At 41.7% G+C, this 72,089-nt stretch overlaps 3 protein-coding genes across 4 annotated transcripts; 1 reads left to right on the forward strand and 2 right to left on the reverse strand.

Annotated features, from left to right (window-relative positions):
• Nucleotides 1-1,046: 1,046 nt before the first annotated feature.
• On the reverse strand, nucleotides 1,047-20,143 carry LOC138667028 (zinc finger protein OZF-like). The gene is made up of 6 exons (XM_069755276.1): nucleotides 20,007-20,143; nucleotides 19,698-19,877; nucleotides 19,492-19,615; nucleotides 19,311-19,408; nucleotides 16,954-17,044; nucleotides 1,047-3,339 (listed from the first exon to the last, which is right to left on the reverse strand). The coding sequence occupies exons 1-6, from the start codon at nucleotides 20,082-20,084 to the stop codon at nucleotides 2,414-2,416; spliced, it is 1,497 nt and encodes a 498-aa protein (XP_069611377.1). The 5' UTR covers nucleotides 20,085-20,143; the 3' UTR covers nucleotides 1,047-2,413.
• A 362-nt stretch (nucleotides 20,144-20,505) lies between these two features.
• Nucleotides 20,506-30,969, forward strand: LOC138667040 (oocyte zinc finger protein XlCOF8.4-like). 2 transcript variants are annotated; one of them, XM_069755292.1, is made up of 7 exons: nucleotides 20,506-20,562; nucleotides 20,787-20,936; nucleotides 21,066-21,245; nucleotides 21,328-21,451; nucleotides 21,531-21,628; nucleotides 22,293-22,395; nucleotides 29,817-30,969. In XM_069755292.1, the coding sequence occupies exons 1-7, from the start codon at nucleotides 20,536-20,538 to the stop codon at nucleotides 30,401-30,403; spliced, it is 1,269 nt and encodes a 422-aa protein (XP_069611393.1). In that variant the 5' UTR covers nucleotides 20,506-20,535; the 3' UTR covers nucleotides 30,404-30,969. The 2 variants fall into 2 exon arrangements, with proteins under 2 accessions (XP_069611393.1, XP_069611394.1); XM_069755293.1 differs by having other exon boundaries at nucleotides 22,305-22,395.
• Nucleotides 30,970-41,635: 10,666 nt separating this feature from the next.
• LOC138667031 (oocyte zinc finger protein XlCOF7.1-like) lies at nucleotides 41,636-55,477 on the reverse strand. The gene is made up of 7 exons (XM_069755279.1): nucleotides 55,374-55,477; nucleotides 55,010-55,159; nucleotides 54,701-54,880; nucleotides 54,495-54,618; nucleotides 54,314-54,411; nucleotides 51,640-51,730; nucleotides 41,636-46,161 (listed from the first exon to the last, which is right to left on the reverse strand). Exons 2-7 carry the CDS (start codon nucleotides 55,085-55,087, stop codon nucleotides 45,287-45,289), a joined length of 1,446 nt encoding a protein of 481 aa, XP_069611380.1. The 5' UTR covers nucleotides 55,088-55,159; nucleotides 55,374-55,477; the 3' UTR covers nucleotides 41,636-45,286.
• Between the last annotated feature and the right edge of the window lie 16,612 nt (nucleotides 55,478-72,089).

A 72,089-nucleotide genomic window follows, 5' to 3' on the forward strand; every position in this document is an offset into this window, starting at 1 on the left:
GGGGCTGCTTTGCTGCATCTGGCACAGGGTGTCTGGAATCTATGCAGGGTACAATGAAATCTCAAGACTATCAAGGGATTCTAGACAGAAATGTGCTGCCCAGTGTCAGAAAGCTTGGTCTCAGTTGCAGGTCATGGGTCTTGCAACAGGATAATGACCCAAAACACACAGCTAAAAACACCCAAGAATGGCTAGGAGGAAAACATTGGACTATTCTGAAGTTGCCATCTATGAGCCTTGACTTAAATCCTATTGAGCATCGTTGGAAAGAGCTGAAACATGCCGTCTGGAAAAGGCAACCTTCAAACACGAGACAACTGGAGCAGTTGGCTCTTGAGGAGTGGGCCAAAATACCTGCCAAGAGGTTCAGAAGTATCATTGACAGTTACAGGAATCGTTTGATTGCAGTGATTGCCTCAAAAGGTTGTGCAACAAAATATTAAGTTAAGGGTACCATCATTTCTGTCCAGGCCTATTTCATGAGTTTAATTCTTAAAAAAATTCTTTCTGTGGAAGCATGGTTGAAAAACAATATCTGACTTTCATTTGTTCATTTTCATAGATTTTTTATTTATTATTACTTTTGTCAGATTATTTCTGTGACCATTGTGGGTTTTTCTGTTATTAAACGAGGGGTACCAACAATTTTGACCACATGTATATGTCATGACGAATTGTTGCAGTTAAACAGGCCAAAGGAGGTTTAACATACCATATTTTTCGCACTATAAGATGCACTTTTTTTCCCAAAAATTTTTTGTGGAAAATGGGGGTGCGTCTAATAGTCGGTATATACAAGTAGTGTCACGGCAGCAGGAGTCGGGCAATTCTGCAGCGGTCCCGGTCTGACGCTGCAGAGCGATAATCATACTCCCTTCCCAGGCTGGTGCAGCGGTGCTCTGTGGTGCGGGGGGCTCCACTGGCATTTTGTGAAAGCCCGGAGGGCGGTGCATGGTCAGATTGAGATCTCGGCAAAGACAAATTTGCCGTACCAGCCTGGGGTGGGTTTTCCCTGAGGCCACCACATTACAGCAATCGATGAAAATATCAGCGGAGCCCCCGCACCACTAGCACCGCCGAACCACACCACTAGCTCCACTGAACCAGTCTGGGATCGGAGTCATATCAACGGACCACCGAACACCCCCCTGTGTGCTCCACCAGCACTGCCGATCCCCCCGGTAAGCTGAATACGGACTGTAAGACAGACCCCCCATTTGACACATTAATTATTTTTTCCCTATTTTCCTTCTGAAAATTTGGGGTGTGTCTTATGGTCCAGTGTGTCTTATAGTCCGAAAAATACGGTACTAATAGATGAGTGAATCTAATACAGTGCCCAATCCGCTTATAGTTGCTTGTATTGAATTCTTTTTGACAACAGATGTTTATTGGTAATTAAAAACATTCTTTAATCATCATTTTGTGTTTTAAATTGGTTTCCTGTTCTCTTGTATGAAATTGGACTTTACATTGACAGTAACTATTTTTCTTATTTCAACTCATACAATTTGACAAGTAAATAATTAAAAGATAAATGAAAATAGATATCTCCCTGTGTAACATATCTTATGTACAATAATATTAAATTTGTTGTTAAAACTAAACATATTGTACATATCTTATGTACAATAATATTAAATTTGTTGTTAAAACTTTCCCCACATTTTGAGCATAAAAATTACCATATATACTCGTGTATAAGTCGACCCGAGTACAAGCAGAGGCACCTAATTTTGCCACGAAAAACTGGGAAAATGTATTGACTCAAGTATAAGCCAGGTTTGAATTGTACCCTCATCCCTATCCTGGTATGCATGGCTCCCCATCCCTGTCCTTGTATGCATGACTTCCCGATCCCTGTCCTTGTATGCATAGCTTCCCATCCCTATCCTTGTATGTATAGTTCCTATTAAAAAACCAAACATCCTACTTACCTTTCCTGTGCGCCCTCGCTGCATCTCGTTCTGGTGCCAGCAGCTCTTCCGACCAAGCGATCATGTGTCCTCGCTCATTAAGGTAATTAATATTCACTCCACGCCTATGGGAGTGGAGAGAGGTGAATATTCATTACCTTAATGAGTAGGCACCTGTGCTAGCCCGGCCGCTGCTGGAAGCCAATGGCTGCAGCTGTGACTGTGCGTGCTATAAGAGAAATTAATATTCACTGCCAGTTAATATTCATTTCTCTTTAGCAGGGCACAGGCTTCAGCTGCAGCGAATGGCTCCTGCCTCTGTGACCTGCTGCTCCGCCACTCCCCCTCCCCCACCATCTTTCTTGGTCAATGACTCGTGTAAAAACCCATGGAGGTGTTTTCAGCACAAAAAATGTGCAGAAAAACTCGGCTTATACACGAGTATATATACGGTACTTCTGTGTGACTTCTCTGATGTGTGACAAAATTTAATGCATTTATAAAACATTTTGAACAAGAGAATGGCTCTTCCCTGTGTGAATTTTCTGATGTTTTACAAGATTTGTTTTCCTATTAAAACATTTCCCACATTCTGCACACGAAAATGGCTTTTCCCCTGTGTGAATTCTATGATGATCATTAAGAGTTGATTTTTCTGTAAAACATTTTCCACATTCTGAGCATGAAAATCTTTTTTCTCCCGTGCGATGTCTTTGATGTTTAATAAGATTTGATTTCTCTGTAAAACATTTCCCACATTCTAAACAAGAAAATGGCTTCTCCCCTGTGTGAACTCTGAGATGTTTAGCAAGATCAAATTTCGTAGCACAACATCTTCCACATTCTGAACATGAAAATGGCTTCTCCCCTGTGTGGATTTTCTCATGATTAACAAGAGTTGATTTGTGTGTAAAAGATTTTCCACATTTTGAACATGAAAACTCCTTTTCCCCTGTGTGAATTCTCTGATGCGTAACAAGAGTTGATTTGTCTCTAAAATATTTCCCACATTCTGAACATGAAAATGGTTTCTCTCCAGTGTGAGTTCTCAGATGTCTACTAAGAGCTGATTTGTCTCTAAAACATTTCCCACATTCTGAACAAGAAAATGGCTTCACCCCTGTGTGAATTTTCTGATGTTTATGAAGTGATGATTTGTCTTGAAAATATTTCCCACATACTGAGCATGAAAATTGCCTCTTACTTCTGAGAGCTCTTTGATCTTTATCATCCCTTTGGTTATATTTATTTTGCTTAACACTCTGTGATGAATCAGTAGATATAATCTCTTCAAAAGGATCAGATGATAGATGTTTACTGTCAAAGGCTGTATGTGTTTCTTGGAAAATGGCATGGTCTTCATATTTATCTTCTTTAAAATTTGAAAATATCACAGATTTCTCTAACCTCATGGTCCAGTCATCTGTAAAAATAAAATTGACATATATTTTTTTTTTATTTCTCAAAACCACTTCTTTTAAAATATATTAATTTTAATATGGTAATAAATATAGCATAAAAATGTTGACAATTTGAAATCAAATTCAATTTTTATCTGACTAGGACAATGACGGAAACAGTAGTCTTGTAACACTATTATAAATCGACCCTGGTTTGTTCTTAACCTACATTCTGCCATATTTCGTACTTAGACATCTTTGACCATGTTGTCGTCTTAAGCTGACAAAACCTAAGAGAGAAACAAAATTAACATATTGTATCTTTCGGATTATAAGACGCACTTTTCCACCCAAATTTTTGGGGGAAATGGGGGTGCGTCTTATAATGCGGATATACCTTACGAGTACCGCTGCTGCAGGCCGCAGGCTGGGATGAGGGGGTATCCGGCAGTGCTGCGGGTGCCTGGTGGTGCTGCAGTGTTGTCCGCTGGTGCTGCGGGGGTGTCCAGTGCTGCTGCGGGTGTCTCCAATGCTGTGGAGGCTCTGTTGACATTTTGTGAAAGGCCAGAGCCCCCACAGTTCCATGTTTTCTTGTGCGGTGGATTCCGGGAAAATGGCTGCCGGAGGGTGGCGCATGCATAGATGGAAATCTCGGACATCCGCAGCGGCTCGCCGCACATCGGAATACCCCCTCATCCCAACCTGCGGCCTGCAGCATCATCCCACTCCTGCCTCCTCCTCCAGCAGCGACCCTGGTACTACACTTCACCGCAGCCACCACCCCCAGTAAGCAATAAGATGCATGGATTATAAGAAGCACCACCATTTTATTAAAAAAAATTTTTTTCCTATTTTCTCCTCAAAATTTGGGGGGCATCTTATAATTCAAAGCGTCTTATGATCCGAAAAATACGTTATATCCTGCTATAAGTAAGTAAAAAGCAAAAGTGCATATAAATAACATAGGGTACTTAGTAAACACTGTTTTTTTTTTTTAAAAGATCATAAAAGCCATCCCACCAGTGCCAAGGTGTACCCAGTCGGGACAGTCCTAAACTCGAACTGTCCTATTCATGCCATGGACATTTCCCTTTTTTTTTTTTCGTTTTCATTTTTTCTTTCCCTTTTTCAAGAGCCGTATCTTTTTTATTTTTCTGTCAATATAGCCATATGAGGGTTGTTTTTTTTGAGGGACGAATTGTACTTTTATATGACTCCATTGATTTTACCATATAGTGTACTTTAAACTGGGGAAAAAATCCAAGTGCAATTCCACGATAGTTTTTTTTCTTTTTTTTCTATTTACCATGTTCAATATATTGTAAAATAGACATGGCAATATGATTTCCCAAACATGAACATTTTATTTTTTATGTGGTGAAAACATTTTTCCAAAATTTGTATGATGTGATGGCTTTTTTTTGTGCCCCTGACATTTTTATTCACACCATTATGGGGTAGGTATGATGTTTTGATCACCTGTTATTATATTCTATTGTAATATTGTGACTGCCCCCCAAAATTAATTCTGGTATTTCAATTTTTTCTTGTAAGCCGTTTACTGATTTGATTAATTCATTTTATATTTTGATAGATCAGACATTTCTGAACGCAGTGATACCAAATAATTTTTTTTTTCATTATTTTCAATGGGATAAAAAGGAGCGTGATGTGAACTTTTGTGTTTTTTCAATCTTTTTCATATTTTTAATAACATTTTTTTCACTTTATATTTGCTTAATAGGCCCCTTAGGAGACTTAAAGCTGTGATCTATGTATAGAAAAATCACAATATCCTATGAAAGACAGCCACGATATTCTCAGGAATATCGTAATGACAGGCATGGGGGTCTAATGCAGAGCCCCGGCCATCATGATAACCCATCGGCGTCCCCGATTACGTGACAGAAGCGCCGACGCGCTTCTGACTTGACACTTGTTAAATCCCGCTGTCAAAGATTTAACTGGTAAACAGCAGTGAATGAGCTCTAATTCACCTGCGCCTGTTAAAGGCTCAGCGCCAGACCCTATCGAGGTCGGGTAACGACATATGACATACATATACGTCATATATCGTGAAGGGGTTCATAGCCAATGTGAACATTCCCCTACACTTTGCATATATACCAGCTAACACCCCAGTTCATTTATTTTGATTTTGTCGTCATGAACTGTAACATGCCATTTAGCAACTATCGTATATACTCATGTATAAGCCGAGATTTTCAGCACATTTTTTTGTGCTGAAAACGCCCCCCCTCGGCTTATACACGAGTCATGGAACAGAAAGCCGGTGGGGGAGGGGGAGTGGCAGAGCAGCGAGTGCCAGGAGTCAGCGCACACATCGTACTCACCTACCTGCGCGCCCTCGGTGCTGGCACTGCATCTAGTTCTGGCCATTGACGCCAGCCTGCAGCTCTTCCTGTGCTGAGCGGTCATGTGGTACCTCTGTTTAAGGTGATTAATATGGACGCATCTCCACTCCCATAGGGATGGAGCGCATATTCACCACCTTAATGAGCGGTACCACGTGACCGCTGAGCACAGGAGGAGCTGCAAGCAGGTGCTGGCGGTTGAACAAGATGCCAGCACCCAGGGCACGCAGGTAGGTGACTATAATGTTTTTGGGTTTTTTTTCAATAGGAAACATGCACACAGGGATAGGGGATAAGGAGGCATGAATACAGGGATGGAACGGGGAGGCATGCATGCAGGGACAGAACGGGGGAGGCATGCACACAGGGACGGAACGGGGAGGCATGCATACAGGTACGGAACGAGGGAGGCATGCATACAGGGACGGTATGAGGAAGGCATTTATACCAGGACAAGGAAGGGGGATGCATGCATACAGGGATGGAACGGGGGAGGCATACAGACAGGGGCAGGGACGGGGAGGCATTCATACCAGGACAGGGAAGGGGGAGGCATGAATACAATGACAGGGACATAGGAGGCATGCAGACAAAAACAGGGATGGGTAGGCATTCATACCAGGACAGCGACGGGGGGAGCCACACATAGCAGGACAGGTATGAGGGGACAATGCATACCCGGCTTATACTCGAGTCAGTAAGCTTACCCAGTTTTCCGTGGCAAAAATAGGTGCCTCGGCTTATACTCGGGTCGGCTTATAGTCGAGTATATACGGTAATTGTTTGGGTGACTTGGAGACTTAATGCAGTGCAGTCCAATTCCCTGTTCAAGGGTAATGAATAGGTAACCTACTCTCTGTTTTGGATAGTATTAAGTTCTCCATAATTTGCCTCACCGTGTGGGGTGAGTATAATCATGACTGTATAACTGACAAATATCATTAAGATGGACAGAGAGACTGGGAGATGGATCAAGTCATTGTTTCTCTCAGATGGACAATGAGGTGGCCAACTTTGGAAGTTTCTTTACTGCTGCAGCTCTGCAACTTTAGCACCATCATCCGGTACTGAACCCAAGGAAAATGTATCTGATTAATTTTCTACTTTTCCATTGTAAATTTTATTTTAACCCGTTAATGACAGAGCCAATTTGCAGCTTAATGGCCAGGCCAATTTTTACAATTCGGACCACTATCCCTTTATGAGGTTATAACTCTGGAACGCTTTAACGGATCCCGCTGATTCTGAGAATATTTTTTTGTGACATATTGTACTTCATGTTAGTGGTAAAATGTCTTCTATATTTCTTGCATTTATTTATGAAAAAAATGGAAATATGGTGAAAATTTTGTAAATTTTGCAATTTTCAAACTTTGAATTTTTATGCCCTTAAATCAGAAAGATATGTCACATAATATAGTTAATAAATAACATTTGCCACATGTCTGTTTTACCTCAGCATAATTTTGGAAACAAAGTTTTTTTTTGGTAGGAAGTTATAAGGGTTAAAAGTTGACCATCGATTTCTCATTTTTACAACAAAATTTACAAAACCATTATTTTTTAGGACCATCTCACATTTAAAGTCACTTTGAGGGGTGTACAAGGCAGAAAATACCCTAAAGTGGCACCATTCTAAAAACTATACCCCTCAAGGTGCTCAAAACCAAATTCAAGAAGTTTACTAACTCTTTACGTGCTTCTCAGGAACTGAAGCAATGTGGAAGGAAAATATTCACATTTAACTTTTTTTTACGAACATTTTACTTCAGAACCAACTTTTTTTATTTTCAAAAGAGAAAATGAACCACAAAATGTGTTGTGCAATTTCTCCTGAATACGCCGATACCTCATATGTGGGGGCAAACCACTGTTTGGGAGCACAGCAGAGCTTGGAAGAGAAGGAGCGCCGTTTGACTTTTTCAATGCAGAATTGGCCCCTGATGTACCTAAACAGTGGAAACCCCCCACATGTGACACCATTTTGGAAATAGACCCCTTAAGGAATTTATCTAGATGTGTGGTGAGCACTTTGAACCCCCCCCAAGTGCTTCACAGAAGTTTATAACGTAGAGCCATGAAAATAAAAAATTGTATTTTTTCCACAAAAATTAATTTTAGCCCCCAAATTTTTATTTTCACAAGGGTAAGAGGAGAATTTAGACCACTAAAGATATTGTGCAATTTGTCCTGAGTATGCTGATACCCCATATGTGGGGTAAACTACTGTTTGGGCGCATGGCAGAGCTCGGAAAGGAAGGATCGCCGTTTGACATTTTCAATGCAGAATTGGCTGGAATTGAGATCAGGCGCCATGTCGCTTTTGGGAAGCCCCTGATGTGCCTAAGCAGTGGAAACCCCCCACAATTGACACCATTTTATAAACTAGACCCCTTAGGGAACTTATGTAGATGTGTTGTGAGCACTTTGAACCCCAAGTGCTTCACAAACGTTTATAACGCAGAGCCATGAAATTATAAAATCTTTTTCTTTTCCTCAAAAATGATTTTTTAGCCCACAATATTTTATTTTCACAAGGGTAACAGGAGAAATTGGACCACAAAAGTTGTTGTCTAGCTTGTCCTGACTACGCTGATACCCCATATGTGGGGGGGGACCACTGTTTGGGCACACATCGGGGCTTGGAAGAGAAGTAGTGATGTTTTAAAAAGCAGACTTTGATGGAATGGTCTGCGGGTGTCATGTTGCATTTGCAGAGTCCCTGATGTACCTAAGCAGTAGAAACCCCCCACAAGTGACCCCATTTTGGAAACTAGACCCCCAAGATCTTATAAAGAAGTGTGGTGAGTAGGGTTGAGCGAAACGGGTCGGCCAGATTCAGAAGTCGCTGACTTCTGGCAAAGTCAGGTTTCATGAAACTCGACCCGACCCCTGTGTGGGGTCGGCCATGAGGTCGGCGATCTTCTGAACTGGAATCGGAATTCCGATACCGATTCCCGATATGTTTAAGATATCGGGAATCGGTATCGGAATTCAGATTTAAGTGTAAAATAAAGAATAAAAATAAAAAATATTGCTATACTCACCCTCGGACGCGCCCTGGTTGTAACCGGGAGCCTTCCTTCCTAAGAATCAGCGCTTGAAGGACCTTTCAATGACGTCGCGGCTTGTGATTGGTCGCGTGAGCGGTCACATGGGCGTCACGCGACCAATCACAAGCCGCGACGTCATCGAAAGGTCCTTCAAGCGCTGATTCTTAGGAAGGAAGGCTGCGGGTTAGAACCAGGGCGCGTCCGAGGGTGAGTATATTCCTAATAGGTATATAATAGGTATATACTCACCCTCGGACGCGCCCTGGTTCTAACCCGCAGCCTTCCTTCCTAAGAATCAGCGCTTGAAGGACCTTTCGATGACGTCGCGGCTTGTGATTGGTCGCGTGACGCCCATGTGACCGATCACGCGACCAATCACAAGCCGTGACGTCATCGAAAGGTCCTTCAAGCGCTGATTCTTAGGAAGGAAGGCTCCCGGTTACAACCAGGGCGCGTCCGAGGGTGAGTATAGCAATATTTTTTATTTTTATTCTTTATTTTACACATTAATATGGATCGCAGGGCCTGAAGGAGAGTTTCCTCTCCTTCAGACCCTGGGAACCATTAGAAACCCAATGCACTGCATTGGATTTCGTGTTTCGGCTGACCCCGACTTTTCTATAGGATTGGCTGATTTCACTCGACCCGACTTTTGAAAAAGTCGGGTTTCGTGAAATCCGACCCAATCCTATAAAAACAAAAGTCGCTCAACCCTAGTGGTGAGTACTATAAACCCCCAAGTGCTTCACAGAAGTTTATAATGCAGAGTCGTGAAAATAAAAAAAATCTTTTTTTTTCAACAAAAATGATCTTTTTACCTCCAAATTTTAACTTTCACAAAGTTAACAGGATAAATTGGACTATGAAAGTTGTTGTGCAATTTGTCCTGTACACTGATACCCTATATGTGGGGGGGACCACTGTTTGGGCGTATAGCTTGGCCGGGAAGGAGTGCCCTTTTGGAATGCAGACTTTGATAGAATGGTCTGCGGGCGTTATGTTGCGTTTGCAGAGCCCCTAACTTGCCTAAACGGTAGAAATCCCACAAGTGACCCCATTTTGGAAACTAGACCCCCCAAGGAACTTATCTAGATGTGTGGTGAGCACTTTTAATGCCCAAGTGCTTCACAGAAGTTTATAATGCAGAGCCATGAAAATAAAAAATCATTTTTTTTCCACAAAAATGATTTTTTAGCCCCCAATTTTTTTTTATTTTCCCAAGGGTAACAGGAGAAACTGGATCCCAAAAGTTGTTGTCCAATTTGTCCTGAGTACCTTGATTCCCCATATGTGGAGGTAAACCACTGTTTGGGCACAAGGCAGAACTCAGAAGGGAGGGAGCACCATTTGACTTTTTGAACGCAACATTGGCTGGAATCAATGGTGGTGCCATGTCGCGTTTGGAGACCACCTGATGTACCTAAACAGTAGAAACCCCCAATTCTAACTTCAACCCTAACCCCAACACACCCCTTACCTTAATCCTAACCCTATCCATAATCCTAATCACAACCCTAACCCCAACACACCCCTAACCATAACCCTAATCACAACCCTAACCTCAACACACCCTTAACCCTAATCCCAACCATAACTCTAATCACAACCCTAACCCCAACACACCCCTAACCCTAATCCCAACCCTAACCATAACACTAATCACAACCCTAATCCCAACAGAACCCTAACCCTAATCCCAACCATAACTATAACCCTTACCCCAACACACCCCTAACCCTAATCCCAACCCTAACTATAATACTTATTTCAACACACCCCTAATCCCAACCCTAACCATAACACTAACCACACCCCTAACACTAATCCCAACCCTAACAATAACCCTAATCCCAATCTTAACCCTAATCCCAAACATAACCTTAAAATTAACCCTAACTCTAATCCCAACCTTAACCCTAATCCCAACTCTAACCTTAACTTTAGTCCCAACCCTAACTTTAGTCCCAACCCTAACTTTAGCCCTAACCCTAACTTTAGCCCCAACCCTAACCCTAACTTTAGCCCCATCCCTAACCCTAACTTTAGCCCAAACCCTAACCCTAGCCCTTAACCCTAACTTTAGCCCCAACCCTAACTTTAGCCTCAACCCTAACCCTAGCCCCTAACCCTAACTTTAGCCCCAACCCTAACCCTAACTTTAGCCCAACTCTAACCCTAATTGGAAAATGGAAATAAATACATCTTCTTTGTTTTATTATTTTTTCAGAAGTAAGGGGGTGATAAAGGAAGGGTTTATTAACTTTTTTTTAATTTTGATCACCAATAGGAAAATTCTTCCTATTGTTGCCGGGTGCCGGAAGAAGATGGGGGCGCCCATGGAATGAAGCAGGAGGGCCGAGGAGCACTGGGAGACACTGGTAAGTATCGGGGGGTGATCGAGGACCCTATTTCTCTGTCCTCTGATGCGCGATCATCTGAGGACAGCTGACTTTTTTTTGCAATCCCCGGTATACGGTTAATACCGGCGAACGCAAACCGACCCAGATCATGTTCTTTGGGGTCTCGGCTACCCCCGGCAGCCGAGACCCCGGAGAAAATCTGACTCTGGGTGGGCGCTATACACTTTTGCCACAGCACCGTTAATTAACTGCACTGTGGTTTAAATACCCTTAACTACCGCCGTTAAAAGGCATATCGGCGGTCATTAAGGGGTTAATCTTCATCCTTTGCTCAGATCTCGGCGGGTTTACTGCCCAAGAAGAGGTTCGAAACCGGCTAAATAAGATTAAAATAGATAAATCTCTGGGTCCGGATGGCATACACCCACGAGAACTAAGAGAACTAAGTAATGTAATAGATAAACCATTATTTCTTATTTTTAGGGACTCTATAGCGACAGGGTCTGTTCCGCAGGATTGGCGCATAGCAAATGTGGTGCCAATATTCAAAAAGGGCTCTAAAAGTGAACCTGGAAATTATAGGCCAGTAAGTCTAACCTCTATTGTTGGTAAAATATTTGAAGGGTTTCTGAGGGATGTTATTCTGGATTATCTCAATGAGAATAACTGTTTAACTCCATATCAGCATGGGTTTATGAGAAATCGCTCCTGTCAAACCAATCTAATCAGTTGTTATGAAGAGGTAAGCTATAGGCTGGACCACGGTGAGTCATTGGACGTGGTATATCTTGATTTTTCCAAAGCGTTTGATACCGTGCCGCACAAGAGGTTGGTACACAAAATGAGAATGCTTGGTCTGGGGGAAAATGTGTGTAAATGGGTTAGTAACTGGCTTAGTGATAGAAAGCAGAGGGTGGTTATAAATGGTATAGTCTCTAACTGGGTCGCTGTGACCAGTGGGGTACCGCAGGGGTCAGTATTGGGACCTGTTCTCTTCAACATATTCATTAATGATCTGGTAGAAGGTTTACACAGTAAAATATCGATATTTGCAGATGATACAAAACTATGTAAAGCAGTTAATACAAGAGAAGATAGTATTCTGCTACAGATGGATCTGGATAAGTTGGAAACTTGGGCTGAAAGGTGGCAGATGAGGTTTAACAATGATAAATGTAAGGTTATACACATGGGAAGAAGGAATCAATATCACCATTACACACGGAACGGGAAACCACTGGGTAAATCTGACAGGGAGAAGGACTTGGGGATCCTAGTTAATGATAAACTTACCTGGAGCAGCCAGTGCCAGGCAGCAGCTGCCAAGGCAAACAGGATCATGGGGTGCATTAAAAGAGGTCTGGATACACATGATGAGAGCATTATACTGCCTCTGTACAAATCCCTAGTTAGACCGCACATGGAGTACTGTGTCCAGTTTTGGGCACCGGTGCTCAGGAAGGATATAATGGAACTAGAGAGAGTACAAAGGAGGGCAACAAAATTAATAAAGGGGATGGGAGAACTACAATACCCAGATAGATTAGCGAAATTAGGATTATTTAGTCTAGAAAAAAGACGACTGAGGGGCGATCTAATAACCATGTATAAGTATATAAGGGGACAATACAAATATCTCGCTGAGGATCTGTTTATACCAAGGAAGGTGACGGGCACAAGGGGGCATTCTTTGCGTCTGGAGGAGAGAAGGTTTTTCCACCAACATAGAAGAGGATTCTTTACTGTTAGGGCAGTGAGAATCTGGAATTGCTTGCCTGAGGAGGTGGTGATGGCAAACTCAGTCGAGGGGTTCAAGAGAGGCCTGGATGTCTTCCTGGAGCAGAACAATATTGTATCATACAATTATTAGGTTCTGTAGAAGGACGTAGATCTGAGGATTTATTATGATGGAATATAGGCTGAACTGGATGGACAAATGTCTTTTTTAGGCCTTACTAACTATGTTACTATGTTACTGTGCATGCGCCCACCATTTTCTAAACGGAAGAAGATGGCAGCGCTCATGGGGGGAAGCACGAGGAGCACCAGGAGGTACAGGGGGGATTGGCGAACCCATTTATCTGTCCTCTGATGTGCGATCACATCAGAAGACAGAGAAATTAAATGGCACAGCGGACTTTTTTGCGGTTGCCGATAAACGGTTAATACCGAAGATCGCAACCCGGGGGTCGGTAAATGCCGACCCGAATCAGAAAATCTGACTCTGGGGGGCGCTATACACTTTTTCCACAGCTCTCATAATTAACGACGCTGTGGTTTAAGTACCCTTAACTACCGCCGTTAAAAGGCGTATCGGCGGTCGTTAAGGGGTTAATCTTCATCCTTTGCTCCGAAAAACAGCATGCTAGATTTACTGTTTCTTTATTGAAGGAAGATCCTCAGTGGTTGGAATATTCTCAGCCGCACATGTCTCTAGGGATGTGATCTGTGTAAACACTAAACCCCTTTTTGATGGTGACGATTTTGTTTTTTTACAATTTCATTTTTTTATTTTTCTGTCGATGTAGCCTCAGAAACGCTTGCGATTTTACTGGATAAGTTGTAGTTATGTTTGATAGCATTTATTTTACCATCATGTAGTGAAAAACAGGAAACAAATTCCAAGTGGATTGAAATTATGGGAAAAAAAGTTAATTCTACGATATTTGGGAGTTTAATTTTTAAGTTGCTCAGTGGAAGGTAAAAATTACCTGGCAAAGTGGTTTTTCAGGTCAGAATGATTACAGTAATACCAAACTTTTTCTTTTTTATATTTTGGTAGTTTACAAAAATGCGGAACATAGTTAAAAAATATGGTTGCAACCTTTACAAGTTAAACAATGTTGTATTTTAATAATTCATACTCTTACGGAAGTGTTGATACCAAATATGCTTTCCGCCTCGAGTCATTGTCCCAGGGGGTCGGTGGGGGAGGGGGTGCGGCAGGAGTGCGGCTGTCACATCATACTCACCTGCTCCTGGCGCGGTCCCTGCTTCTCCGATGGTCACCGGGCGCTGGCAGCTCTTCTTGTGTTCAGCGATCACGTGGTTCCTCATTAAAGTAATGAATATGGACGTGACTCCACTCCCATAGGGGTGGAGCGCATATTCATTACTTTAATGAGCGGTACCATGTGACCGCTGAACACAGGAACAAGCTGCCGGTGTCAGAGACCATCACATCGGAGAAGCAGGGACCATGCCTGGAGGGAGAGTATGACAGTGGAGAGTGAGCCATGCGATATTCACCTGTCCCCGTTCCACTGCCGTGCTGTGTCTTCCGCGTCTTCTGGCTGTGATGTTCAGGTCAGAGGGCGCGATGATGTGTTTAGTGTGTGCGCCGCTCCCTCTGCCTGAACAGTCACAGCAGAGACCCGAAAGACAGAGTGGCGCGTAGCGGTGGAACGGGGAGAGGTGAATATCGCAAGTGCCGGTGTCCCCACCTGCTCAGGACAAGAGGTGAGTATGTCACTTTTTTTTTTAGTAGCAGCAGCATATGGGGCATAATATTCTATGGAGCATCTTATGGGGCCATAATCAACCTTTGTGCAGCATTATATGGGGCACATTTTCTATGAAGCATCTTATGGAGCCATAATCAACCTTTATGCAGCATTATATGGGGCAAATCTTTCTATGGAGCATGTTATGAGGCCATAATCAACCTTTATGCAGCATTATATGGGGCAAATGTTTCTATGGAGCATCTTATGGGGCCATTATTAACCTTTATGCAGGATTGTATGGGGCAAATGTTTCAATGGAGCATCTTATGGGGCCACAATCAACATTTATGCACATTATATGGGGCAAATGTTTCTATGGAGCATCTTATGGAGCCATAATCAACCTTTATGCACATTATATGGGGCAAATGTTTCTATGGAGCACCTTATGGGGCCATAATCAACCTTTGTGCAGCACTATATGGGGCATATTTTTGTATGGAGGATCTTATGGAGCCCATCATAAACTTTATGGAGCATTATATGGGGCATATTTTTGTATGGAGCATCTTATGGGGCCCATCATAAACTTTATGATGCATTATATGGGGTGTATTTTGTATGGAGCATTATATGGGGCTCCTGATTCAATATGGATATTCAAAAACACTTAACCTACTGATGTCTCAATTAATTTTACTCTTATTGGTATCTATTTTTATTTTTATATATTTATATTTAGGCTTATACTCGAGTCATTAAGTTTTCCCAGTTTTTTGTGGCAAAATTAGGAATCTCGGCTTATACTCGGGTCAGCTTATACTCGAGTATATACGGTACTTTTTCATTTCTTTTTTTTTTCAATACTTTTAAAAACCTTTAGACTAATTTTTCATTAACTTTTAGACCCCCTGGGGGTCCTGATCATGTGATTGTGTAGTATAACTTACTTAAATACTTCAGTATTGCTCTACACAGTGAAAATTACAATCTCCTATGAAGCCCAGCTACAGACCGGGATACTTATGAGAACAAAGATGGTGGTGGTGGTGCCTCAAGGCCCTTAACTTTCATGGCAGCTTATTGGCATCTCATGATGGAATCATAAGCAAAAAATTTGGACCAGATTACAACGAGGATAATCATATAATACTTTAATTAAAGCAAAGAATCTCCCAAACTAAAAAAAAACATAGCAAGAATACTTACGGTAATATGAAAAGAAAAAAAATCTAGCAAAATGGTCCTTAAAATCCATGCTTATTGAATGTTAATTAAAATCCATCCATCAGTGCTAGAAAGCGCAGACGAGTTTCAAACTACATTTTTACTCATTGCACAAACCACTTAATAGCCCATTTTTCTACTCCTTACAGTATTTACTCAATACATATAACATTGTGGGTTATAGTTAATTTAGTGAGAAAATGTACAGTTGGTGGAGAAAGGTTGAACTGGATGGACCTGGGTCTTTTTTCAACCAATGTAACTATGTAATATGAATTATGAAGAAATTATTTGCATAATAAAAAGGGGGACTTTGAACGAGCCTGAAACAAGTCAGCAGGGATGCAGCCATAAATGTACATGTTATTTTTCATAGTGCATGCTTACACATAAGGAAGTCAAGAAAAGTGACGTATTAACCTTAACAAATATTAATTCTAAATATTCTCTAAAACCTCGTCCTGAAGACCTGGAGGCTTCCTATAATGTACTTACCATATTTTTCGGACTATAAGATGCACTTTTTTCCCAAAAATGTTTTGGTGAAAATGGGTGTGTGTCTTATAGTTGGAATATACTTACAAAATACTGTGGCGGTGGTCCAGGTCCAATGCTGCAGAGCGATGAAGTCTCCCTTCCCAGGCTAGTGTGGCGGTCATGCTCTGTGGTGCAGCCGTTGTGCTCTGTGGTGAAGTGCTGGTGCTCTGTGGTGCAGCGGTGGCTCCGCTGGCATTTTCTGAAAGCCCGGAGGCCCCCGCAGATCCATTGCTGTGATGCGGTGGCCTCCGTGAAAATGGCCGCCGGGGGCGGCGCATGCTCAGATTGAGATCTCGGCACCGAGATCTCGATGCTGAGTTTTGAATCTGAGCATGTGCCGCCCCCTGTGGCCATTTTCCAGGGAGAGTACAAACTAAGCCAACTTGCATGGTTGCCAACTCTATGGCCTTCAAGGGTATTGAAGATGTTATTATTAATAATGAAAATGTTGCACCCAACATGCGTTCATGAAACATTTTTTTAAAAAGAATGTTTTCTGTTTAAGTGCTAAATCTATCTGTCAGTAAAATGCATATTAAAAAAAACACATAACCAAACTCTAACTCTTGCATCGTAATTCTACAAGCCAATGACTGAGTAGAGCCTGTTATTTCTAGGCATTTAGTGGTCACTACTCACCTGTGCGGTTATCTGTAGGAATCTCCTCCTTACACTGCTCATCACCCTTCACATATGTCTCTGCAGCATTAATATGGGGCAGATCTTCACCCTGAAACAAAGATTGTAAAAGTCACAGACAGATGAAGACGTTTGGTGAAATGATTTAGAAGAACAGAAAAGATCACAAATTAACATGATGATCAAAACTGAAAGCAGTAGTAGGCTTATAATTGTAACCAACAGTCTTCATATATCACGAGTGGATCACGTCCTCCTGGGAGATCTGGGGTTAGAAAATCACTACGTATTGTGAATCAAAGGTCTTCCATTTAGCCTGTGTGTTTGTGTTTCATATTAAATGTATTTTGTTTCCTTTGGTGCTGAAGAAGTTAACAACCCTTTCTATGCTGGCTAGAACCTCGAAGCTCCATCTCATAGCTTTACCTGACCTGGTCATTTCCTTTCCCTATAAAATCTGATCAGACCTTCTCTTTCTTGCCAGTGAAAGCTTTGCTTTCTTGCTCCTTGGGGATGCTGTGCTGAATTGAATATTGTTGTTGCTACTGGAGATTGGTGTGTTACGTTTTTGTGTGCATGCTTTCCTCATTGTCCTATTCCCATTTGGTTTGTACATTCCTACCCTTCCCTATATACCTCTCTACCTTTGGTGAGTGATTGTTGCTTTCGTCTGTCTTACGTGTTAATACACTAGCATTTCTGTTCCAGGCCTCCTGGGGGAAGGGGACAGGACAGCTTAGGGAATAACAGGACAACAGTAAGGCTGGTGGATCAAACCTGTTCACCTTTAGAGGTACCTATGGAAGCAGGGATAGTTAGGGCCCCAGCCCTAGGGACGTTTCAGGGACCCTTTCCCTAAATCACAAACAGTCACAGCGTGACACCATGGCTAGAAAATTGTGTGAAGATTCAGACAATATCTAATGTCTGTGATCAGCTTTGTCCTGTCATCTCCACCAGATATAAAACATACATTGAATGGCCACATTTTTAGAGGCTTCCATTTAGTACCGCAATGGATCTCTTAGATTTTTGCAGATACTGAAAATCCCCCCTACTGTTACTAAAGCTCCAGCGGCCTAAAATGTTGTGACCTAAAGAGAAAAATACATGAATCCATACTATTTGTACTAAATTCTAACTCTCCCATCATCATTCCATGGTGCAACAAAATTCTGGAATCATCTGACCTGATAATGATTTTCTACTCCTCGGTGATTTAATTTTTTAGGGTTTGTTTTGTCAACTGATGCCCTTCCTTTCTATTTGTCTTCAGCAGAAATAGCATTGAAATTGCTGTTATTTTTGCTGAGGAACGAGTGCATTCAATCACATTAGTTGGACACAAGTGCTGTATTCAGCTGACATTTTCATGAATATGTCTCATCTGTTATAAGGAGCAATTCTTGAAATCTTCCTTGTATAGTTGTTTACGTTTACAGGATCCTCTTTCATTGGTTGTTATTCCTCAATCACAACATTTTTAGTATACTCTTGAAACTTAAAAAAACCCACAAGGTTGGCAGTTTATGAAATACCAAGCCTAATGCTAACAATGATCCATGTACCTTGTTTGAAGTCAATCAGATTGCTTTTCTTATTCTAATGTACATTCACATAGAAACTGACACATCATTTTCTGTTGCATTCCGGGACCATGGGTTGAATTTTAATAAAATAAAGTTTGAATCAGGAGAGCCGGTGTCTGTAATCAGATCTCATACTTTGCACTGCCGAGGGCCAATAGCCCTTAAAACCGTGTCTGCAAATTCAGGTTCTGATTTGGCTTTTATCCTAAGTCATATTGCAAGACTCGTGAGAGGGTTGATTGTGACTTGTATGATCTCTACTTCCAACAGATGGCGCTATAGAGTTCAAGTCCTCTTCCTCTCTGAAGAGGCAATTTGTGTATAAAATTTCCCAGGGGACCATTGCACGGCGAATAAGCCTCCTTACCTTGACAAGCCAAAGCTGGTATGTTACTCTCCACAAGGAGAAACTTTACCCCTTAGACCCCAGTTCAGAGCCTCTCACCTAGCCAAATTAAATCTCATACTTTGCACTGACGAGGGCCAATAGCCCGAAACACTGTCTGCGAATTGAGATTTTGATTTGGCTTTTATCCTGTCATATTGCAAGACTCGTTAAAGGTTTGATTGTGACTTGTGGGATTGCTGCTTCCAACAGGTGGTGCTATAGAGTTCAAGTCCTCTTTTTCTCTGAAGAGGCAATTTGCATATGTAGTCAATTGTCCGTTCAGTGTATAATACTGGTAGATAATGCAAGACTGAATACGAGACCTTCACAGCCTTCTACACATCATAGGGGAGATCTCATGACACCTTCTCTCCATCTACCTGATGATCCTGAGGAACATTGGGATTTTCTTGTTTACAGTCCTGTGGAAGAAGAGGACGGGGACATCTCTCTGGTGTTGTCCTCTCACTGGATAGAACTGGAGGAAACACATACAGGGACTGAATTCATTCTTTACATACAGATAATTATAGGCCATGTGTATTTAGTCCTGTCTATTACCTGGTGATGTGAGGGGCTGGGGAACCTCCATCATGACGTCCTTGTACAGATCTTTGTGTCCTTCTAAATACTCCCACTCCTCCATGGAGAAATAGACGGTGACATCCTGACACCTTATAGGAACCTGACACATACAATGATACCATCATCCCTCGATCCCTCCATAGCGTTACTGTATAATGTCCCAGCATTCCCAGCAGTGTCACCTCTCCAGTTAGCAGCTCAATCATCTTGTAGGTGAGTTCTAGGATCTTCTGGTCATTGATGTCCTCATGTATCAGGGGGTGAGGTGGAGGCCCCGTGATTGGGCTCAGGGGTCTTCCCCATCCATCAGACACAGGGGCCTGACAGCGCTCACTAGATGTCTTCTTCACTACTGTGTAATCCTGGTTATGGAGAGACACATTAATAAATCTCACTACAGACATTTCCAGAGTCCTCACCTCTCCAGTTCTGTCCATCTGTTATTCCCATAGATAAGAATGATGTAATGTGACGTCATCAGAATCTCTCACCTCTCCAGTAAGCCGGAAGAGGATCTCTAGGGTGAGGTGTAATATCCTCTCCGCCATCTTGTCCCTGTCCCTATCCATCCTTGTAGGGTCACTCAGGAGAATTCTCTTATATAGAAGATCTCCACTGAGAGGATCCGATATTGTGGGGACCTGAATGGGGAGAAAATGACGATGTAACATCATAAAGATCCCATGTAAGAAATCTCCAGAGCTGTTACCGGCGTCACATGATCACTACATCCAGTCATGGCCCCGTCCTGCCCCCGGTATAACACACAGTCCCATTATAGTCACATACAGAGATTTATCACAGGCTCAGCACTGAGGGGGTTAATGTCCCCTGCGCCCAGTAATGGGGAATCTCCAGCACCTATCTCCACCTGCAGAGCCACACACCACATATATGGCTGTTCTGTGCACACAGGACCTGTGATGATGAAGAGTCTGTGGGCCCAGACTCCACCCCTAATGTAACTGATCACATGATTGTGACCTCATCACAGGTCCTGTGCGCACAGAACATCCATATATGTGGTGTGCGGCTCTGCAGGTGGAGGTAGGTGCTGGAGATTCCCCATTACTGGGCGCAGGGGACATTAACCCCCTCAGTGCTGAGCCTGTGATAAATCTCTGTATGTGACTATAATGGGACTGTGTGTTATACCGGGGGCAGGACGGGGCCATGACTGGATGTAGTGATCATGTGACGCCGGCAACCGCTCCGGAGATTTCTTACATGGGATCTTTATGATGTTACATCGTCATCTTCTCCCCATTCAGGTCCCTACAATATCGGATCCTCTCAGTGGAGATCTTCTATATAAGAGAATTCTCCTGAGTGACCCTACAAGGATGGATAGGGACAGGGACAAGATGGCGGAGAGGATATTACACCTCACCCTAGAGATCCTCTTCCGGCTTACTGGAGAGGTGAGAGATTCTGATGACGTCACATTACATCATTCTTATCTATGGGAATAACAGATGGACAGAACTGGAGAGGTGAGGACTCTGGAAATGTCTGTAGTGAGATTTATTAATGTGTCTCTCCATAACCAGGATTACACAGTAGTGAAGAAGACCTCTAGTGAGCGCTGTCAGGCCCCTGTGTCTGATGGATGGGGAAGACCCCTGAGCCCAATCATGGGGCCTCCACCTCACCCCCTGATACATGAGGACATCAATGACCAGAAGATCCTAGAACTCACCTACAAGATGATTGAGCTGCTGACTGGAGAGGTGACACTGCTGGGAATGCTGGGACATTATACAGTAACGCTATTGATCGATCGGGGGATGACGGTATCATTGTATGTGGTAGATTCCTATAAGGTGTCAGGATGTCGCCGTCTATTTTTCCATGGAGGAGTGGGAGTATTTAGAAGGACACAAAGATCTGTACAAGGACGTCATGATGGAAGTTCCCCAAACCCTCACATCTCCAGGTAATAGAACTAAATTCACACGACCTATAATTATATGTATGGAAAGAATGAATTCAGTCCCTGTATGTGTTTCCTCCAGTTCTATCCAGTGAGAGGACAACACCAGAGAGATGTCCCCGTCCTCTTCTTCCACAGATCTGTAAACAAGAAGATCCCGATGATTCCGTGGATTATCAGGTAGATGGAGAGAAGGTGTCATGAGATTTCCCCTATGATGTGTAGAAAGTTGTGACGTTCTTGTGTTCAGTCTGGTTTTATCCACTAGCATTAACGTGTGACTGAAGGACGTTGCACCATGTTAGAAGAGTCATGTAGTCATGGATTTCTTCCAGGAATAGGACAGCAAGGATTTTATTGTTTCCTTAATGTTCATTGTCAAGTTTTTAATCCTATAGAGCATCTCTGGGACATGATATAATGGCCTCTTCAGAGCTTGTCAATAGCTTCATCTAATTTGTGGCAACTTCAGCATAAGACAATATTCCTGCCAAATGATCTCAACATCCAGTGGAATCCATGACACCATGAATAGTTGAGATTCTGAAACTGAAAAAGTCCAACATGCTACTAGATGGGTGTCTCTAATAATGTGGCCATTCAGTTTATGTTTTATACTTGGTGGGGAATGGATGACTGGATAAAGCTGATCATAGACATAAGATGGTGTCTGGATCTTCTCTCAATTTTCTGGTTATGGAGACCTAGGATTAGAAGTCAATAGGTTGAGTTTATACAGGAGATCTGCAGTTATGTGTTAACTGCTGCTATGTCATATTTGGTAATGTTCATTTATGATCTTTATTCTTCTTCTTACAACTTTCTCCATCTGTGACTTTTACAGTTTGTGTTTCAGGGTGAAGATCTGTCCCATATTAATTCTACAGAGACATATGTGAGGGGTTATAAGTGGTGTAAAGAGGAGATTCCTATAGATAACCGCACAGGTGAGTAGTGACCATTAAATTCAGAGAAGTGACAGATTCTCCTTAGTCACTGGCTTCTACAATTATGTGGTGAATTTTTTTTTTTGAGTTTGTTACCCTGAGATTTTGATATAGATTATATTGTTAAACTAATTTAATGCAGAAATGTAAAAAAATGTATCAAATTGAAATGGAACTTTCTTCAACACAAAGAAATACATGGTTGATCTCAGTACATTTTGTGCTGATCTTATGAACATGTAATTGCTGCAGAGAAGCACTGATCACTATTTAGATCAGAGATTGGCTGCAGTGGTCACATGTTTGTCTGACTGGAAGAGGAAGTATGAAGATGAGCAGGGTATCTGAGCAGCATTGGAAGGGGAGTGTCAGAGGATCGGTAAGTTGAGATAGTTTTTTTCTAATATTTGTAGCAAAGCCAGGTAGGCTAGGGTTAAATCCCAGCTCTACAGGTTCTGATTAGAACACCTGGCTAGCCTTCATATAACCAGTCTAGCTATTCACCTTAGGAGTCAGCCCTGGGAAGCTGACCAGACTGGATGTGTCTTGTAGTAGAAGAAGCTGAGACAGGACAGAATCACTCTTTAAGAAGAGTTTGCACAGGCAGTGGGCAGAGAACCACAAGTATCAGTGGTTGATATTTACCATAACTGTTTTGTTTGACATAGCTGGGGATGGCTCAGCCTTGTATTAGTATCTAGGGTCTGTTCGGTTTAGTTAGTGCCTGGACAAGGCTAGGGATTTATGTTTATGAGTTTGTTTTGGTGCTGTTCAACCTGTGGAAAGCAATAAAAATTTCATGTGTTTGGACCAAAGCTGCATTGCCTGTGTGAATGCTACCTAAGGCCTAATGCCTAAAGCCTACTAGAGAGAGTGAACCCATACAAATGGTGGATGTAGTGCTGGTGTGAAGTCTCAAAGTGCACAGGCGATTGCAGTATGAAAATTCAATGTCCTGGGTAAAGGCAGCTACAGCGATGCCAACATAGTCTGAAATCATGGAGAAGCTTGTTAATCAATTAGTCCAGCAACAGCAGACCTAACAGGAGACTAACAAATTCCAGATGCAGCAGTTTCAACAGTAGCAGCAGTTTCAGCAGCAGGAGTTGCGGTAGCAGTTACAACAAGAGCAGCATCAGCAGCAGTTATAGCAGGGTCAGCAGCATCAGCAGCAGATGGCTCTCCTGGCAGAAACTGTTCAGGTCAGGGAGATGGCACTACCCGTCAGCCAAAGTGAAGGTATCCAGGTTAGGCAAATGGTACAGGAGGCCTTACAGAAGATGACTCTGGAGGATGATGTCGAGGTTTTCCTGATTATGTTAGAGAGGGAGGCAGACAGAGGGAAACTGCCCTCTAAGCAATGAGCAGATGTACTAGCTCCATACTTTACTGGGGAACCGCAGACAGCATACTATGACCTTGCGCTACTGGATGCAAAAGAGTATGACAAGCTGAAGGCAGAGATTATGGCATATTTGGCTGTCACATTGGCAGTCCGGGCACAACGAGAGCACATCTGGTGCTACCAAACACACAAACCTCCTGGGTCCCAGATGTTCAACCTGTTACACCTGGTGCAAAAATGGCTGCAGCCCGAAACCAGCTCTCGAGCACAAATGATGTACAGAGTGGTATCCACTCACTATCGAAATCCATGCAAGGATGGGTTGCCCAGGGAGAACCCCATAATGCAGATGACCTTGTGAGGCTCATGGAAAAAATATTTGGATATGTAGAATTCCCTGGGATATCAAAGGAGCCTAAGGTCACTTTTCTGGGTGCCCTAGGCCACGTCTGAGGGCGCACAAAGACCCAAGAGAGGTCAGAACCGGGATCAAAGTTTACATCTGGTACTATTATCTGTTGGAGGTGTCGAGTCTGGGATCATATATCAGCCATTTGTGTCTTGACCTCAGAGCCGATGGACTGCAGCATAGGCCAGCGGTACTACTTCGGCTACCCTGCCTGCAGTGCTGTAACCTATCCTGGCGAAGGTTGTCAGCAATGAAAGGTGACTGTGAACAGTTGTCCAAGTGATGGGACTTCTAGACTCAGGGAGTTTGGTAAAGTGTATCCATGGTGATGCAAAGAATTATCCCATGGCTCCGATCAACATACACAAAGACTGTGATTCCATGTCCCACCATGTGGGAGTGGTCAAGGAATTGTTGCATGCTATTGACATCGGTCAAGTTTTTTTGTTCTGGGACTTATGGGCTAAAGCTGTAGCACCCAGTAGTCTAGAATATCCCCAAGAATCAGCTATGGTAACAAAGTACATGATGTATATGGTGAATTTACTTTCACTGTACTGGCTAGAAAGGAGGATGAGGATGCATCCCCTGAATCTAATATATTTGACATGGAGGACCAGGACAAATTTGGGACTGCCCAGCTCAGAGACTTAACAGGAAAATATACTAGGGAAAATGTACTATAGGTTCCTCAAAAGACAGGAGCTGATAGTCATTTTCCACAAGGGGCCCAACGAAATGATTTGTTGTGTCATAGGAAAAAATTGGAAGAACAGGTAAAAGAGTACCTCCTCAAGGTCTAAGGGGGTATAACTGGTCGGCTCAATTGAGAAAATTTAATCATGATCGGGTACTTGTGTTAGTGCCGACAGGAGAGAGAAAATTCCTTACACAGTGGGCAGGAGCCCTATAGGCTTACAATCTATGAGAAAATAGGGAAGACACAAAAAGTAAATGATATAAAAAAAGCTTGCCTTGTGTGGTACAGCCATCAATATAATAAATAGGGTACTCAAATAACGCTACAAGAACCATTTACCAAGCCTGTATCTGTACAACTACAGATACAGAGCACTATTAAGTGCATGAAGGCTGTGTAAACAGATGCTATGATTTGGAAGAAAATTTTGAAAAGGGCAGTGAGGTGAGGTGATACGCCAGTTTAGAAAAGTGCATTTTTAGGGCACGCTTAAAACTATGGGAGTTGGGAATTAATTGAAATGTCCTGGTTAGTGCATTCCACAGAATTGGCTCAGCTTGGGAGAAGTCTTGGAAATTGGAATTTGAAGTTCAGATTATTGAGGATGTTATTGTTAGTTCATTAGTGGAACGGAGGGCATCGGTAGGATTGTAGACAGAGATGAGGAAGGTAATGTAGAGTGGCGGAACTGTGGAGCGCTTTATGGGTGAGAGTGATAAGTTTATATTGAACTCTGTATCAGATGGGCAACCAGTGCAATGGCTGGCACAGGGTAGAGGCATTGGTTCAACAGTTGGAACGGAAAAAGATCCTGGCTGCATTCAAGATGGATTGAAGAGGTGAGAGTTTAGTCAGAGGGAGACCGATTTGTAAAGAGTTACAATAGTTCAGACGAGAATGAATAAGAGAAACAGTGAGAGTATTTGCAGAGTCAAAGGTATGAAAAGGTCGAATTCTAGAGAGAATGTTGAGCTGTAGGTGACAAGAGCGAGTGAAGGAAAGATCTGATTCAAATATAACCCTAAGACAACGGATATACTGCTGGGGAGTAATGGTAAAACTACGCAAGGTATTGTATTTATATTATATTATTTCTACACTTTTCTAAATCCCTGTGAAAGCTAATTAATTAATTATACATTACTATTAATCATATTTTTTTAATATGAAGTCTGAATCGGGACATTTCTTCACTATTCAATCTCCATAGTCCCTGATATTTCTCAAAGTTTCAACTTTGCTTTGGTCAATAATCATCTTAGAATATCAATCAGAAGACAGATAATGGACCTGAGCTGTCCAAAGTTTTATGAAAGCCTATTGTTAAAATATCTTGTAGGGAATGTATCACTCTTAGGTAGGAGCAGACTGTTCCCCTGCCTCCTGACTTCCTGATTACTAGGAGGGGAGGAACTACTTGACAGTGTGGATCATCATCATCATGGCACTACAGGCCCAAACTGTGAATTCACCGATGCTGAATAAATAAGGTAGCTGGAGGTTGTTGCCCATAAAGAACGGGCTATGATTATAAAAGCTGCAAAAAGCTAGGATTTGGCTATGCATTACAGTTGAAACCAGAGGTTTACATACACTATATAAAAAGACACATATGCATGTTTTTCTCAATATCTGACATGAAATCAGAATAAACCTTTCCCATTTTAGGTCAATTAAGATTACTATAATCTTATTTATATAATTGCCTTGTAATGTTTTCATTTCCTGTTCTGTCCAGATGTCATCGTATCCCAGAATTCCAAGCAGAGGAAGTTTACCGACCGCCATATTGGGACACCCAAGTGATGGGTGTCTCAATATGGAAACTGCTGATACCAACCTATTGCGCGGTACCACTAGCGGAACACTGTCGCACCAAACACACATTCACACTCACACACTCACATTCACACTCTCACACATTCACACTCTCACATTCACACTCACATTCACACTCATACACTCACACTCACAATCACACACTCATGTAGCCTCTTGTGCTGTACCACCAGCGGAACACCATTGTGAACATGCCACCGCCAGGATCAGCTGAATTATTCACTGACTGCCGCCATCTTTGTACTGGAGGTGCGCATGCGCAGTTTTAATGTGACCACCTCTATCTGTCTGCACAAAGATGGCGGCCGTCTGATTTACTGCGCAGAAAATTATTTGGCTGACCCCGGCAGCAGATGCGCGACGTGTCTACAGGCAGAGGAAGCCGGTCACATTAAAGGGGTTTTCCCACGAATGAAAATTCATTTTAAAAATTGACTGTGTCTGACCGTGTACGGAGCATACCACATCTCCTGGGCAGGGGAAGAAGCATAAGATAATACTGACATTACAGCAGGCGATCACAGTGGATTCATTTTGTGAGGTAAAATATTTCACTGACTGTTTTTAAAAAATATTTTACCTCACAAAATGTATCCTCTGCGATCTCCTGGTGTAATGTCAGTATTGTCTTTTGCTTCTTCCCCTGCCCAGGAGCTGTTGTATGTTCAGTACACAGTCAGAAACAGACAATTTGTAAAATTAACTTTTGTTCATGGGAAAACCCCTTTAAAAAGCAAATATCAACGCCAACATGACTCCTCCTAGAAAGTACGCCAATGACAATGAAAGGAAAGCAGCAAAGGCACAACGTCGAAGACAACAAAGGGCAAATGAGACTATTGAAGAGCAACAGCATTGCTGGGACAAAAACAATGAATATAAGCGTAGGCGTCAAGCACATGAGTCCCCTGATGCAAAAGTCATTAGATTATCACAGGATGCCATTAGGCAACAACAGTGCCGCATGCCTTCCCCTATTGTGACATTGATGCCCTCTCGATGCGATAGCATCGGTCCTCCATCTAGTTATTAATATCTATCAAATGCCAAAATAATGAGAGAAAAAGAATGTTTTAAGGCTTTTTTATTACTTACTGTACAGTCAAAAGTTTACATACATTTCATTAGTATTTGGTACCATTGCCTTTAAACTGAATGGCTTGAGTCAAACTTTGGGTTATCTTTCAGCAAGTTTCTCACAATATGTAATAAGGAGGACATAGAGTCAAAAATACCAAAAAAATTACAAACTTTTATTTAAAGATACAGAAGTATATGATTGAAAGTTAATTACATGGGTTTCATATATATAAATATGTGAACAAATCCATAAGTGTGAATAATGACCGGGAAAAGAAATCGGGAAAAGGAAAATGAGCACCTATAGTAAATCCATCAATGTTAACCATATAACGGTGTGTATAATCAATTGTATGGGCATGTAATTTTCTGGTGTCTTTTTTAAAAGTTTCTCACAATAGTTGGTCAGAATTTGGGCTCATTCCTCCTTACAAAACAGGTCCAACTGATACAGGTTTGTAGGTCTCCTTGCTCGCACCTGCCTTTTCAACTTTGCCCATAAATTTTCAATAGGATTGAGATCAGGACTTTGTGATGGCCACTCCAAAACATTGACTTTGTTATCCCTAAGCCACTTTGTTACCATTTTCGCAGTATGATTCTGGTCATTGACCATTTGGAAGACCCATTTTCGCCCAAGCTTTAACTTCCTGGCTGATGTATTGAGATGCTGCTTCAGTATTGCCACATAGTTTTCTTTTCTCATGATGCCATCTATTTTGTGAAGTGCACCAGTCCCTCCTGCAGCAAAACAACCCTACAACATGATGCTGACACCCCCGTGTTTCATAGTTGGGATGGTGTTCTTAGGCTTCCAAGCTTCTCCCTTTTTCCTCTAAATGTAACGATGGTCATTATGCCCAAAAAGTTCAATTTTATTTTTGTCAAGACCACAGGACATGTCTCCAAAAATTAAGGTCTTTGTTCCTGTGTGCATTTGTAAACATTAATCTGGCTTTTTTATGTTTCTTTTGGAATAATGGCTTCTTCCTGGCAGAGTGATCTTTCAGCCCATGTTGATACAGTATTCGTTTCACTGTGGATATTGACATAATCTTACCAGCTTCCCCCATCATCTTCACCAGGTCTTTTGCTTTTGTCGTTGGGTTGATATGCACATGTCAGACTAAAGCGTTCATCTCTGGGACAAAGAACCCATCTCCTTCCTGAGCAGTATGATGGCTGGACATTCCCATCTTGTTTGTACTTGTGCATAATTGTTTGTACAGATGAACGAGGCACCTTCAGGTATCTTGAAATTGTACCCAAGGATGAGCCAGACTTGTGCAAGTCCACAATTCTCTTCCTGATATCTTGGCTGATTTTTTGAGACTTTCCCGGATGCTACACAAAAAGCAGTGTGTTTCAGGTGTGCATTAAAATACATCTACAAGTGTGTCTCTAATTAACTCAGATATTGCCAAAAAAGAGGCTTCCAAAGGCATGACATCATAATATGGGCAGTCCAGAATTGTTTAAAGGCATAGTAATCTTAGTGTATGTAAACCTTTGACTTTTCAGTAAGTAATAAAAATAACTTAAAACATTCTCTCCCTCTATCATTATTCTGGCATTTGGCAAATATTAATAATTATAGTAATCCTAATTTACCTAAACGGGAAAGGTATATTGTGATTTCATGTCAGATATTGAGAAAAACATGCACATGTGTCTTTTTATGTAGTGTATGTAAACTTCTAGTTTCAAGTGTACATTTGCAACAACAGATCTAACCCATTCAAATCAATAGGTTGCTGAAAAACGTGGACAGTACACGGATGTTATACATGTGTTATTATTTTAAGGAAAATGATTGCCACACTGATGGTAAAAACTAATTATTTGACTAAACACTGATATAAATGTGATCTAAACCACTGATGAAAACTAGTCTGTTTTTTGCATACTAGAAGAATCAATGACTTGAGAAGATCTTAGTTGATTTTTACTACCATATGAAAAATATAGGAATGTTTAGCTATAATATAGTAAATTCATTTCAAGACAATGTTAATGAAAAATAATAAAATCAGTTTTATTTTTGGCAGATGACAGTACCAGGAGCTCAGAGGGACATCTGATTTTTTCAGATTTTGCAGCAGATGATCATGTTATAGCACCAGATACTTATGAAGAACATGCCATTACCGCAAATATACCTGTAGATCTTCACAGCAAAAATATGTCATTTAATTATTTTCAACAGTTCTTATCTTCTGATTCATCACAGACTGTTAAGCCAAATGACAGTAATAAAAGTGATGGTGATCATCAAAGACGTCAGAAATGGGAGAAGCCATTTTCATGTTCCGAGTGTGAGAAACGTTTTATACAGAAATCAGATTTCGTTAGACATCAGAGAATTCACACAGGGGAGAAGCCATTTTCATGTTCAGAATGTGGGAAATGTTTTACAGATCAATCGAATTTTCTCAGACATCAAAGAATTCACACAGGAGAGAAGCCATTTTTATGTTCTGATTGTGGGAAATGTTTTACACAGAAATCACATCTTCTTAGACATCAAAAAACTCACAAACACGAGAAGCCATTTTCATGTTCAGAATGTGGGAAATGTTTTACGGAGAAATCAGATCTGGTTAAACATCAGAAAAGGCACTTGTTCAGAATGTGAGAAATGTTTTATGAGCAAATCACAAATCGTTGCACATGAGGGAATTCACCCAGTGAAGAAGACGTTTTATGTTCTGATTAGAGGAAATGTTTTACACAATAAAACACATATTGCTAGGCATCACAGAACTCACAAATGTGAGAAGCCATTTACTTGTTCAGAATGTGGAAAGTGTTTTAGATAAAAATCACATCTTCTTAAACATCAAAGAAATCATACAAAAAATAGTTATTCCTTTTTATTTTATCCCCTTCCCACCAAAGCCTGTTTTCACCTTTCTGACCAGGTTATATTTTATTTAAATTCAGACCAGTGTTTCTTTATGTGGCAATAACTCCGGAAGGCTTCAATGTATCCTAGTGATTCTGAAAATGTTTTTCATTACACATTGTATTTTATGTTATTTGTAAATTTAGGCCAATATGATTTCAGTTTATTTCTAAAAATATCAAAAATTTGAATTTTTTTTTTTAAAGATTTTCAATTTTTAAACTTTGTCATTTTATGCTCTTAGACTAGATAGTCATACCACACAAAAGAGTTAATAAATAACGCCCCTTTCCCTGGTCAGTGGTCTTCTCTACATTTTTTCCACAGAGCACTAGTCACTGTTATAGAATCATTATAGTGTATAATTGCTTATTTGGCACGGGTATAAGCATACAGTGTTTTGGTGTTCTGTGGACGTGTCTAATACCACACAAAAGAGTTAATAAATAACATCTGCCAAATGTCTACTTTACATCAGCTTCATATCTGAAATCACCTTTTTTTGTTAGAAGGGTTAAAATTTTACAAGGCATTTTTAATTTTTTCAATGAAATTTATCAAACCTATATTTTTAGGAACCACTTCATTTTTAAAGTGACTCTGAGGGGCCTTTGAGTCCGAAAACCCACAAATAAGACCCCATTTTAACCCCTTAACGATGTTGGGCGTAATACTAAGCCCATTTTGCACTCCCTCCCTTTGATGTGGGCTCCACCCTCGGCTATTAACCCGTCAAATGCTGACAGCGGTATTTAACATGCACTTCCTGCAATCGCGCCGGAAATCTGCCATTGTTGACCCCTGTCACGAGATCACGGTCACCGATGGGTTGGCATGACAACCAGAGGTCTTCTGGAGACCTCTATGGTTGTCACTGATGGATTGCTATAAGCACTGCCCTGTGGTCAGCACTCATAGTAAGTGAGGTATTCTGCTACATACAGGCGATCTGATCATCGCCTGTATGTAACAGAGTCGATCGAGTTATGGCAGCTTCTAGTCTCCAATGGAGACTATTGAAGCATGCCAAAAGTAAAAAAAAATGTTTTTAAAAATATAAAAAATATATAAAAGTTCAAATCACCCCCCTTTTGCCCCATTCATAATAAAACAATAAAAAAGTCAAACATACTCATATTTGGTATCGCCACATTCAGAATCGCCTGATCTATCGATAAAAAAAAATTAACCTGATTGCTAAACGAAGTAGAGAGAAAAAAAGTCAAAACACCAGAATTAAGTTTTCTTGATTGCCGTGACATTGCATTAAAATGGTATAATTAAAAACGTCATCTTGGCACGCAAAAAATAAGCCTTTACCCAACCTGAGATTACGAAAAATGGAGATGCTACGGGTATCGGAAAATGGCACCATATTTTTTTTTAACAAAGTTTGGAATTTTTTTCAACCATTTAGATAAAAAAGAACCTAGACATGTTTGGTGTCTATGAACTCGTAACGACCTGGGGAATCATAACTGGCAGGTCAGTTTTAGTATTTAGTGAACCTAGTAAAAAAGCAAAACAAAAAACAACTGTGTGATTTCACTTTTTTGCAATTTCACTGCACTTGGAATTTTTTTCCCATTTTCCAGTACAAGATATGTTAAAACCAATGGTGTCGTTCGAAAGTACAACTCGTCCCGCAAAAAAGTAAGTCCTCACATGGTCATATTGACGGAAAAATAAAAAAGTTATGGCCCTAGGAAGACGGGGAGCAAAAAACGTAAAATCTGTTCATGAAGCGGTTAAAATGTTAAGTTATTTTCGATTAAAATGTTGCTGAAGTCCCAAATTTCACATTTTCAAAAGGGTAACAAGAAATTGCAAACTGGATAACAGGGTCGGTTTGCTCCTGAGTACGCAAATAGCCCATATTTGGTTGGAAACTACTATTTTGGGACATGTCATGGCTGGGAAGGGAAGGAGCACTATTTGACTTGGAGCAAAATTTTTGTTGGAACAGATTGCAGACACCATGTTGCATTTGGAGAGTCAATGAGGTGTCAAAACCTCAGAAACCTCCTATAAGTGACCCCATTTTGGAAAGTGAATGCCTCAAGGAATTTATCTAGGAGTGTAGTCACCATTTTAAACCAACAGATGATTTCTGAATTTTGTAACATTGGGCTGTAAAAATGAAAGCTTACGTTTTTACACAAAAACATTGCCTGCTTTGTCTAAAAATTAACCCCTTTATGCCCAACAATAAGACTTCAAAATGACCTGCGATATAAAAGAACAGCATTCCCCTATGGGTGACAATCCAGCTGCTGTCGGCTGTGCACCATAGCTGCCAACTTACTGCATCAGCCACGATCAGTGTTAGCACCGACCATGACGGTTTAACCCCTTAAATACTGCTATAAATAGTGACTACAGCATCTTAATGGTTAACAGTGTGGGGGATCCGTCATTAACCCCGTCGGGACCCTGAGATCTTGATCGTGTATACCTGAGGTTTGCAATGGCAGATCAACATCAGTTACCGTCTGTCGGCTACAGTGGCCTTTTCTGAAGTTAGAAACATTTAGGTGGTAAAAATATTTTTTTTTTCATTTTTGTCGTGTCACTTTGCATTAATTCCTGAAAAGCACCTGAGGGTTAATAAACTACCTGAATGCAATTTTTAATACATTGAGGGGTGCTGTTTTTAAAATGCTATCACTTTTGGGGGATTCCAATATATAAGACCCCCAAAGTCATTTCAAAACGTAATTGGTCCCTAAAGAAATAAGTTTGGGAAATTTTATTGAAAAAAAAAATGAAAAACTATTGCTACATTTTTAACTCTTTAAAATGTTAACAAAATAAGACAACATTTTACAAATGGTACTGATGTAAAGCAGACATGAGGGGAATGTTATTTACTATTGTTTTTTTGTATGCTATGACTATATGGATTAATAGGATAATCAGTCAAAGTTTGAAAATTACTTTTTTCAAATTTCTGATATTTTTATAAATAAACACAAAACATACCAAACTAACTTTACCATTATCATAAAGTATAATGTGTCACGAAAAAAACAATCTCCAAATCAATGGGATATGTTACATAGTTACATAGTTATTAAGGTTGAAGGAAGACTATAAGTCCATCTAGTTTAACCCGTAGCCTAACCTAACATGCCCTAACATGTTGATCCAGAGGAAGGCAAAAAAAAACCCATGTGGCAAAGAGTAAGCTCCACATTGGGGAAAAAAATTCCTTCCCGACTCCACATACGGCAATCAAACTAGTTCCCTGGATCAACGCTCTATCGAGGAATCTAGTATATATACCCTGTAACATTATACTTTTCCAGAAAGGTATCCAGTCCCCTCTTAAATTTAAGTAATGAATCACTCATTACAACATCATACGGCAGAGAGTTCCATAGTCTCACTGCTCTTACAGTAAAGAATCCACGTCTGTTATTATGCTTAAACCTTTTTTCCTCCAAACGCAGAGGATGCCCCCTTGTCCCTGTTTCAGGTCTATGATTAAAAAGATCATCAGAAAGGTCTATGTCTTTCTTACACACCGGAGACCAGAACTGTGCACAGTATTCTAAGTGTGGTCGAACTAGTGACTTGTATAGAGGTAAAATTATGTTCTCCTCATGAGCATCTATGCCTCCCTATGCCTATGCATCCCATTATTTTATTTGCCTTAGTAGCAGCTGCCTGACACTGGCCACTGAATATGAGTTTGTCATCCACCCATACACCCAGGTCTTTTTCATTGACGGTTTGCCCAGTTTTAGAATTAAGCACATAATTATACATCTTATTACTTCTACCCAAGTGCATGACCTTACATTTATCCCCATTAAAGCTCATTTGCCATTTATCAGCCCAAGCTTCTAGTTTGCATAAATCATCCTGTGATATAAAATTGTCCTCTCCTGTATTGATTACCCTGCAGAGTTTAGTGTCATCTGCAAATATTGAAATTCTACTCTGAATTCCCCCTACAAGGTCATTAATAAATATGTTAAAAAGAAGAGGGCCCAATACTGACCCCTGTGGTACCCCACTGCTAACCGCTACCCAGTCCGAGTGTGCTCCATTAATAACCACCCTTTGTTTCCTATTCCTGAGCCAGCTCTCAACCCACTTGCACATATTTTCCCCTATCCCCATTATTCTCATTTTATGTATCAACCTTTTGTGTGGTACCGTATCAAAAGCTTTTGAAAAGTCCATATACACTACGTCCACTGGGTTCCCTTGGTCCAATCCGGAACTTACCTCTTCATAGAAACTGATCAAATTAGTCTGACATGAACGGTCCCTAGTAAACCCGTGCTGATACTGGGTCATGAGGTTATTCCTCTTCAGATACTCCAGTATAGCATCCCTTAGAATGCCCTCCAGGATTTTACCCACAGTAGAGGTTAAGCTTACTGGCCTATAATTTCCGAGTTCAGTTTTTGTCCCCTTTTTGAATATTGGCACCACATTTGCTATACGCCAGTCCTGTGGTACAGACCCTGTTATTATGGAGTCTTTAAAGATTAAAAATAATGGTCTATCAATGACTGTACTTAATTCCTGCAGTACTCAAGAGTGTATCCCATCCGGGCCCGGAGATTTGTCAATTTTAGTGATTTTTAGACGCCGCCGCACTTCCTGCTGGGTTAAGCAGGTGACATTTAATTGGGAATTTTTATCACTAGTCATTTTGTCTGCCATGGGATTTTCTTGTGTAAATACTGATGAAAAAAAGTCATTTAGCATATTGGCTTTTTCCTCATCCTCGTCCACCATTTCACTCAGACTATTTTTAAGGGGGCCAACACTATCATTTTTTAGTTTCTTACTATTTATGTACCGTATATACTCGAGTATAAGCCGAGATTTTCAGCCCATTTTTATGGGCTGAAAGTCCCCCTCTCGGCTTGTACTCGAGTCATATACCCGGGGGTCGGCAGGTGAGGGGGAGCGGGGGCTGTGTAGTTATACTTACCTGCTCCCAGCGCGGTCCCTGCAGTCCCTGGCTTCCCCGGCGCTGCAGATTCTTCCTGTACTGAGCGGTCACATGGCACCGCTCATTACAGAAATGAATAGGCGGCTCCACCTCACATAGGGGAGGAGCCACATATTCATTGCTGTAAATGATCGGTAACTGTGACCGCTCAATTACAGGAAGAAGCTGCAGTGGCGGGGAAGCCAGGGACTGCAGGGACCGCGCTGGGAGCAGGTAAGTATACGGGGAGCGCAGCGCTGCGCTATATTTACCTGCTCCTCACTCCGGTGTGGCTCCGTCTGCAGCGTCCTCTAGCAGTGACGCTCAGGTTAGAGGGCGCTGTGACGTAGTCAGTGCGCGCCTTCTGCTGAGCGTCAGTGCTGGAGACGGAGCCGCATGAGGAGCAGGTAAATATTGAAAGCGCCGGCGTCCTGGGCGAAGAGAGGTGAGTATGTGATTTTTTTTTTATTGCAGCACCAGCAGCAGCATTATATATGGCACAGCTTTATAAGGAGCATCTATGAGGCCATAATCAACGGTGCAGAGCAATATATATGGGGCACAGCTTTATAAGGAGCATCTATTGGGCCATAATGAACACTGCAGAGCATTCTATATGGCACAGCTTTATAAGGAGCATCTATGGGGCCATAATGAACGGTGCAGAGCAATAGATATATGGGGCACAGCTTTCTATGGAGCATCTCTGGGGTCATAATGAACGGTGTAGAGCATTCTATATAGCACAGTTGTATATGGAGCATCTATGGGGCAATAATGAACGGTATGGAGCATCTATTTTTATTTTTGAAATTTACCAGTAGCTGCTGCATTTCCTACCCTAGGCTTATACTCGAGTCAATAAGTTTTCCCAGTTTTTTGTGGCAAAATTAGGGGGGTCGGCTTATACTCGGGTCGGCTTATACTCGAGTATATACGGTAGTTAAAGATTATTTTAGGATTATTTTGACTATCTCTGGCAATGAGTCTCTCTGTCTCAATCTTTGCTGCCTTGATTTGCTTTTTACAGAATTTATTTAATTTTTTGTATTTATTTAATGCCTCCTCACTACCTACTTCCTTTAATTCTCTAAATGCATTCTTTTTGTCACTTATTGCGCCCCTTACAGCTCTATTTAGTCATATTGGTTTCCTCCTATTTCTAGTATGTTTATTCCCATACGGTGTATACTGTGCACAGGTCCTATCCAGGATGCTAATAAATGTCTCCCATTTTCTTTGTATATTTTTATGTCTCAGGATATCGTCCCAGTTAATTGCACCAAGATCCTCTCTCATCCGTTGGAAATTTGCCCTCCTGAAGTTTAGTGTCCTTGTAACCCCTCTATTACACATCTTTTTAAAGGATACATGAAAACTTATTATTTTGTGATCGCTATGTTGAAGCGTTCCAGAGTTATTACCATATTTTTCGGACTATAAGATGCACTTTTCCCCAAAAATATTTTGGGGAAAATGGGGGTGTGTATTATAGTCGCAATATACTTACAAATGGTGTGGCAGTGGCAGTGGCGGCAGTCCCGATGCAGCCTCCCTTCTCAGGCTGGTGCGGCTGTGGTGGGTGGTGGCGGGCTGTGCTCCAGGGCAGTGGCAGCGGCTCTCTGTGCTTAATGGGGGGCTCCACTGGCATTTCGTCAAAGCCGGAGGCCCCCGCTTATCCGTTAATGCCATGTTGAGGTGGCCTCCGAGAAGATGGCTCCTGGGCCAGCGCATGCTCAGATTCCATCTCGGCAACAAGAACTCATCCCGAGATCTCATCTCCCGAGAAGAAAAAGGAATAATGGCTGCTCAAAAAATAGCAGTGTCTGCATTTTCATTGACAAACTCGAATATTTACAGTATAAACTGAAATTTTCTTTCCAGACTTCACTTTTCTGTTAATCACTGAACTAATATTTGGTTGTATAACCGTTCTATCTGATAATTGCTTTACATCTGTGTGACATCTAGTCAACTAACATCTGACACCTGCAAACACATATTCTAGCCCAGGCTGACCAAGCTACATTCCACAGTTCTTTTGCATTCTTAGGTTTTGTTTCAAAACAGCCTTTTTTATGTCTCTCCACAAATTCTCAATCTGATTGAGGTCTGAGGATTGGGCTGCCCATTTCATAACATCAATCATGTTGGTCTGGAACGAATCAGGATATTGCCCGCTTGCTGGTGTGTTTGGGGGTCATTGTCTTCCTGAAACAATAATTTCAAGGGCATTTCTTCTTCAGCATAAAGCAACATGTCCTCTTCCAGTGTTTTGATATATTCAAATTGGTCCACGGTGTCTGGTATGCGATGAATGAGCCCAATTCCATAGTATAAGAAACATCCTCAGACCATTATGCTTGCACCTCCATGTTTTACAGTCTTCACAGCGTACTATGGCTTGAATTCAGTGTTTATGGGTTGTCTCACAATGGTCTGTGGTCTCTATGCCCAGTAAGAACAATCTTGCTCTCATCTGTCCATAGAATGTTGTGCCACTTTTCTTTAGGCCGGTCAATGTGTTCTTTGGCAAACTGTATCTTTTTCAACACGTATTTTTTTCAGCAATGGTACTTTACAAGAGTTTCATGCAAATAGTTTGGCTTCACGTAGGCATCTTCTGATGGTTACAGGACTCACAGGAAACTAAAGATCTTTAATCTCCCTGGAGCTGATCATTGGATGCTTCTTTGCCATTCCTGTGATTCCATGATCTATGTGGATGGTAGTATTTCTTTTCCTACCATGTGTTTTGGGTTTTGTTTGGTATTTTGAAGCATTGGAAAATCTTTTTAGCTGAGCAGCCAATTATTATGTTTGTCCATAAAAAAAGAAAGCGGATTGGCACATACGTCCCGTGCAACAAAATCCTTTATTGTGGCATGATCATACCAACAGCAGGCAGATAAAACAGTGGAGCAAATACAGACAACACTCGTTTCACGCTTACATTGCGTTTCAGCAGGTCATCTTTATATGTTTTCTCCCTCTACAATCAACTTCTTGATCAAAGTTCTTTCTCCTTCGGTACAATGTCTGGGACGACCGGTTTACTCACTAAGCAAGGTACATCATTTTTTGCCCTCCTTTCTTTAAATAATTATCATAATTGACACCTATTTCTTCACAGAATGAATTACCTCACTAATTGAACTCCACACTGCTATTAATAACACCCCTCATTTCATTAAATGAGTCAATTGCACCAATTATCAGCATGCATGTAATGATTGTTGATTCTGTTGGTTGGTTATTACTTGCCTACACTTAGTCATAAATTTTGTCCCATGTTGTATGATCTTTTCTGCCAAAACAGTAATTAAACACATTAGTGATATTAGACTGTTATTATTTTGCACATAACTGTATGTGGTCGGTTCATGGGCCATTGGGAATAATATCTCTATTACATAAATACAAATCTGTATATAAGGGCATATTTATTCTACACTTGCATTGTGTTAGGGTTGGTGGAACGCACCGAATATATATTTATTAGAAGAAGCTGGTGCGTTCGCAACCCGGGATCCACCGTGCAGGAAAGGACCTGTTGCTAGATATGGCGGTACAATAAAGTAGTATAAACAGACTCTGTTACTTCACAGAGTCTGTTAGCAAAGATAACACTGTGCGCTGTTTGGCTCACAGATGCACACAGCTACTTAGTAGAGCAGATGGTGGTCATGCAGTCAAATGCAAACATGAAACTCCTCGCCGGAGGTGCCAGCATTCTATTATTTCAGCCGGGTCCCTGATTGCATACAAACATGACCACACTGGCGCTGAGCTCATACATAAATTGATACTAGCGCATGGCCGTGCGGTCATGCGCACCTCTTATAGCTGCAGCAAGTACAGGACCTTCCTAGAAGGACCAATGAGAGGCTGCCACAGAAGTTGAACACCTTCATGACCTTCCTAGAGGACCAATAGGATTTGCTGCAGTACCTGAGCATGTGACCCTTGATCTCCAATGAGAGATCTTACCCTGGGCATGCTCAGAAGAGGAAAAGTAGGACTTAGTCCCAAAGACGTCTGCTCGCCGCTGACCAGTACTGGCAACAATGGCAGAAGCTGGAAGGACAGCAGTAACCCTTCGCACAGTGTCAGACTGAGCATGACGCAGGGACCGACGCCTCCGCTGAGCAGGCTCCACTGCAGCAGGAGAAGAATGGGAGACCGCAGCGGAGATGGCTCGAGATTCCCCCTGTGCAGAGGCAGGAACTTGACCCCTAACACATTGTTTTGGGGTTGATTTCTTTGGGCAACCGCAGGGCTCGGAAGGGAAGGAGTTCCATTTGAATTTTCATGCTCTATTTTTGCTATAATAAATTGCGAACACCATGTAACATTTTAGATCCTCTAAAATGCCGAAACAGCAGAAAACCCCAAGTTACCAAACGTAGGAAACCATGTCTCTCGAGGATGTCCTCAAGTGGTATAGTGAGCTTTTAAACACACAGGTGATTCATGGAATTGTGTAACAGTGGGCTGTGGAAAAGAAAAATGTAATTTTTTTGCCCACTAAAATGTCACTTTAGCTACAAGTTTTTAATTTTTCAATTTGCTAATAGGAGAAACTGGACCACATAATTTGTTACACAATTATTCTGGATTATGACGATACCCTTTATGAGGTTGGAAACTACTTTTCAGCCACAATGCAAAGCTGAGAAGGGAATGAACACCATATTGAAGAGCAGATTTTCTTGGTTTGTAGATGTCATTTTGGCAGGACGCTGAGGTGCCAGAACAGCTGAACCTTGCCATAAGTGATCCCAGTTTACAAACTATACCCTTCAATTAATTAATCTAGGGGCGCACTGAGCATATTGACACCACAGGTGTTTTACCGATTTTTATACCATTGGGGATGAAGAAAAGCTAATTAAACTTTTTTTTCCACTGAAATGTTGTTTTAGCCCCAGATTTTTAATTTCACAAGAGAAATAGAAAGAATTGGCTTACTAGTTTGTTACACAATTTATCCTGAATGTGCAAATTCCCCATATATGGCTGTGCAATACTGTTTGGCCACACAGCAGGGCTTGGGAGGCTTGCAGATTTTCCTAGAAAAGTTTGCAGACTCCATTTACAGAACCATTAAGTACTAGAACAGTAGAAACTCCTCTCAAGTGAAAATTACACCCCTCTGGGAATTCATCTACAAGTGTAGAAAAGATGTTGACTCCATGGTTGATTTTCAGAAACAAGCACGTAATGGACGTAGTAGATGAAAAATGCAAATATGCCATTGTAGTGCCCAATACATTGTAGTGCCCAGTACATTGTGCAAAGTTTATGCTTCTGAAAATGTGCACCTTGTAAATTAAGTGAGCTCTCTTTGCTACAGTAACGCCAGTCATGTGTATGCTAACTGTGCTTTAGGCATACTGTGGGGATCAAAAGGGAGGGGGGCATTTGGATTTGGGAGTGCAGATTTTGCTGTATTTCTTTTAGTGGAAGCCATAATGCTTTTCCAGAGCCTTTTTTATACCAGTAACGTGGATACCCCTCATATTTCCATTAACAGATAATGGACCTGAGTATGGACTTCTTTTTCGTGGGTTGAGCTTTTCTTGGTAGCATTCTAAGCCACATATTTTGGATCATCTTTAAGGCTTAATTCATATTTATCCAATGCTGTATGCTGTCGTTTACATCTATGTCTGAAATACCTGATTCAGATGGAACCCCCAATGGATCCATTCACTATAATGATGCAATAAAAGTTACCGTGGACCCTGTCTGGACGGTAATAATCTTTTCAGTGGTATACAAAACTGTGCTCAACCATGCCTTTGTACGTGCCTAAAAAAATGTAGAACAAAAGCCATATTGAGTCCAAAGTGCCTGCATCTGCCTCATTATAGGGAATCTTTCATAGGGGGTTTGTGTGAATTGACTACGTCAGAGATTTACACGGAAAACCAGCGCATAAAGCGCAGGATAAATGTGGCAGAGCCTTACTGCAATCTTTTGGAGGCAGAATAAACAAATCAACAGCAGGTCAATAAGTGCTTTTATTTATTTTTTATGCCATTCACAGTGCGGTAATGAAAAGACTGCTTTATTCTTAGGTTCAGTACGATTACAGTGGTATCAGATTTATATAATTTCTTTATGTTTTGCTGCTAACATCTAAAAGACAATGAAATAAAGATCCAAACACAAGCATATGAGTTATACAGGCAGGTATTTAATGATTGGTAACAGGTTTTAAAATTGTTTAAAGCCTCTTGCTTCCACCTGATCGGATATCAGAAACGGAGAGGCGCTGCTCAGGAAAGTTGCTGAGGGAACCCAAATGATACTTAACCTAATAAAAAGGACACCCTGGTAATAAGATGAGACATGTCGGGCACTGTCCTGATCACGTATACAGACACTGCACAATCCATTTAACATGCATTAATACTTTATTTTTAAATATAATGTTTTATACACGATACATAAGTGTTATTTTGGTTTTACTTACTTGATAATACAATCCCTATTCCAAAAAAAGTTGGGATATAAAATGGAGAGAAAGCAACAATGATTTGGAAATCTCTTTTAACCATATTTTTAACCATATTTTATTTTTCGTTTTTGTTTGGAAAAAATAGCTCATTTAAGCTACGTTCACATTAGCTTTGTCAGCAACGCATGCAAAAACGCATGCAAAACGCAGCTTTTTCTGACGCATGCGTTCATTTTTGCATGATTTTTGGCGCAGAAAAAACTGCATCATGCAGCGTCCTCTGCGCCCTGCCAGTTGCGCCAAAATGACGCATGCGTCATAAAGCGCAAGACAACGCATGTCCATGCGCCCCCCATGTTAAATATAGGGGCGCATGACGCATGCGTCACCGCGGCTGCGCCCGACGCTGCCCCGCACAACGCTAATGTGAACGTAGCCTTAGAAATTGATAGCAGTAACACATCTAAAAAAATATTGGGGAAAGGGTTGATAAAAGACTTTAGACATCAGTGGTACTAATGAAAAACAGTAGAAGGTAAATTTTCAACTAAATCATATGACTGTATATAAAAAGAGCATGTTAGAGACGGTAGAGTCTCCCAGAAGCAAAGATAGTCAGAGGTTCACCAATCTGTGAACAACCTCATCTAAAAATTGTGGCACAATTTCAGAAAAATGTTTCTCAACATAAAATTGCAAACACTTTGAATATGCCACCATCTACAGTACATAATATCATAAAAATAAAAAAAATTCTGGAGAAATCCATGTGCAAAAGAGACAATGCCGACAGTCAATACTGGATGCTCATGATCTTCTGTCCCTCAGGTGGCACTGCATTAAAAACAGACATGATTTGTTCATGTAGATCACTTTATGTGGTCAGGAATACTTCTAAAAATCACTGTCTGCAAACATAGTTCGCCATACAATCTACAGGCCTCTCTCATCTTTTTAAGTGGGAGAACTTTCACAATAGGTGGCTGACTAAATAGTTTTTTTCCCCCCACTATATGTACCAGGCATGACTTTTTTGAGATGTGTTGCTGCCATTAATTTCTAAATGAATTACGGTAGTTATTACAAATTAAATGGAAAAATGTACAACATTCAACTCCTGATATGTATTCTACGTTCTGTTGTGAATAAAATATGGCGATAAAATATTTTCAAATCATTGTATGCTTGTTTATTTTACAATTTACACAGCGTCCCATCTTTTGGGGAATTTTAGTTTAATGTTGATGCTTATTGATAAGAGCTTAGTTTCTAATAATGAGCTAGTGATGTAGATCACACATAGCCAAATTACGTCCCTCAGACAGAGACGATCAAAGGTCTGGAAATCAAATGTAATAAGCAGCAGTGTTTTAGCAGTTATTGGACACAGTACGCTCCTGAGTTGTGCAGAGACATGACCCTTAGACGCAGTTCAGGTGCACACAACACGTTGCACACTGTTTCTGTCTGCCATTTCTCTTAATATACATGCTTATCTGATGGGGCTTAATGTAGTGTATGTGTCTATCTGCCGCCATTCCCTGCAATGCTTGTGTCCCAGCCATGCTGTCTCAGTAACAAGAAGTTTGGCTCTCCACTGTCCTAATTGTAAATAAACTCTACCAAAGGACCTGGTGACAGGTCCATGGTATTCAAGGATATGAACAAGTTAATGCATAAGTGGTAATAAATGGCTGCACATCCAATTGGAAGAGTGTTTCAAGTGGGGTGCCACAAGCCTCTGTCCTGGCCCCAGTGTTGGTAAATACTTTTATAAATGATCTAGATAACGGAACTAAAGTTAAACTGATCAAATTTGCAGACGATGCAAAGCTAGGAGGGATAGCTAGCACTAGAGAAGACAGAGAAAGGATTCAGAAGGATCTTGATAAGCTTGAATAATGGGCAGCGACTAATAGAATGGTATTTAACAAGGAGAAATGCAAGATTCTACATTTGTTCAAGAAATTCACAGAATGGGAGGAATAAAACTAAGCAACAGCACATGTGAAAAAAGACTTGGGTATACTAATAGATCACAGACTAAACATGAGTCAACAGTGTGATGCAGCAGCAAAACAGGCTAACACAGTTCTAGGATGTATTAAGAGTAGCATAGAGTCTAGATCACGTGAATTAATTATCCCACTCTACGTCTCATTGGTCAGGCCGCATCTGGAATACTGTGTCCAGTTCCGGGCACATCTTAAAAAAGACATTGAAAACCTGGAGCAAGTTCAGAGAAGAGCTACCAGGATAGTGAGCGGACTGCAAAGTATGTTCTATGAAGAACCATTAAAGGATTTGGGAATAGTGGAGGAGGGGGGAGGAGTGAAATCCAACACTGCCATCCGGGATAAAGGATTTGGGAATGATTAGCTTGCAAAATAGAAGGCTAAGAGGAGACTTAATAGTTGTCTAGACATATCTAAAGGTTTGTCACAGTGTAGAGGGATCATCTTTACTGTATTCTCATTTGCACATGGAAACATGAGAAGCAATGGAATGAAACTGAAAAGATGAAGATACAGATTAGATAATAGAAAAAACTTTTTCACAGTGAGTGTGATCAATGAGTTGAATAGGCTGCCTTGAGAGGTGGTGAGTTCTCCTTCAATGGAAGTCTTCAAACAGAGGCTGGACAGACATCTGTATGAGATGGTTTAGTGAATCCTGCATTGAGCAGGGGGTTGGACACGATGACCCTTGAGGTCACTTCCAACTCTAACATTATATGATTCTGTGCCTCATTAAATGTCCAAATATCTTTTCATCCAGCCCAAATGTGTGCTTGTGGAATACAATGAGAATCATTCGGTTCCAGAAGCACACTTTTGGCCAGGTGAATAGATATCTGTGCCTCACTCATATGTAGTAGGACCCTAATATGGATTCATGAAGGTGGTTAAGTGCTACTGATAAGGAATGTTACAATAACATTTACTATAACAGGTATTATAACCAATAGCAACTAATCAAAAACAATAGTTTAGTGCCTTTTTCAAAGTGAAAAAATCAAACAGAATTAAGTGCAACCTGTTGATTCACCCTCTACAACAGTCGAATTTTCTCATAGGGCCCATTGGGAAAATTATCCATCTGCTCTAAAATGCTTTCCCTCTCGTGTAAATGTGTGAGTTTACGTTCCATTTTACTATAATTTATCAATAAAATAAATAAATATAAGAAGAAACTACTTTCCTTTGTGAAGTCTTTGATGGTTAAGAAGATGTGATTTCTGTCCAAAACATTTTCCACATTCTGAACAAGCAAATGGCTTCTCACGTTTGTGACCTCTCTGATGTGTTACAAGATGTGATTTCTGAGTAAAACACTTCCCACAATCGGAACATAAAAATGGCTTTTCTCCTGTGTGAATTCTCTGGTGTGTAATAAGATGGGATCTCTTTATAAAACATTTATCACATTCTGAACATGAAATATCTTTCTGTCCCGAGTGCCCTTTCTGGTGTCTAACAAGATCTGATTTCTCTGAAAAGCATTTCCCGCATTCAGAACATGAAAATGGCTTCTCCCCAGTGTGACTTCTCTGATGTGCAGCAAGTTGTGATTTATTTGTAAAGCATTTCCCACATTCTGAACATAAAAATGGCTTCTCTCCTGTGTGAATTCTCTGATGTTTAAGAAAATCTGATTTGTTAGTAAAATATTTCCCACATTCTGAACATAAAAATGGCTTCTCCCCTGTATGAATTCTTTGATGTCTGACAAAATTTGATTTATCTGTAAAACATTTCCCACATTCTGGACATGAAAAGGGTTTCTCCCCTGTGTGAATTCTCTTATGTCTAACAAGATCAGATCTCTGTGTAAAAAATTTCCCACATTCGGAACATGAATATGGCTTCTCCCCTGTCGGAGATCTTTGATGTTCATCATCACTTCTGTTATTTTTATTTAACTTAACAGTCTGTGTTGAATCAGAAAACAAGAAAGATTGAAAAGGATCAGATGACAGATTTTTGGTGGTAAGTCCTGGAGGACAATGGTCATATGCTTCAAAATCTGAAAATATCAGAAGTCCCTCTGGGCTCATGGTGCAGTTATCTGCCAAGAATAAAAATGATTTTATTATTTTGCAAGAGCAATGCCTGGAAATGATAATATTAAATATATTATGTATGAATCGTTATACAAATTTTAGTTATCGTTTTTCTTTAATGCAAGAAATAGATTTATTTTCATCAGTGCTTTAGATCACATTTTCATCAGTGTTTGGACATCAGTATGGCAATCATCTTTCTTGTATGAAAAAAAAATTAAATCTTTTTAAGCCTGTTAAACAGTAAAAATAAAATAGAACACAGATAATACGTGGATGGCATTGGTGTACTGTCTATTTTTTACATGGCCCCATTGATTTGTATTTGTAAGTTTGTAAGCCAGAGATGGTATGTCACTCTCCACAAGGAGAAACCTTGCCCCTTAGACCTCAGTCCAGAGCCTTTCACCTAGCCAAATCAGTTCTCATGCTTTGCACTGACAAGGGCCAACAGCCCGAAACACCGTGTCTGCAAATTGAGATACTGATTTGGCTTTCATCCTAAGTCATATTACAAGACTTGTTAAAGGGTTGATTGTGACATGTAGGAATGCTACTTCCAACAGGTGGCGCTATAGAGTTCAAGTCCTCTTTTTCTCTGAAAAGGCAATTTGCATATTAATTTTCCCAGAGGAGCATTGCACAGCGAATAAGCCTCCTTACCTTGTCAAGCCAGAGCTGGTAAGCCACTCTCCACAAGGAGAAACCTTACCCCTTAGACCTCAGTTTGATCCGGAACTCCAAAAAAGCTTGGACATGCGAATGGCACCATAGACTAGGAGTGGGTATGTGTTCTATCCGTAAAAACATGGATGTAAGTGTAAAATGCATGATGCCTTAGACAGTAGTGTCAAGAGTTAAGACTAACAGATTATTATGTAGATTAGAGGTTTCAGTTTTCATATCCAACTTCTTAATTGGTATATTTTATAGTGAGCCTGTCACAAGACTTTTCTAGGTACATTTTTTGACAGTGGAGAATCATAAGTCAGTGTTTCTAGGTGATGTTCATCTCATTACCTCTGTTTGCAATAAACCAATGAAGTGATAACAAGTGGTTTCTCCAAGTTCAAAACAAAATGTGCCTTTCAGGGACTTCTACAGCCTCAGATATATGTATAACAAACATCATTAGTACTTAGTAAAGCAAGATTTGGTTGTTATAACCTGCTGCAAAGATGATATATAGCCAGATACCAGCTGCAATATCCCATTCTTCATTCACTAACCTGTTTGCAGCATCAGAGAATGCACAATTTGGGCCTACAACGCCATGATGCTGGTGGCGCGAACTGTCATTCAAACTGTACTTCCCCACCCTTTGCCAAGCAGGAAGTTGGGGCCAGGGGAACAGACTGCTCCTGCCAAAGACTAAGGTGTGCAAGCTAAGCCTTCTACCCCTCCAGTTATTGTTCATGATTAGAAATTTTATATTTAACGATTTAACAGATTATTGATTCTAGAAGAGTAATAGGTTTTGACCAGTATTTAGTTCACTAGATAGGCTCCAGACCAGATAAAAGATGTCAGGTTCTGTAATGCTGACCTCTAAAGAAGATGTTCCATTCTTAATATCCTCTCATCTTGTCTAAACCTGTGTAAATCTATATTAGTGTAGTGAGAAATACTCACTGGTTCTCTGGTTTCCATCATGGCTCTGGTCCTCTTATGAATCACAAGATAGCTATTCTGACTTGTCTGTGACCAGAAAGTTACTATTACGCCCCACTGGCACATTCAGTATTTGGTCAGTATTTTACACCAGTATTTGTAAGCCAAAATAAGGAGAGGAACAATCAGAGGAAACGTATAATAGAAATATCTCCATAAGTTCACATTGTAAAATTGACTTCCGGCTCACACGTAAAGCCCCAGTGTGATCTGACAATTCGGAATAGCCATCACATGACCCAGAGTAGTGCTGGTAGCTAGGGAAGACGTTGATCAGCGCATATATTACTTTACTTACACTACACTACATACTGTATACATCCACACAGGTTTAGGCAATTAGAAGTTTTGTGGGAGTGATTCTTTAAGGGTTCAAGTCCACAAGGTCTATGAGCATTCCAATTTTTTGGGTGGGTTTGCTAATTTTAACTTTCTAATATCCCCTATTTTCATATTTGTTAACCCACATCAACGCTCTAATCAAGAAAACTTTCAACTCAAAGAACTGGACTTCTAAGCTGAAGCAACTTATCTCAGTTGAAAACAGGTCTGCATCTGCTTCAGTTTTCCATCAGCTTGATCCTTTTAAGTCTTTCTGCTTCATAGTAAACACACTATTTGTGTGGGGCTCTTCTGCCTTAGGGAAATATACCCATGGATTCTTTGCAGCATGGATTGTTTGCAGCATCAGAGAATGCACAATTTGGGCCTACAACGCCATGATGCTGGTGGCGCGAACTGTCATTCAAACTGTACTTCCCCACCCTTTGCCAAGCAGGAAGTTGGGGCCAGGGGAACAGACTGCTCCTGCCAAAGACTAAGGTGTGCAAGCTAAGCCTTCTACCCCTCCAGTTATTGTTCATGATTAGAAATTTTATATTTAACGATTTAACAGATTATTGATTCTAGAAGAGTAATAGGTTTTGACCAGTATTTAGTTCACTAGATAGGCTCCAGACCAGATAAAAGATGTCAGGTTCTGTAATGCTGACCTCTAAAGAAGATGTTCCATTCTTAATATCCTCTCATCTTGTCTAAACCTGTGTAAATCTATATTAGTGTAGTGAGAAATACTCACTGGTTCTCTGGTTTCCATCATGGCTCTGGTCCTCTTATGAATCACAAGATAGCTATTCTGACTTGTCTGTGACCAGAAAGTTACTATTACGCCCCACTGGCACATTCAGTATTTGGTCAGTATTTTACACCAGTATTTGTAAGCCAAAATAAGGAGAGGAACAATCAGGGGAAACGTATAATAGAAATATCTCCATAAGTTCACATTGTAAAATTGACTTCCGGCTCACACGTAAAGCCCCAGTGTGATCTGACAATTCGGAATAGCCATCACATGACCCAGAGTAGTGCTGGTAGCTAGGGAAGACGTTGATCAGCGCATATATTACTTTACTTACACTACACTACATACTGTATACATCCACACAGGTTTAGGCAATTAGAAGTTTTGTGGGAGTGATTCTTTAAGGGTTCAAGTCCACAAGGTCTATGAGCATTCCAATTTTTTGGGTGGGTTTGCTAATTTTAACTTTCTAATATCCCCTATTTTCATATTTGTTAACCCACATCAACGCTCTAATCAAGAAAACTTTCAACTCAAAGAACTGGACTTCTAAGCTGAAGCAACTTATCTCAGTTGAAAACAGGTCTGCATCTGCTTCAGTTTTCCATCAGCTTGATCCTTTTAAGTCTTTCTGCTTCATAGTAAACACACTATTTGTGTGGGGCTCTTCTGCCTTAGGGAAATATACCCATGGATTCTTCTAAGTTTTTTCCTCCAATGTGAAGAATTCCAGCATTGGTGACTCAGACCAGCTTATTAGGGCTAAACACTCAGGCAGGCCTTTACAGACCATATCTGCTCATGGCTTGAATCCCTAGCAAGTCCTTCTTGTTTTCATACTTTGATCTTTACCTAAATTTCTGCCTTGAAGACAAGAATGTTAAAGCTGCCCAATCTTGTTCTTTTGAAAGGACTGGCCAGGCTACAAATCCTCATGTCATCATTGTCTCCAACAGTTCACATCTGTGATATACCTCCTAGAAAGAACTTCATTTAAAGAGTAACCGTTAATTCAATTTTAATTTCATAAATCAATTAAAAAAAATAAGTGACTTTACAATATATCTTATCAGAGAAATATGCTTCTTTCTCCTCCTAGACTCATCTTTCACTTCTTAATTAAAAAAACTGACTCTTTGAGAAAGCCAAGGCGAAACATGCTTTGGGGTCCTGGGGTTCTTTGAAACTGCAAAGATATTTATTGTACTGCAACACTACTGATCTATTACCAAACTTTCTCCTCTCCAATCTGTTCTGAATGCAGCAGCCAGGGTCGTATATCTGTGCAGCTGCTACACCGATGCCCCACCTTGTGCCAGTCATTGCACTGGTTATCCATCAGCTACAGAATACAATATAAACTTATCTCTTGCACACAGAGCTCTTCACAGTTCTGCACCAGTCTACATCTCCTCCTCAACTCTGTCTATTACCCTACCTGTGCTCTCTATTCTGCAATAGATCTAAGACTAACATCCTCCGTAATGAGAACCTCTCACCTACATCTCCATGAATTCTGTTGTGCTATGCACTACCCCCAATCATCAGGCTAATATCTAACCCCACATTTTTAAGTGTGCTTTAAAAATATTCCACTGCATGTTCTTCTGAAGCCATAGTTATAGTTCTCAGTAGAACATTATAAGCACCAGTAGCATCTCTTATCTGATTAACGGGAGAGTGAAGACAGATTTTTCCAGAAAATTGAGAATGAGAGTGATTGATTAGTCCGGAAGTAGAAAGAAGCAGATATCTAATATATGATATATTACAAATTTTCTTATTTTCTGGCACACTATTGATTTATGAAAAAAAAATAAATAAATTAAAGTTATTCTTTAACAGGATAAATGAAAGCAGATTCCATCCTGGTGACATTTCTCCAACTTTGTTGACATCTACTAAATCACAAAAGTTTATTGCTTCTCGTGCCTGCTCTTGATTCTCCATGGATACCAACATACAATATATAACAAATTTACGCAGCTCAATTGACCGCCCAGTTTTTTAGGTGATTGTGAACAGATTTTCCAAAATATAGAATTAAGATTTAGACGTGCGCCTTGCATATTATAGCAGATCAATGTAGATTTCTTTCCAGCCAGTGGCCAAAGTGAACGAGTCAGTACGTTTTAGGTGGGAGACAAGGGCTGACCCTGCACAAGACATATCAAGCAGGTGCACACGGTGTGCGACAGAGTGCAGCCTATCATCATTCGCGGATTTCGGATTCTATTTATGTCTCTCTTATTTTTCTAAAATTCCCTGAATTACCTATGACTCCTCTTCTGGTCCTAATACTAAATTTGAGTTTAATCAACATGAAGCATCCAGTATGCTTTAAAATATAAGAAAAAAACATTACCTGACCCTCATTTTCCAAAGCCTTTGCAGCTATCATGCTGATTTCTGTACATCCTCTTCTGGCCAGACAGTCATGTGACCTCTGCAGCCAATCTCTGAACACAGCAGTGACCAATGAGAGTCTGCTATGGCCTCTTATTGGCTGCAGGAATCACATGTCTGCAAGACAAGAACAGAATGTCGGAAGAAAACAAAATCCATTTACATTAGGCTAAATGATACGTTGCAATTTCCACATGAAATTTGCCTTCTATTATAATCCACACCTAATAACTGTGTGTACTGTAAAAAAAATCATGACATAATTATACCATCCAGTGACTGAATAGAACCTGTGACTTCTCGGCATTTAGTGTTCACTACTCACCTGTACAGTTATCTGTAGGAATCTCCTCTTTACACCACTCATCACCCCTCACATATGTCTCTGTAGTATTAATATGGGGCATATCTTCACCCTGAAGGAAATATTGTAAAAGTCACAGACAGAAGGAGTTCATATACAGAATAGGCAAATCCCTAACCTTACTCAGATATGTCCCTGCCTGACTGCAGAGGTTGGTACCCTAAAATTACACAATCACGCCCCCACTCAACGTCGGCTGATCCTGAGTTTCCTTAACTTTGCATCCTCAACTATACACAGAGAGTAAGCCAAAACAACAACAATAGAATGTAATGCACACAGAGAGAGGGTAAAACTCAGGGATAAAGACGTGTTCACACAGTCATACATGAAAGACGGAAGAAAAAGAAAGGAACCCAAAAAGACTTATGGAATATATATTTTAAAAAAACAACCAGACCCTGAATGTAACAAAATGGGATAAGTGCTGAGAAGGGGAACATGCAAACAAACCGAAGGAGAAGCAATAGAGAACACATTAGCAAGATAATCCCACACAGCTGGGACTCCTAACATCCTTCTAACTTGGAATATTGGCAGCAAAGACTGCACATGCCAGGAGAGTATAAATAGTCCCTCCAAAGATGTAATAAGACTGACCAAAGAAGGAAGTGAAAACACCTGCATAGAAGCAACAGAGCAATGCAAAGATAAGTGTATTATCAGCAGTTGGACAGATATGACACAGGCTGCGGTCCAACAGAGAGGGAAACCGACCACCATCCAGAGGTCACCTGACAGAGCTACGGAGTCAAGCAATGAAACAGAGAAGTCGTGTGAAATTATTTAGAAGAACAGAAAAGATCATAAACAAAAATGATGATCGCAAATGATGACAGAAGTAGTTATCACGTAGCTGTGGGTCTCCGGTATAAATCCAACTTGTCGGCTCCTAATTATAACCAGCAGTTTCCATGAACAGAAAATTGTGAGAAGATCCAGATAACATCTAATGTCTATGATCAGCTTCATCCTGTCATCTCTAGCAAGTATAAAACATAAATTGAATGGCCATTTTATTAGAGGTGCTCTACATTAGAGCGTTAGACCTCCTTTGGCCTTCAAATTCCAGAACATTGCCATGTCATCTATTCTGATAGGTGTAGACTCTTCTTCAGGAATATTGGCCTATGGTGACAGTGTAGCTTTGTGCAGTTATCACATATAAGGGCTCCTACTCACTTGCACGAGAATTGGATGAGTCTCGCACTGCAATACCCCGGCACTGCACCTGGTACAGAGGAGCAGAGTGTGCGGCTCCATGTATTCCTATGCAGCAGCACGCTCCGATCTGAGTGCCAGGTGCAGAACCTGGTTTTAAACATGCGAGACTCATCCGAGTTGCTCGCAAGTTCTGAGTAACCCGTTCTACCTCGTCCCAGACATGCTGTATTTGAATAGAATTTGAGAACTGTGAAGATTGGGTAAGCAAGAAAAACTTTGGTATTGTAGTTGTAGAATAAATTCATGACTATACCAAACTCTAAACAAAGTGCACTGTTCTTCTGCAATAAAGAGATGAATTTGGTTAACTACTGTACATGTAAGTAAGCCCTACTGTCTAAATGTACATGTGTCAGAGGATACAGAATGTGCCAAGGAAACATTCCCTGCACAATTACTCCATCTCTACCAGCCTGAGGGTGAGGGTTGATAGATTAATGTTATTTGATACAAATTCTGACCCTCTCCTCCATTTGATGCTTCAGAAATCTGGATTCATCCAACCAAGCAAAGTTTTTATATTACTCAATGATCTGATATTTGCGATTTTTGTACAAGTCTTGCTTTACTGTTTCCCTCAGACTAGCACTAGAACTGGTCTACTACCATTATAGCCCACGTTTTGTTAAAGAATAATGAATTATACATTCCAGCACCTTAATCAGTCATTCACCACATTGTAATCAGCTGTTATTTGCTTCACTGCAGAGAGTATCTTCATCAGAACTATTCTTGATATCATTCTTGAACAAGGTGGAAAATGTTCCATACTGATCCATGGAAAATGTATTCTATAGATTTTATACTGCACTGCAGGGTCACTGGTCTATTCCCATATATTAAGGCTCCAAATGGTAAAAGACCAGTGTCTCTAAGGCTACTTTCACACTAGCGCCGGACTCGGCCCGTTGCATTGCGTCAGGCCGACGTACCGACGCTAGCAGTGAATGCGCCGCACAACGGGGGCAGCGGATGCATTTTTCCAGCGCATCCGCTGCCCCATTGTGAGGTGCGGGGAGGTGGGGGCGGAGTTCCGGCCGCGCATGTGCGGTCGGAAATGGCGGACCGTCGGCAGCAAAAAACGTTACAAGTAACGTTTTTTGCTCCCGGCGGTCCGCCACAACACGGCGCAACCTTTCGCACGACGGTTGCGACGTGTGTCAATGCATCGCAATGCATCGCTAATGTTAGTCTATGGGGCAAAAACGCATCCTGCAGACAACTTTGCAGGATGCGTTTTTTCCCATAAACAACGCATTGCGACGTATTGAAAAAACGCTAGTGTGAATAGTAGCCTAATACATTGTCCATTCAATGTTAATACCGGTGGAAAAAACAAGACTGAACACAAGACCTTCACAGTCGTCTACACATCATAGGGGAGATCTCATGACACTTTCTCTCCATCTACCTGGTGATCCCGAGGAACATTGGGATCTTCTTGTTTACAGTCCTGTGGAAGAAGAGGACGGGGACATCTCTCTGGTGTTGTCCTCTCACTGGATAGAACTGGAGGAAACACATACAGGGACTGAATTCATTCTTTACATACAGATAATTATAGGCCGTGTGTATATAGTCCTGTCTATTACCTGGTGATGTGAGGGGCTGGGGAACCTCTATCATGACATCATTGTACAGATCTTTGTGTCCTTCTAAATACTCCCACTCCTCCATGGAGAAATAGACGGTGACATCCTGACACCTTATAGGAACCTGACACATACAATGATACTGTCATCCCCCGATCACTTCATAGTGTTACTGTATAATGTCCCAGCATTCCCAGCAGTGTCACCTCTCCAGTCAGCAGCTCAATCATCTTGTAGGTGAGTTCTAGGATCTTCTGGTCATTGATGTCGTCATGTATCAGGGGGTGAGGTGGAGGCCCTATGATTGGGCTCAGGGGTCTTCCCCACCCCTCAGACACAGGGTCCTGACAGCGCTCACTAGCGGTCTTCTTCACTACTGTGTAATCCTGGATATGGAAAGACACATTAATAAATCTCACTACAGACATTTCCAGAGTCCTCACCTCTCCAGTTCTGTCCATCTGTTATTCCCATAGATAAGAATGATGTAATGTGACGTCATCACAATCTCTCACCTCTCCAGTAAGCCGGAAGAGGATCTCTAGGGTGAGGTGTAATATCCTCTCCGCCATCTTGTCCCTGTCCCTATCCATCCTTGTAGGGTCACTCAGGAGAATTCTCTTATATAGAAGATCTCCACTGAGAGGATCCGATATTGTAGGGACCTGAATGGGGAGAAGATCACGATGTAACATCATAAAGATCCCATGTAAGAAACCTCCGGAGCTGTTACCGGCGTCACATGATCACTACATCCGGTCATGGCCCCGTCCTGCCCCCGGTATAACACACAGTCCATTATAGACACATACAGAGATTTATCACAGGCTCAGCACTGAGGGGGTTAATGTCCAGTAATGGGGAATCTCCAGCACCTACCTCCACCTGCAGAGCCGCACACTAGATATATGTAGATCACATTTACTGCTTCTCAACCTTGGATAAAACACCTAATTTACTGCAATCTCGATGATGGCTCCTCCCACACAAGAGTCTGGTCACATGGGTATGACCTCATCACAGGTCCTGTGCGCACAGAACAGCCATATATGTGGTGTGCAGCTCTGTAGGTGGATGTAGGTGCTGGAGATTCCCCATTACTGGGCGCAGGTGGCTTTTCTAGAGCAGTCAGGAACAGTATTTGAAAAATTGGCCACCTTGTTTGAGAAGGAGATGAAGAATGGTTCTAATGAACATACTTTCTGCAGTGAAGCATATTCCAGCTGATTACAATGTGGTGAACGACTGATAAAGGCGCTAGAATGTACAATTCATTATTCTTTAGCAAAGCATGGGCTATAATGGTAGTAGACCAATTCTAGTGTTGTCTGACAGAAACAGTAAAGGAAGACTTGTACAAGAAATTACAAAAATCAGATCATTGAGTAATGTAAAAACTTTGCCTGGTGGGATGAATCCAGATTTCTGAGGCACCAAATGGAGGAGAGGGTCAGAATGTGTAACATATCATTAATCTATAAACATTTACTTTCAGGCTTGGAGAGGTAATGTTTCCTTGGCGCATTCTGTGTCCTCTGTTACCTGTACAAATTGACAGTAGGGCTTACTCACAAGTAGTTAACCAACTTCATCCCTTAGTGGCAGAAGGACAGTCCACCTTGCTATGAGGTTGTTACAGTCATGAATTTATTCTACAAATACGAAAACAATGTTTTTTTGCGTCTCCAACCACGACGGTTTCCAAATATTCCTGTGGAGAGGAAGGACATGTAGACAAAACACATGCTGAAAAAAATGCGTGAGCCATCTTGGAGAACTGGTCCACCACGACTCAGATGATGTTGTAAGCCTCAAAGAGGGTTCGATCCAGGATGAAATCAAAAGCTATGTGTTGCCAGGGGACAAATGGAACCAACAGAGCATGAAGGAGACCAGCAGGCTTGTTCCTGGGAGACTTGTTTCTGGCGCACAGTGTATAGGCGGTTACAAAGTCCCAAACATCCTTGGAAAGCGAAGGCCACCAGAAGCCACATGGCCAGCCACCTTGGATTTGTGTCCAGAAAAGATAATTCTCCTCCTTCAATCAGTAGGAAAAAAGGTCTTATCTGGGGGAACGTCTCTAAACAGAACAGGAACCACTTCAACAATCTTAACTGGGTTAATAATGTGCTGTGAGTCCCTCTGAGAATCAAACATGTCAAAAGATCGAGACATCAATACGGAAGTGCAACTGAAGGTTTAAGCAGACGAAGAAGAGTTCCCACATGTCTTGAAGAGGATTTAACCAGTGGGTGGTCTGCAGAAAGGTCATATTCTTATGGTCTGTGCAGATTATTACTATAGAGCTGTTGTATTCTAGTAGATGTCGCCATTTTAATGTCCAGTAGTTCACCATCCCAGGTCAGCTGGAAAAAATAGCCTAAAGAAAAAACCACAAGAGACAGATTTTCCCGACACTGTCCTTTGCAGTAGAACTGCCCCAGCACCAATAGAGGAAGCATCCACTTCCAGGAGAATCTGTTAGGGTCAGGGTGGTGCAGCACCAAAGCTCTCGCGAAGGCCCCTTTCAAATGCTGGAAGGCCAATAAAGTCAACTCAGATCAGATTCTGGCATTAACCCCTTTGTTGATTAGGGTGGAGATGGTGCCATGAGGGACAAGAAGTGCGGAATAAATTGTCTGTATAAGTTGGTGAAACTCATGAAGCACTGAATGGCACACAAGCCTTGAGGACGAGGCTAGGAGAGAATAGCAGTAACTTTCTCAGGATATATTTCGAGACTTTAGCTGGAAACAATGTAGCCAAGGAAAGGCAAGGAGGATTTTTCAAACACACATTTGGATAACTTGGCAAACAAATTGTTCTCCTGTAGACAACTCAGAACCTGATGGACATGTCTTCTATGTGTAGGTACATCAGGGGAGAAAATCAGGATGTTGTCCAAATACATGACCGTTTAAACATAGAGAAAATCCCGGAAGATGTTGCTAATGAATTCCTGAAACACGGCCAGCACATTGCCCAGACCAAAGGGCATGATGAGATACTTGTAGTGACTGTCACAGTTATTAAAGGCCGTCTTTCATTCGTCTCCCTTGAAGATCCAAATAAAGTTATAAGCCCCTCGTAGATCTAATTTGGCAGGAGAAGAGGCCTTAAGGTACCTTCACACATAACGATATTGTTAACGATATCGTTGCTTTTTGTGACGTAGCAACGATATCGTTAATGAAATCGTTATGTGTGACAGCGACCAACGATCAGGCCCCTGCTGGGAGATCGTTGGTCGCTGAATAAAGTCCAGAACTTTATTTCGTCGCTGGACTCCTGCTGACATCGCTGGATCGGCGTGTGTGACACCGATCCAGCGATGTCTTCACTGGTAACCAGGGTAAACATCGGGTAACTAAGCGCAGGGCCGCGCTTAGTAACCCGATGTTTACCCTGGTTACCATCCTAAAAGTAAAAAAAAACAAACACTACATACTTACCTACCGCTGTCTGTCCTCCAGCGCTGTGCTCTGCACTCCTCCTGTACTGTCTGTGAGCGTCGGTCAGCCGGAAAGCAGAGCGGTGACGTCACCGCTCTGCTTTCCGGCCGCTGTGCTCACAGCCATTACAGGAGGAGTGCAGAGCACAGCGCTGGAGGACAGACAGCGGTAGGTAAGTATGTAGTGTTTGTTTTTTTTTACTTTTAGGATGGTAACCAGGGTAAACATCGGGTTACTAAGCGCGGCCCTGCGCTTAGTTCCCCGATGTTTACCCTGGTTACCGGCATCGTTGGTCGCTGGAGAGCTGTCTGTGTGACAGCTCTCCAGCGACCAAACAGCGACGCTGCAGCGATCCGGATCGTTGTCGGTATCGCTGCAGCGTCGCTTAATGTGAAGGGGCCTTTACACAGATGAATCCCTTGGCTGAGTTTTCTTGGATGTACTCTGATATGGTTCAAGTTTCTGAAAGTGAAAGTAGATATACGTGGCCCTAGGGTGGAGAGGTGCCAAACTGAATATCAATGGGACAAATGTAAGGTAAAATAATAAGTGGTAAGATAAGTGGGCAGATAAGAAAGGTTCGATGACAAGGCAGGTGAAGTATTGGGCAAAGACCATGGCAAGGCAATTAGTAGAGAAAAACAGTCCCCACTGAAGCATCTGGCCAGTGGACCAATCAACATGTGGCGCAACCATGGTAGGCTCAGAAGAACAGAGTCTACTGATTAAGGTAGCACGTAGAAAGAAACTTTTTCGGAATGCAGGACTCCTATCTGGAATATGACTGGCAACATGACATATTAGATAGGCTCCGTCAGTAGTCTGTCAATGGAGGCAATTGCCAGGAGACGATCAAGCTGTTGCATAGGAAGCTGAAATTGAATAACTAGGTCCTGATGGATGAAGTTCGCAGGGAATCCGGAATTTAGATGGGCAGTCGTGGAGATAGACTTCTCTCCCCAGGACAAGGTTTATTTCGGTCAATAGTTTTGAAGAGAAACCTAGGTTCATCTTTCATACCAACCCTAGATGCTGGAGTTTCCCAACCTCACTGGGCACTGACCATCATAATGTCCTTTGCCTCCACAGTACATGCACTCGTTCTCTCTATAAATTCACTGTTGCTCTTGTACAGAAAGGTTAGCCTACGCAACTTGCGTCGGCTCCATAGCAAGAGGTGTAGCTTGCGGCAGCAAGGGTTACTTGAAGGGTGGGGACCAGCCTAAATGGTCTTGTAATGTGAGAAAATGCTTGAGCTTGCTCCAGAGCCTGTTCATGGAAAAGGAGATCAATTCTAGTAGCCAGGTGTATAAGGGCAGCCAGGAAAGAGGGTAGATCTCTGCCTGACTATTCATACTTAATACAACCGGACACAAACTGCCAGAAGGTCGCCACCAGGGCTTCTTCATTCCATGCCAGCTCTGAAGCCAGGGTACTGAATCGTAACATATATTGAGCTATGGTGTCAACATCTTGCCTTAGGGTCAAATGGGACAAGGCGGCTGAAGAGGTGCAACCTGGTACCTCGAACACCACTCTGAACATCTTCGGGAACTTTCCTAGAACACGGGTCTTTGGACCACCACGCTCTCAAATAGGATTTGCCCAAGCCATAACTTATTTAGACAGGATAAAAACCATAAAAGCTATCTTGGTTTGGTCCAATGGAAGGAGATGAGCATGGAGAGTGAAGTAGTTTGACACTGGTTTATAATTCCGTGACTCCCCTTGGGGTCTTCATCATAGCAGAATGGGAGTGAAAGCTGAAGCTTAGCTGCTCTACCAGAAACTGGAGCTTTAGGTATTTCCCCTGGAGAGGATCTAAGTCCTGAGGAAGCATGGCCTGGCACAGCTGAGGCATGGGACAGGGAGGAAACGGAGATGGAGAAATCCTGCAGCTGCGTTTGCACCACATTGATTGCCTGCACCAACTAGTCTTGGCACTCATGTTGAGAATGGTCCTCCTCATACAGGAATTGTACATTAGATTTGGTGTTTCTGGGTCCCGATTTGTCAGCGGGTTCCATGGTCTGAACTTACTGTTATGGTGGCGAGACAGTCAAAGTCGGAGCAGGCAGCACTGGTTCAAAATATGAAGCCGGGGTCAAGAGCGGAGAGATCAAACAGAATGGATAAACAACCCGGGTCAGTAACTGGAGAGTCAAACAAGAATGCACCTAGATAGGAAACTGGAGAATAACTGAAACAGAATATAAGATGTGGAGGGAGGAGTTGCCTAATAAATCCCCTGCTGGCAGATGATAGGCCAGGGAAACAGAACTCTGCAGGAAACAGCAGGTTAAATTCCTGTGAAGTTTGGCTGTCACCTCCCTATAGCCAGGTAGAAACTCTCAAGCCACATTAGGATGCTGAAAATGCTGCAAGGGTCAGTTCAGCATGATGGCCTGATATCGTGAGGCTCAAGGCGGTGAACCTATTGAGTAGGATGGTGTTGAGAAGGGGTGCAAGTTACTGGTATGACACTGGCTTGATTTGTTTGAAAATGTATCTATTGATCTATTTGTTCTTCTGGCCATCCATGGTATTGATAACATCCTCCTCCAGCTACACTTTTCAAAGATGTTGATTCTTTATCGTCTAATTTCACATCCATGTGTTACCATAGAAAAGACCGAACAATCCATGTCTTCATAGCTAGTGAAATATTCCTCAATTTGAAGACAATGTCCAGTGACTTCATTGTTAATTTGGCCATAGCTGTTGTATTTATTTTGCCCATAGCTATTCTATTTTTGTACTATCTTTTGCAAATCACAGACTGACCTACGATTACCTGTAAATACAATGGATGAACTACGAGCTATAAAAACCACAGAAAAACTCTTGGGATACACACCTAACCACTGCTGCACCATGCCCACATTCACTAGATTCCTCTGGCCTACCAGTAGCAGCTGATTTGGAAGCAGGTATACTTTTTCTGAAACATCACAATGGTGAATTGGATCCATCAAGGATCAAGCACTAGTGTTTGAAAAAGCAGGAAGTGAAGAAGCGGCAATGTCCCTCATTAAGAAGAAAACAGGCTATTAGTTTGTGACCCGCCAGTGCGACAAGATGGGTGCCTTGAATGGTGGATTTGTGAAAGAGCATTGCTGTGCGCTGAAATAACATTAACTGTATCCAAACATCAGTCACCTTAGTGGCCCGTCCAAACTAAGGACGCATGGAAAGACTACGACGAAACTCCTCATTGTATTTCTACCATGTGATTCCATCTGTACAATTGGTATCCAAATATACAAATAACTTCAGTCCCAACACAGGTCTTTTTGAACATAATACTCCAAGACGACAAAGGTTTGAAGCTAACTGCCATCCTCTTTGTCAAATTTCGCTTATTCATCTGCTTTAAGATGGTCTGGGAAGACAAGTGGCCACATATCCAAAAATTCATTTTTCCAAACTTTTTCCTGTAACTCTTTAGCGAAATGTGTGCCTAATGGTGACATGCTTCAAAAAATACATCATGCCAGCAAGAATCATATGTTATTAAACCATCTCAGATGGAGTAAATGACCCTCCCGGGGCTTCTGAAACTTCATTAGTTTTTCCAATTAAGCAAAAACATTTTTTTTAAATGCCCAAAACCTCACCACCTGTATTGTTAACATTTTGAGACCAATTCAACACACATGTCAACTCATCCTCTTGCATCAACAGATTCATAACAACATTACTTCCCATGATCGTAGGAACCATTATGGAAGACTCTTACATCTATTGAAGCGACAACTTAATAGCACCAATTCCTGAACTTCTTTGATTCCAACAGTCCTTCTCTGTACGTCTACATGACAGACCATATCGGTTAGCGTTACTGTCTGCCTTGCTGGATGATTCTGTTGAATTTTCAGTAAAATTCCTATAGGACTGACGGGAACGCCTTTTATAGTGCCAGCACCGATTTGACGACGTCTAAATAGCGAGCATGATAAAGATATGCAGTTTTCTTTACATCTGTAGATCGACTAGATGATATGTAGTGAATAAGTCTAGAAAGCCTACTGTGCAGTGAGTGCCTAATGCTCAATGATTTAGCATCATGTGACCTGTGGGTAGGGAGGAATTATCTTTATCTAGGTGATCCACAAACTGAACTTTAATGCATTGTGCTACATAATGCAGTGGCTGAATGTGATACCATAGGCAATGTCATCTTCTCGTTGCTTTGCGCAATAGCAGTCTGATCATCATTACTTACAGTGAAGGGAGACTGGGCAGGAACAGGATCATTCATGACAATATAAGCAGAAGGTGCAAAAAGGCTCATAATTTTGTGTGATAATTTATTCTATGAATCTTCAACAGGTAATTGAAGAGTAAGTCAGACAGCTGTATAACATCGATGACATGACAATGCTTGGGCTGGCTCTCCTGACCCAAGTACGAGAGCTGCATAGCAATACATGGTATCATGCTCGGATCAGGAAAGCGACCGGACCAAGCATTGCAATGCGACCGTCGTCTGTGTTATACGATTATTTGACTACGCTCTAACACTAATCACCACCCTTTTAGGGCTCTTTCCAAAACAATTCAACAAAGAAGAATATTGATGTTTAAGTTGGATTCTAAAATAGTACATCAATGTTTCTTCAGAATTGGAAGAATGTCTCAAGTGGGGTACCATAAGGCTTTGTCCTGGGCCCTGTGTTGTTCAACATCTTCATCAATAATTTAGATTAAGGAATTTAGGGTAAACTGATTAAATTTGCTGATGACACAAAGCTAGGAAGTATAGCTAATACTAGAGAAGAGAGAAAGAGGATTCAAAAAGATCTAAACAAACTGGGACTGTGGGCAGCAACTAACAGAATGGTTTTTAACAGGGATAAATGAAAGTCCTACATCTGGGCAAGAAAAATGAAAAAAGCATATACAGAATGAGAGGAATAGGGCTAAGCAACAGCACATGTGAAAAAGACTGGTATACTAATAGATCATAAACTGAACATGAGTCAACAGTATGATGCAGCAGAAATAAAGGCAGACACAATTGCATTAACAGAAGCATACAGTCTAGATCTCGTGAAGTCATTATTGCCCTCTAATCTTCTTTGGTCAGAGCTCATCTGGAATACTGTGTCCAGTTCGGGGCACCACATTTTAAAAAACATATGATGCAAATGGAGGAAGTTCAGGGAAGAGAGACCAGAATGGTGACCAGTCTGCAAACAATGTCCTATGAGGAAAGGTTAAAGGATGTGGGAATGTTTAGCATGCAAAAGAGAAGACTGAGAGGAGACTTAATAGCTGTCCACAAATATCTGAAGGGATGTCATAGTATAGAGTGATCATCCTTATTCTCATTTGCACAAAGACTAGAAGCAATGGGATGAAACTGAAAGGGAGAAGACACAGATTAAATATTAGAAAAAGTATTTAACAGTGAGTGTGATCAATGAGTGGAACAGGCTACCACGAGAGGTGGTGAGTTCTCTTTCAATGGAATTCTTTAAACAGAGGCTGGACAGTCATCTGTCTGAGATGATTTAGTGAATCCTGCATTAATCAAGGAGTTAAACATGATGACCCTGGAGGTTCCTTCCAACTCTACCTTTTTATGTTTCTACTAGATGGCAGCCCGATTCTAAAGAATCGGGAGTCTAGAATCCATATATACTTTATTTATTCAAATGTAAGAATAATACAATTAATAAATAATAGTAAGAAAGAACAAAAAATGGCTGCACTCACCAGCTCTTGACAATTCTTGTTATTTAAGGTACAGTTACACAGGATCCATGAACATGCTTATGAGGGGAGGGATGAAAGACATCAGACTTAGCACGCTGTTTGCGCTTACGTGCGGCATCGGCGGCTTTTCGCTCTGCATGATTACCATACTTTATATCAGACCTGATCTTACATGCGCCATCATAAGCTTTGGACTCTGTGTCATTAGTATACTTAACAGTGTCCATGCGCTTGCATCTATCCTCTGTACTCTTGTTAGCACGCTGTTTGCGCTTACGTGCGGCATCGGCGTCTTTTTGCTCTGCATTATTAGTATACTTTCTATCAGACCTAATCTTACGTGCGCCATCAGCAGCTTTGGGCTCTGTGTCATTAGTATCCTTACTATTAGAGCTCATGTTGGCTAAGCTAAACAGCTTTAAGCGTGGTGGTGGCAAACAACAGGTTAATAAGAGGCAGTGTCAGGTAGTAGGAAAATAGCCAGTTAATAATAGGCAATAGTTCTTTGCAGGAATGCAGATATTAATAAATAGGCAGTTTATATTGCAGAGAAATTGCTGGGCAATAATGGACAATGTCCTTATGTGGCAAATAATAGAGCAATATACCCAATGTGGCAAAGAAGAGGTTAATAAACGGCAGTCTCTCAGTATAACAGTCAGTGAATAATAGGCAGTATATGGAGAAAACACCAAACAAAAGTTCAAAATTGGTGTGAAAATGTCACTGAACCACTTCACAACTAAATATATATAGTTTTGGTAAATGGTATTATCATTTTTTTGACGAAATTCGGCAGGAGCTTGAAGAGCAACGTCACTGGGCCCGCCTCCACGCAGTAGAAACTTGCTGTGAGGTAAAAATTCAAAAATCACACCAAAATGGCGGGCGGAGTGTGTCACAGTACGGCACGTTTCTGATTGGTCGCTCGCAGCAGGCGGCAACCAATCAGACACTGGACACTGTTGACGTCACTTATCTCCTGACATTAGCTCCGGACATTAGCTCCGGACATTAGCTCCGGACATTAGCTCCGGACAGGAAGTTGGCACAAATTGCAGGAAGTAGTATTCTAGGCAATTATATATTAGATATGTTGGGTCCCTGACTTTGATGCAGGCTGGTAGGCTGAGCCCCCATCTTTCCTGGCAGACATAAACAGAATCCTTATATGGGGGTAGAATAACTGTCTCTGCCTGATAAAGGAAGCTCAGATTGTGTTTTCAATTCCTAAAATAAGAACCATTGGGCTTTGTTCACACTTGGCTTTTTTTTTGTGCAGTCAAAAGCTTCCCAGCGTAAAAACTGAGTATAAGGGCCAGTGTCACACGATCATAGATTTTATTGTAAGAGAAAATCGGGCTGATTATGCTAATGATACTCTGATCAAATACTGCTACATGAATGCATTGTCTGAATATACCCTTGGCACATATGCTAAATGTTCTCATTTTGCCATGCAAAACAAACCCACCAAATTACTGTCCCAATCATCTCCCCTAAGTCCGAGTTTATATGCGTATATGCAAGATCATCCATTATAAAGTGATTTTTTTTTTTTTACATCTGTATGCGCATCTCTTGGCATAAAGTTTCCTATCTTTATAATTGAATCCATGAAAAACACCTTACCTACGGATGGTAGCCAACGTGAGTCATTTTTTATGGGCCCATTGATTTATAGTGGGCGATTCTTATCTGGTATACAGATCAAAGTAGTGCTAGCTACGATTTTTTGCACATTAACCATCAGTTGGAATGTAAAAACGTTCATGTGAACTTGCATTGGTCCCTGCGCTGTCCATATACAAGTGCTTCTCACAAATTAGAATATTCTAAAAAATTAATTTATTTCAGTTCTTCAATGCAAAAAGTGAAACTCATATATTCTATAGAGTCATTACAAACAGAGTGATCTATTTCAAGTGTTTATTTCTGTTAATGTTGATGATTATGGCTTACAGCCAATGAAAACCCAAAAGTCATAATCTCAGTAAATTAGAACACTTTATAACTCGAGCTTGAAAAATGATTTTAAAATCCGAAATGTTGGCCTACTGAAATGTCTGTTCAGTGAATGCACTCAATAATTGGTCGGAGCTCCTTTTGTATCAATTACTGCATCAATGTGGCGTGGCGTGGAGGCGATCAGCCTGTGGCACTGCTGAGGTGTTATGGAAGCCCAGGTTGCTTTGATAACAGCCTTCAGCTCATCTGCATTGTTGGGTCTGGTGTCTCATCTTCCTCTTGACAATACCCCATAGATTCTCCATGGAGTTAAGGTCAGGTGAGTTTGCTGCCAATCAAGCACAGTGATACTGTTGTTTGTAAACCAGGTATTGGTACTTTTGGCAGTGTGGACAGGTGCCAAGTCCTGCTGGAGAATGACCTTTCTATCTCCAAAAAGCTTGTCAGCAGGGGGAAGTATGAAGTGCTCTAAAATTTCCTGGTAGACAGCTGCGCTGACTTTGGTCTTGACAACAACAGTGGACCTACACCAGCAGATGACATGGCTCCGTAGACCATCACGGATTGTGGAAACTTCACACTAGACCTCAAGCAGCTTGGATTGTGGCCTCTCCACTCTTCCTCCAGACTCTGGGACCTTGATTTCCAAATGAAATGCAACATTTACTTTCATCTGAAAACACCTTGGACCACTGAGCAACAGTCTAGTTCTTTTTCTCCTTGGCCCAAGTAAGCCGCTGCTGGTGTCTATTGTCCAGGAGTGGCTTGACACAAGGAATGCGACACTTGTAGCCCATGTCCTGGATACGTCTGTGTGTGGTGGCTCTTGAAGCAATGACTTCAGCAGCAGCCCGCTACTTGTGAATCTCCTCCATTTTGAATGGCCTTTTCTTAATCCTTTCAAGGCTGTGGTTATACATGCATGCACGGCTTCGCTATATAAACGTGCATGCACGGCTCCGAACCATACATATCGTACACACACGGCTCTGCTCCATACACCTCGTACACGCATGGCTCTGCTCTGTACACCTTGTACACGCACAGCTCCGCTCCGTACAAACACGACTGCGCTCTGTACACCTTGTACACACACGGCTCCGCTCTGTACAAGTCGTACACACACGGCTCCTTTCCGTACACGCACGGTTCCGCTTCATACATACACAGCTGCGCTCTGTACACCTCGTACACACACGGCTCTGCTCCGTACACCCAGTACACACACACACATACATTTCGTACACACACACCTCGGCTCCAGACACACATGGCTCCAGTCCATACACGTTGTACACGAATGTCTCCGCTCCGTACATGTTGTACCGCTCCGCTCCGTACACACACACAGCTACGCTCCGTACGCCTCATGCACACGCAGCTGCGCTCCGTATGACTCGTACACATGCGGCTGTGCTCCGTACACCTCGTACACACACGGCTACGCTCCATACACCTCGCACACACATGGTTCCGCTCCGTACACCTTGTACTCGCGGCTCCGCACACCTCGTACACATGGCTCTGCTCCGTACACACGGCTCTGCTTTGTACGCCTCGTACACACACGGCTCCGCACACCTCGTATACACACGGCTCCGCACACCTCGTACACACACGGCTCTGCTCCGTACACGTCGTACACACACGGCTCCACTCCGCACCGTACACATGTGGCTCCGCTCCGTACACCTCGTACACACACGGCTCCGCTCCGTACACCTCGTACACACACGGCTACGCTCCATACACCTCGCACACACATGGCTCCGCTCCGTACACCTTGTACTCGCGGCTCCGCACACCTCGTACACATGGCTCTGCTCCGTACACACGGCTCTGCTTTGTACGCCTCGTACACACACGGCTCCGCACACCTCGTATACACACGGCTCCGCACACCTCGTACACACACGGCTCTGCTCCGTACACGTCGTACACACACGGCTCCACTCCGCACCGTACACATGTGGCTCCGCTCCGTACACCTCGTACACACACGGCTCCGCTCCGTACACCTCGTACAAACACGTGGCTCCGCTCCATACACCTCGTACCCACGTGGCTCCGCTCCGTACACCAAGTACACACGCGGCTCCTCTCCGTACACCCAGTACACACATGGCTCCGCACACCTCGTATACACACGGCTCTGCTCTGTACACCTCGTACACACACAGCTCCACTCCACTCCGTACACATGTGGCTCCGCTCCGTACACCTCGTACACACGTGGCTCCACTCCGTACACCAAGTAATAATAATAATCTTTATTTTTAATAATCTTTATTTAATAATCTTTATTTTTATATAGCGCTAACATATTCCGCAGCGCTTTACAGTTTGCACACATTATCATCACTGTCCCCGATGGGGCTCACAATCTAAATATCCTATCAGTATGTCTTTGGAATGTGGGAGGAAACCGGAGAACCCGGAGGAAACCCACGCAAACACGGAGAGAACATACAAACTCTTTGCAGATGTTGTCACACACACGGCTCTGCTCCGTACACCTCGTACACACGCGGCTCCTCTCTGTACACCTCATACACACACGGCTCCGCTCCATACACCTCGTACACACATGGCTCCTCTCCGTACACCTCGTACACACGGCTCTGCTACATCCACACTGTAAACCCCTCCTGACCCCACACAGAAACTTCCCCTCATCCAGCACCATGACAACCAGCACAGCAGAGTCCTGCAGATACTGAGGCCCCTGATCATGTGACCCCTGACTCCTCCCCCCTGTGACCTCATCACAGGTCCTGTATGCACAGAACAGCCATATATGTGGTGTGCGGCTCTGCAGGTGGAGATATGTGCTGGAGATTCCCCATTACTGGGCGCAGGGGACATTAACCCCCTCAGCACTGCAGTCAAATTCCAGGAGACAGAACGTGTTCCCGTCTGTGTCGCTGTATCAGGGTCTCTCTGTATTGGATTACATTGGGTCACTTCCCTCCTGACGTCACTCGCTGCTCTGTTACTGTACAGTCTCCATTATTTGCACCTTCATAACCAGGATAATTTTTACAATTCTGACCACTGTCACTTTATGAGGTTAAACTTGTAACTCATTGTGGAGATCAGACTGAACTAAAGGAATCCGTCTTGTCTTCTTCCTGAGAAATCTGGCTTACAACAAGATACATTTCTGCTGACTTGACATTTCCTTTTATGGAAGTAATCATGTTTGCATTCCTTCTTTCAATAGCAGCCTTTATTCACCTTCCAGATGATGTAACTTTCTACTGATAAAGACTGGTATAGATTGTTTATGTAAGAGATAGTGAAATATGAGCGCTTGTGCGCATGTCTGTAAAAGAATAATTCTTTTCTATATAAAGGGAGGGCAAAGCCCAGAGAGAGAGATGTGCTCCTGGGCTTCCCTTGTATATGATCACACAATACCTTGTTTGCGTGTCATTTACTTAGGATCCCTACCTCTAGTAAGCCAGGGACTGAGAAGGACTTAACACTCATAAAGTTTAATGATAACTTTTCTTCGATATGACTTAGTTTATTTGAGAAAAAAATCATAAATTTAGCAAAGATGTTGAAAATTTTGCAATTTACAAGCTTAATTTTTGTGCCTTTAAATAAGAGAGTTACTGTATGTCACAGAAAATACTTAATAAGTAACCTTTCCCGCGTATCTACTTTACATCAGCACAATTTTGGAAACAAATTTTTTTTTGTTAGGGAGTTATAAAGGATAAAATTTGACCAGCAATTTCTCATTTCTACAACACCATTTTTTTAGGGACCACATCTCATTTGAAGTCACTTTGAGGGGTCTATATGATAGAAAATAACCAAGTGTGACACCATTCTAAAAACTGCAGCCCGCAAGGTGCTCAAAACCACATTCAAGAAGCTTATTAACCCTTTATGTGCTTCACAGTAACTAATGGAACGTGAAAGAAAAGAATAAACATTTAACTTTTTTTCACATAAATTTTCACTTAGACCCAATTTGTTTTACTTTTCCAAGGGGAAAGGGAGAAAATGGAACATGCAATTTGTTGTGCAATTTCTCCTCAGCATGCCGATACCCAATATGTGAGGAAAATCTACTGTTTGGGCACACGGCAGGGCTCGGAAGGGAAGGAGCGACATTTGACTTTTTGAATGTAATATATGCTGGTAAAATTAGTGGTTGCCATGTCGCGTTTAGCGAGCCCCTGATGTGCCTAAACAGTGGAAACCCCCCACAAGTGACACCATTTTGGGAACTAGACCCCTTTAGGACCTTATCTAGATGTGTATTGAGCACCTTGAACTCACAGGTGCTCAACAGAAGTTTATAACGTTGAGCTGTGAAAATAAAAAAATCTATTTTTTCCCACAAAAATGTATGTTAACTTCAAATTTTGCATTTTCATAAGGGTAATGGGAGAAATTGCTCCATTCAATTTGTTGTGCAATTTCTCCTGAGTACACCGATATCCTATATGTGGGGGAATACTACTTTTGAGGCACAGTGCAAAGTTCAGAAGGGAAGTAGCGCCATATTACAGTTCAGATTTTGCTACAGTTGTTTGAGGGTGCCATGTCACATTGGCAGAACGCCTGATGTGCCAGAAACGCTATGGGTCTCGGGAAATGGCGCTATTTTTTTTTTTAATCAATTTTTTTTTCACTACTCAAAAAAGAAATAACCTAGACATGTTTGGTATTTCCGAACTCGTAATGACCTGGAGAATTATAATGGCTGATCAGTTTCAGCATTCAGTGAATATGGTGTAAAAAAATAAAATAAAATTGTGGAATTGCACTTTTTTTTGCAATTTCACTGCATACAGTACATCTATATATAAAGATGAGTGTACATATGTGTGAGTATGTATCAAGCCCCACCCACTCCGCATAGCCACACTCACTCAGCACACAGTGCTGAGGAGTGGAGGCCACACAGTGCTGAGGAAGGGGGTCACAGTGCCGAAGAAAGGGGATCACACAGTGCTGAGGAGGGGGGTCACACTGCTTCTGTATCTCACAGGCCGCCTATTACCCCCAGTGGCCGCACGTCTATCCAGAGAGTCCGTAGCACTCACCTCGGGTCCTCAGCGTTCAGCTCTGTACCACCGGCTTTCTCAGTGACAACATTAATATAAATGTGTACTCCCTGCCCCAGCACTCCGTGCCAGCCGTGGCTGTTCACTTCATTGCCAATCATCCAGCAGTCAACCAGCCAGAGAAGTGCGGGGAGGAAGAGAAAGTAATGAGGGCGGGGAGCCGGGCAAGAGGTGGGCGCTCAGGTAACAGGCAGGGCGAGGCCATGGCGAGCGACGTCCACGTCATATGTGCCTGGACTGGCAGGAAAAAGGAGTCTGTGCTGCATTGAGAAATGCACAGCAGCGCCCCCTTTTAGCATGCAATAAGTAGTACAGGAGACGGTCTGGCACACAGTCGCTCTATTTCTGGAACGTTTTTGAGAAAATGCTACCAAAATCACATTGGGCTCGGTTGTGTTTAAAATGAATATAATCAATATAATTTGTTTATAACTAACCACAGTTAGTTACTATGCCCGGGCAACGCCGGGCTCTTCAGCTAGTTATATGATAAAATCAATGGTGTCGTTCAAAAGTACAACTTGTCCCACAAAAAACAAGATTTCACTCGGCCATATTGACGGAAAAATAAAAAAATGATGACTCTGGGACGAAGGTGAGCAAAAAACAGAAAAGTAAAAACGGAAAATGGCCAGTGGGTGAAGGAGTTAAATTATATGTCTGGTATCTATACCATCTGGTATCTGCTAAATGTTTAGTTCCCCTAAAAGACAAGTTACTGTATCCCCGATAAGGGATAAGTTACTGATTGTTTCGGGACTGACCACTGGGATTGGATGAGCGTCTGCTTGACTTCTGCTCTGTTCATTGTCTATGGAACTGATGGAAATATAAAAGCGCAGCCCTGTTCTCAAAACTTCTGGGGGGGGGATTTCAGTGGTTGGATCCTATGGATCGGAGATAACTTGATAATTTGGTGAATAACGCTTTTAGGCGCTAGGTTGATGTTTCCTATTACAATTATGAAATCATACATGAGCCAAAAACAAATACAGCTCTGGAAAAAACTAAGACACAGCTGCAAAATGTTCAGTTTGTTTGATTTTTCTCTTTATATGTACCGTAAATACTCGACTATAAGCCTTGACCCCTAATTTTGTCAAAAAAAAACTGGGAAAACTTAATGACTCGAGTATAAACCTAGGGTGGGAAATGCAGCAGCTACTGGTAAATTTCAAAAATAAAAATAGATACCAATAAAAGTAAAATTAATTGAGACATCAGCAGGTTAAGTGTTTTTAAATATCCATATTGAATCAGGAGCCCCATATAACGCTCCATACAGTTTGATGGGCCCCATAAGATTCTCCATATTAAAATATGCCCCATGTAATGCTGCACAAAGGTTAAAGGGAATCTGTCACCCC

Source organism: Ranitomeya imitator, chromosome 2 (assembly GCF_032444005.1).
Source record: "Ranitomeya imitator isolate aRanImi1 chromosome 2, aRanImi1.pri, whole genome shotgun sequence".
Taxonomy (NCBI): Eukaryota; Metazoa; Chordata; class Amphibia; order Anura; family Dendrobatidae; genus Ranitomeya; species Ranitomeya imitator.

What these genes read in the sequence shown, in the direction of transcription:
- LOC138667028 (XM_069755276.1), bottom strand. Translation starts at nt 20,084, where the DNA reads ATGGATAGGGACAGGGACAAGATGGCGGAGAGGATATTACACCTCACC. An exon ending in TCTTCCGGCTTACTGGAGAG is followed by an intron (nt 19,878 to 20,006) that starts GTGAGAGATTCT and finishes CTCCATAACCAG; the next exon opens with GATTACACAGTAGTGAAGAA. An exon ending in CCAGCCCCTCACATCACCAG is followed by an intron (nt 19,409 to 19,491) that starts GTAATAGACAGG and finishes TGTTTCCTCCAG; the next exon opens with TTCTATCCAGTGAGAGGACA.
- LOC138667040 (XM_069755292.1), top strand. Translation starts at nt 20,536, where the DNA reads ATGTGGTGTGCGGCTCTGCAGGTGGAG. An exon ending in TCTTCCGGCTTACTGGAGAG is followed by an intron (nt 20,937 to 21,065) that starts GTGAGAGATTCT and finishes CTCCATAACCAG; the next exon opens with GATTACACAGTAGTGAAGAA. An exon ending in TCCTATAGATAACCGCACAG is followed by an intron (nt 22,396 to 29,816) that starts GTGAGTAGTGAC and finishes TATTTTTGGCAG; the next exon opens with ATGACAGTACCAGGAGCTCA.
- LOC138667031 (XM_069755279.1), bottom strand. Translation starts at nt 55,087, where the DNA reads ATGGATAGGGACAGGGACAAGATGGCGGAGAGGATATTACACCTCACC. An exon ending in CCAGCCCCTCACATCACCAG is followed by an intron (nt 54,412 to 54,494) that starts GTAATAGACAGG and finishes TGTTTCCTCCAG; the next exon opens with TTCTATCCAGTGAGAGGACA. An exon ending in TCCTACAGATAACTGTACAG is followed by an intron (nt 46,162 to 51,639) that starts GTGAGTAGTGAA and finishes TATTCTTGGCAG; the next exon opens with ATAACTGCACCATGAGCCCA.